This window comes from Medicago sativa, chromosome 6, assembly GCF_051527215.1.
Source record: "Medicago sativa cultivar Bolivia chromosome 6, Bolivia_mono, whole genome shotgun sequence".
In the NCBI taxonomy this organism is placed as follows: Eukaryota; Viridiplantae; Streptophyta; class Magnoliopsida; order Fabales; family Fabaceae; genus Medicago; species Medicago sativa.
This window is the reverse complement of record NC_140754.1, coordinates 24,575,140-24,646,780: the sequence shown is the minus strand read 5'-3', so window position 1 is coordinate 24,646,780 and position 71,641 is coordinate 24,575,140. Positions and strand designations below refer to the sequence as shown.

Here is a 71,641-nt window from a genome sequence, read left to right as displayed (position 1 = left end):
AGAAGTAACTGATCAAACCTGCATGCACCCAAACCTAAGCTGATGTTACACTTTCCAAATGATATTCAATTTCGATTATTAAAAAAAACAACTATAATAATTAAATTATCAAAAGTGTCTGCGGAATAAAAGTTAATTTTTTTGAATTTTTTATTGCTCATAAAAAAAAAGTGAATATTGATTATTTTTTATGATAAATATAAAAATTTAGTATTTATTCTTATAAATAATGAAACGATATTTTCTTTCGACAAATATGAATGATGTTTTTTTCCCATATTTCATCTTATGAACTCATTTTTTTTCTTATAAATAATGAAATGATAGTTTTTCTGATAGAAAATGCATTCTTCATGAAAGAAATGGCCAAAAGATAAAATATGGACAGATGGATTGAATATCAAGATGGAGATATTTCTTGACTGTGGCCTCCGATATGACATCAAGCGATAGTGTTATACTAACTCTTGTTAGAGGTTCCCAAAACTAGAACTTTTGAAGTGAAACAATAGTTAATGCATGGACTTAAGTCATATATATATATATATATATATGGACTTAATAAACAATAAAAATTGGTTCGAGTGAAAAAGAACATCAAACCGTTTAAACCAAATGAAGGAAATTCTTTTAGGAGTAAAATCAGTTAATGCATAAAGAGTACTCACCCTTGTTAAATACAATTTTTTCAAAGTTCTTAATTTAATATAAGTAAGGTTATAGAGAATCACTCATCAACCCAAGCATATCAAAAAAATTCTAGAGCAGGCGATGGAAACTAACTCAAGGTTCACAACCTATGTAGGGTCACAAAGAAACTACTTGTACTCCTCCCCTAAACTTGAGTTTATGCTAATATGAGATCGTTTGAACTATTTGAAACTAGTCTCTCAAGAGCGGTCTAGCTGGGTCTACTCTATATTTATGCAACAAGGGTTAGAATTTACAATCAATTTTTATTTATATATATAATATTCATTATCACACGACATGTATGACTCTAATATTTATATTTAATACATGGACGGATTTGAAATTCTTGCATGTAGTTGGTTAGTTGTGTTCTTGGTGATTGATATGAATCTAGTTGGCCGGTGGTGTTTTTGGTTATCGATATAAATGACTTCAAGAGTCATATTTAATACATGAGAATGAAAAAAAAAATCAATTATGTATGATACACAATTGATTCTCTCTCAAGAGTCATATTTGATACTTCAAGAGGAGTGGTGGAGCTTCTCATTCAACCTCACAAAAATATATTTATGTTCCATTGATTTAGAGCCTAACTAATTGATATGATGAAGTTCTGTTGAAAACTACAACCAGTTAAAGACATTGTTTTGTTGGTTAAATTGATTCATTAAAGACAATTAGGGGCTAACTGACTTTTAAAGGAGGGTTTCCCAAATGGTCGGATACTTAATAATTAGTATCAGATTCAGTTGCCGATCCCCCATAAAGGGCTACTTATATAGGGGCTAACTGAGAAATATGAGTAACAAATTGAGTAACAGTAAAACATAGTATCATATCCATGAAATTGACGAGATAGATCTAGGTGATAGAGTGACATATAACCCACGTGATGTTTTAGTTAAGTTTTATAATCCAATCCGTTTAATATATCTAATGACTGTTATTAATAGTTTTCATTTTTCTTCAAAAAAAAAATTAATAGTTTTCATTTCTCGCCATAGATATTAGTTCTTACCAGGGTATGCTACATATATTAATGATATTCAGACTTCCCCAACAAAAAGAATATTGAGACTTAACTAATAGTCTCAATATTACCACACCAGGCCAACAAAAAAAAAAAATCTATCACTTGTTTTCTACGCATCCATCACGCATATTATTTTTCCAAAATACTTATTTGTTAAATACTAACATTTTTATTCAAAATAAAATAAATAAATTAAGTATTAATAATTACTAGATTAAGCTGCGACAAAAAAAAATTACTAGATTAAGCAAGTAAAAAATTACTACACCAGACCAAAAAAATAAAATAAAACACACCTTAGTTAGTATGTCATGTATCATTGTGTCAAGTCGTTGTGGGGCGAGCAAACGACAAAGTATGCAATGATGACTACAGTGAGCTTAACTCAACCGAGTTGTGTGTGTGAGCAAAGGGGTCTTACATAAAGGCATGGGTATTGGTGGGACATCTCACTGATCGCTCAATAAATGTTGCTTGCCTCATTCGATGTTGACGATACTCTCATCCGCGTCCAAAGTTAAATGTATCCCCATCCATCGACGAAGTAGTTGTAGCTCGAGTCTTATATTGAATGATGAATATAATGCAATTGGAAAGAAATTAAAACAAGGAATATAACGTGCATGAGGCTAGCAACACGATGAACTTTGTGAGAGACAAGAGTATTTATTGGTTGGTTAAATGTAATTGAAGAAATTAAAACCATAAGGATGGGTCTTATTATCACATAATAGCCATAAAAGGGTTTTTTTTTTTTTTTTGTTACAATAGCCATCAAAGGGTTTAAGCATGTGCATGCCATTAAAGTGGAAATCAGTGTTCATGAAATCAGACCCAAGTGAGAAATTATACAACCTATTTTCTTTTTTAAGGAATCACTCCTATTTTACGACTAATCAAATTAATTGATGTGTGTCTATATATATATATATAACCTGTATATCCTCTCATACTTAAAAATAAACAAAAAAGATGAAACAAAATAATATAAAGATAAATTATCAAATAGTTAATATGAAATGACTCGTTAAATAATTAGAATAAAAATAAATAAACGAAGAAAGTTACTAAAACATAATATTATACATAACATTCGGTTGTTACACGGCGTGCTCTAGTTATTTATCAATATCTATTGGCACGGACATGGATGTTTGTTGTATTCATTTGGAGTCAATGTTCTTAAGGTTTTCCCCTAACTCCTACATCATAAGCAATGTTGTGTTTCAACCTTTCTTACCTTTCAACATATATTTTTTCATTTATTTTAACCAACTCGTCAAACTTAGCCTTGTACTTAGGTGTTGGAGTGCTCTGATTGTGTTGCTCGCATATATTTACCAAGCAAGCACAACACCCTTACCACAATAATTCCAATGCTTTGGGCACTTCTCACATAATATGGATATAAGTACGAGCTATTTTTCACCATTCATCTCGAGCGTGATCCGAGATCAAAGATGTCATATACACTTTCCCAATTTTTGCTTATCCTAGCTATTGCCTTATCTGCCACTTTGACAAGAGCTGACTTAGTTCCCAAATCTAATTCATCTCGCAAATCTGGCGTAGGAGGTTTAAGAGTATATAACATGTAGCTCTATTGTCGAATAGACCTCCTTAAAGGTTGAGTTGAAAATCAAGTAGTTCTCTTCGAACTCATTTTAGGAGGTTATGACAAAGAAATAACTACAAGAGCGTTGGTTGGCGATGCAGGTGGCGGAAAGAGCGTATGGCACAAAATTAAGAGAATCAAATTTTGTTGTTTCAAGAGAAGTGATCATATAATTTTCTTGATTTTGAGTATGATTTCAGAAAGGGATAATACTGTTTACTACTCACACACAAGAAGAGAAAAAAAAACAAAAGCTACATGACCTTTCAAAAGTCGTGTAGCCATATATGTGCGTGTGGCAATTTCTACTATACACTAGAAAATTCAAGTGTATCAATATACTCTGTATTTAAATTAATAGCTAAACGACTTGTTTTTTTTTAATGAAAAAAATATTTTCTATCATTTACAATTATAATAACTAAATTATCAAAACCGTCAGCAAAATAAAAGTTAATTTTTCAAAAATTTTATTGCTCATAATAGAGGATATTGATTATTTTTTATGATAAATATAAAAATTTAGCATTTAAATAATGAAATGATATTTTCTTTCGACAAATATGAATGATGTTTTTCCCATATGAACTCATTTTTTTCTCAATACAAGATGACATATAATCATGAACTTGGGAACAAGCATAAGATAATCACTCCTGAACTAACAAACGAGAAACATTATTTGCTTGTCTCCTAACGAAACTTATCTTAAACTTATCATGATTATATGTCATCTTGTATTGAAACTGATACTATTAATGAAATGAATTAATCGTGTTTCTGTAAAAAAAAACTCATTTTTTTCTTATAAATAATGAAATGATATTTTTCTGATAAAAAAATGAATTCGTAATGAAAGAAAGGGCCAAAAGATGAAATATGGGCAAGGAGGATTGAATATCAAGGTGAAGAAATTTCTTGGTTGTGGCTTCCGATATGACATCAAGTGATAGTGTTATGCTAAGAAATGTTAGCAATATTCTCTTTTGTGCACTCTTTCTAGCATTCACTTTTTTATTGGGTAAAAATAATGTGGGACCTACACTTTGAAAATGGAACCCACATAAAGTGGTGAGACATACATTGATTTCACCCAATAAAAGAGTGAGTGCTAGAGAGAGTGCTCAAAAGAGAAGGTCCCTAACATTGTTCGTGCTATACTAACTCTCTTGTTAGAGGTTCCCAAAACTAGAACTATTAAAATGAAACATAGTTAATGCACGGACTTAAGTCATATATATATATGGACTTAATAAACAATAAAAATTGGTTCGAGTGAAAAAGAACATCAACCCGTTTAAACCAAATCAAGGAAAATCTTTTTTTTAGTAAAATCAGTTAATGCATAAAGAGTACGCACACTTGTCAAATACAATTTTTTCAAAGTTCTTAATTTAATAAGTAAGGTTCACTACCTATGTAGGGTCATAAAGAACTACTTTGTACTCTTTACCTAAACCTGAGTTTATGCTGAAATGAGATCGTGTGAACTATTTGAAACTACTCTGTCAAGAGTGGTCTATTTTGGTCTACTCTATATTTACGTAATAAGGTTAAAATTTACAATCAATTTTTATTTCTAGCTAACATATATAATATTCATTATCATACAATATGTATGACTCTAATATTTATATTTAATACATGAACAATTAAGTTTAATGGATTTGAAATTCATGCATGTAGTTGGTTAGTTGTGTTCTTGGTGATTGATAAGAATGTAGTTGGTTGGTGGTGTTTTTGGTGATTGATAGAAATGACTTCAAGAGTCGTGCTTAATACATGCGAATGAGAGAAAATCAATTGTGTATTATTCTCATGTATTAAGTACGACTATTTAGCTCAAGAGTGGCTCCGCCACGGCTTCTCATTCAACCTCACAAAATATTTTTATTTGATATATGGTGAACTTTCAGACCCTCTTTCTAAGTTGATTTTGTGTGAGTTTTACACTAAGCAAATTCTTAACGGAATTATAAAAAAGAGTGTAATTTGACCAAAATCGAATTTGAAATCCAAGAAGCGATTAAGTATAAGGATTTCGTCATTAAGAGTGAATAATCTCTTACGTGAGTTTGATGTTTGCATCTTTAAGGAAGAAGAGGGTTTCTCATGTCGTTGTTTTGGATTTTGGGATGATGAAGAAGGACAACTTGATTTCTCATGTCGTTGTTTTAGAGGAAAATGGGTCACCGCGCCAAAGAAAGAAATTTTTTCCACTGAAATGATTTAGCCACTATGAAATTAGGTCACCGCGCTTTTCCCACTAACTTGTTTAAAGGCTAAAACTTTTTGCACTATCAAAAGAAATTAGGTCACGGCTAAGGCTAAAACTTTTCATCTAATTTTAGTTTATTTTTTGTTTTTAATATCAAATTGAGTTAATGCTTATTAACTTTGATAATTATTTTTTAACAAACATAGATACAAATCAATGTCATAATTGATATTTTAATATTGTCAAATAAAATTGGTCAAGAGATTGAATCCAAGCAATCTTTATCTTTAATATAAACATTTACCTTACATAAAATAAAAAGTACATATGACATATTCACATTGTCTTTGTGCAGTTGTTGCATGTTGGCTTCATTTAGAGCCTAACTAATTGATATACGGTGAAGGTCTGTAGAAATCTACAACAAGTTAAAGACGTTTTGATGGTTAAATTGATTCATTAAAGACAATTAGTTGTTGATCACAATATTTTTCAACAAAAACATGTTGAATGAGATACTACATAAATAATTTAAGCGGTTCAGTTCTTCTCCTTGAGAACTAACTTTTAAGGGAGGGTTCCCAAGTGGTCGGATACTTAATAATTAATATCAGATTCGGTTGTAGATCCCTTAGAAAGTACTACCTACATAGGACTGACTGGAAAATATAAGTAACGAATTATAGAGTCCCAACTACACTCTATAACGGGTGATGGATTTGGCTTTCCCGCTGTTACAGCAGGACGCTGTAACAGATCAGGACTGTCCGATCTAAAACGTGTGGCTTAGATTGTTTAGCATGATTTTGTACCTACATTAATCTGTACCGTTTGATCTTTAATTAATGGTCAGGATCTTGTACAGCGTGAAAACTGTGTGCTTTACTACAGCACGGAATCCCAATCCACTTTAAAATTAGAAAAAAATTGTTTTGGTTAGACTACTATCTGCACCCTTTCTTTTTATAGTTTATGTTTGCATTGCATAGTTAGGCCATACTAATCTATTTCTTTTGGGCCTACCACTGCAGACTTAACTTGCTATCATTTCACATATTTCTATTCGCACCTTCTTTCCCCAGTTTTTACTATCGAGAACCCCCTTGCTGTTCTTCCAAATTTTATATATTGTACACGTAAGCATCCAATTTCTTTTTCTTCCTTTCTCCTATCGCTAAATGGTCATGTATCATATTCTTACTCAATCTCCATCATCCAAGTTGCTCAATTAAACTCCAAAAAAAAATAAAAAAATCAAAATAAAAAAATCAAAACACACCTAAGTTAGTATGTGATGTATCAGTGTCAAGTCGTTGTGGGGCAAGCAAACATCAAAGTATGCAATGATGACCATGGTCAGCCTAACTCAACCGGGTTGTGTGTGTGAGAAGAGGGGTCTTACATAAAGGCATGCGCAGTGGTGGGACATCTCACTGATCACTCTGACTAGATGTTGACGACACTCTCATCCGTGTCCAAAGTTAAATGTATCCCCGTGCATCGACGGAGTAGTTGTAGCTCGAGTCTTGCATTGAATAATGAATGATGTGTCTTGCATCATGTATATGTTAGTAATGACTAATGATGTTGTGAATTGTGAACTTATACGTTATGCTTTATGTGCATATTATATTTAGTATTTTTTTATAAGCAATTTATATTTAGTATGATTCCTCACCTTACTCATTAGGCATACATTAATGTTTTGACTCCTACGCCTCTACTTTTTTTCAACTGACAAAAATTCTATTCCATCCAACATCAAACTTTTTCCTATGATTCATCTCTACCCCATAACAGTTCCTTTGTAATATTGATACTAATTCTTTGATTTGATTATATTCCTATCGGATAGGCATAGAAGAGAACCACTCAAAAATTGAGAATATCTTACTAGTTAAGCTAAGAATAAGAAGTTTTTTTTTTTTTTTTTTTTATAGTGATATTATTATTATTATCATCAAATAAAATAAAGTTTCATGAATAACATAGTTCAAGAAAGAGAACATTGATAAAAGAATTTGAAAGAATAGAAGTATATTGAAATTCTCAAACTTTATGCAAGTAATACAATAATTTAACAAAATAGAATAAGTGCATATATACTAATTCAATGTCCCTCTTTTATTTATCACAAAGTTTATTATAAAGTGCAAGAAACTTCACAAGAACCAAAGAAAAATAGATTGAGAAATTAAGAGAGATGCATCGATTTAGCAACTCAGTGATAGGATTCTTGAACTTTTTCACACTCTTAGCATCAATACCAATAATCGGAGCAGGACTATGGATTTCAAGGAGCACAACAGCATGTGAAAATTTCTTCCAAGAACCACTTTTAATCATAGGATTTATTGTTCTTGTGATTTCACTAGTTGGTTTCATAGGAGCATGTTTTCATGTGGCATGGGCACTTTGGGTTTATTTGGTGGTTATGTTGTTACTTATAGGAACAATTATTGGTTTGACTATGTTTGGATTTGTTGTCACTACTCAAGGTGGGGGTGTAGAAGTGCCTGGTAGAACTTATATGGAGTATCATCTTAGGAATTATTCACCTTGGTTGAGGAAAAGGATTAAGGATCATCAATATTGGAGTACTATTAAGAGTTGTATTATAGGGTCTAATACATGTTCAAAACTTGCTTCTTGGACCTCTCTTGATTATATGCAAAGGGATTTGTCTCCAATTCAGGTACAAAAATTGCGCTTTATGCTTCCATTTTTTCCCTCCCAGCCACCCTCTAAAGACCAAAATACTCTCGGCTGCAGTTATCTACCGTTCGGAGAGTCTTTTCAAATCAGTTATACTAATTTAAAAAAGTGATCGCACTGCTTTCAAAAGTGCCGAAAGACACTTAGACTGTTGTTGGAGAGTCGAACAATACTTTAGTGCCGGTCGGGAAAGTTTATGAGAAATTGGAGAAGCCTAAAGAGAAATTTCCCAGTTTCACTAATGATTTTTTTCTTTTCTTAGGTTTGTTTGTGGATTCAAATTATTGTCATTTAAGTTTTTTTTTTCGTTTATTTCATCTACTTGTTTTTTTAGAGAGAGGAGTTTCTTTTTCCACCCACGTATACTTCGAAAATATTCTTTTAGAAAAATTGTACGCTTTTTTTATCTGTCCAGGAGTATACTTTTAGATAAAAACATGAATATTGCTAACATATATGTTGAGGTAAAACGCACAAAAATAAAGTCGATATGACTATCGCTAACATATAATGTTAGTTATGGTATTATTGAATACAAACTTCTGAAAATTGTTATATCGTTGTTGCAAGTCTGCAATCTGCGATTGCAGACCACAATTTAGAACTATATCTTCGACCCCAAAATTTCTTCAAGATCGTTAAGGTTTATGTAAAAAAAAAAAATATTTGCTCTAAATTTCTCACCAAAATCAATTCAATCATAGTACTAATGCTTCCAAATTATAAAAAAATTAATTGACTACCTTATAATTTGGTTAATAATTTATTTATTTACGAAATTGTTGATTTAATGCAGTCTGGATGCTGTAAACCACCAACAACATGCAACTTCAACATGGAAACAACATTGGTGGATCAAGATATTGATTGTTACCGTTGGAACAATGCACCAAATTTACTATGCTATGATTGTGATTCTTGCAAAGCTGGTGTACTTGAAAACATAAGAACAGATTGGCACAAAGTTTCTGTTCTTAGTGTTGTTATTCTTGTTTTTCTTATTGGAATATATTCTATTGGATGTTGTGCTTTCAGAAATGCAAGAAGATCTGAAACTGATTATGCACATGGTGAAAATCGTATGAGGAAAGTTAGACCTAGATGGGATTACTATTGGTAAGTTTAATTCTAATCTAATCAATTAACTCGGTAAACTTAACTCAGTTCGAACTCTGACACCCTACTTATTCACCTTAAAGAGTGAATTTTTAACCACTAGACTATCCGACAGAAAAAAAATATTATTATAAACAATGAATTTTGTAACGAGGTCCAAAGTGGGAGTAAACTCGAGTTAGTTTTCTCATAGATTAAAAGTTATTTTTTATTTTTCTCAAAACCAAGTTAATTCTCGAAATTAAGTTAGGAGTATTCACACATACGGATGGATCCACTCCAAATCAAACTAAATTGATTGAGTTCGATAACAAGTTAGGTCAAACTCGATCTAACCAGACTCAGACTCATAAGCACTCATACTTTAAAACTCTGCATGTGATAGGCATATGATGATGCCCAGATCTTTTGACCGCTAACTAATACTTCTGGTGTGCTTTTAAATGCAGCTGGAGATGGTGGCATGATAGGAAGGAGCAGCTTTTTTAGAGAAAAGAACCAATGATGTCTATCATGAGATTGTGCGTGCTCTAAAGATAGGACATTATAGAATCCAAGGCCTTTTATATTTACCATGATATTGCTTTTGTACAAATTTTCATTTTGGTCTGTCTCAAGAATCATATTAGATCTATGCATTTCCAGCTTTAATTTTTCTTCCATGCAAGACTTTTAATAGTAATTTATGGTTCAAATTTCTTGAGTTTGTTTAGTTTAATTTTAAAAAATTATTCTTGAGTTCTCTTGACTTAATTTATGGTTCAAATTTCTTCTTTATTTTTTTATTTTTACAAAAATGATGAATTTGAATTATTTATTTTTTACAAAAATGATGAATTTGAAATTTTAGGTTAAAATAAAATTTTACCTTGTTTTATTGTTTAATATATAATGCAGATTATAATATATCATTGTGACTTGTAGTCCTTTCATCTTTGTTTTGTTTAAAATTTTATCGGAAATCTTTGTCTTTTATGTAGTTGCGGTATTTCAGCATTTAGTTTAGTAGTATTGTGGATTTCTTAACAAAAAAAAAGGGATAATTGGAAAAATGATGTTGTTAGAATCATTATTTTCATCTTTAAAATTGTATTTGCAAAAAAAAAAATCGTTAAAAACTTTTTTATTGTAACTGTGATATTGATACGAAGTTTTCACCGCTTGTGATTAAACTCCGTCGGAGAACTTGTGGAGCACACAACGTGAGTTCTTCCCTTTCAATTAATTTTTTTTTTCTTCACACGCATGAGCCAGAAATTAAACTCCCAACTACTTGAACCAATCCATTGGTGATAACTTAATCTTTTAAATTTATGGATAGATATTTTTATTTTTTTTAAGAATTAAAAAATATCAATTTCCCAAAAAAAAATATCAATCAATTTCTTTTTTATAATTCAGTATCCCAATTTTAAAGATTTAATATTATCATAATACGATAAAATAATATTTAAAGCAATGGTACTTTAGATGACAATACTTTGAAGAGTGTCAAAAAAAAAAAAAATTGAAGCATGCATCACCTCTATCCCCTTCTCACACACTTGAGTTCACTGACCAGCCACATGCATCACCTCTCTTCTCTTCTCTTCTCTTCTCTGCAACTCTCTCTCTCTCACTCTCTCTCTCTCACTTGCCATCTATGTTCTTGTCACTATTTTTTGAAGTGGAGAAAGATGAAGTTGTAAAGGAAATTCACATAGGCTTTGTGCTAAGATGATATGAGAGTTGCAGAGAAGAGGGGAGCGCAGAGAGAGAGAGAGAAACATGTTTCTTGTGGCAACTATGAAATTACCTTCATTTTTAGTTGACAGCTCAACAGGGGCGGACCTGGACTCCCAATATTGGTGAGGCACAACTTTTTATCAAATAATTAAATACCGAGCATGGGTTAACTACCGTTTGCAACGAGCAGCAGATAACTTGCATCACAGTTATTGGAGTAAATTTTGGGTGTAAATGAACAATTTTCAAAGTGAGAAGATTAATTTTCAATAACATGTGCAAATATGAGGCCCAAGCCCATAACAACAAACACATTTCTGCTTCTGCTTCTGCTTCTTTCTGCTTTATGCTTCTTTCTGCTTTCTGCTTTCTTCAAACAGAGTGGCTGTGCTGCTTTCTGCTTCTTCTTCAACACATTTCTTCATCCTTTTCCTTTCTTACTTGAAGGTTCCATGGTTTCTGCAAGTGATTTCTTCTTCTTTTCCACTAGTACTTTGCTTGTGATTGAGGGATTTAGTTTCAGTTTATTGTTTCAATTCATTGTCTTCATATATTAAAAAAAAAAAATCAGCTTGGTTTGGTGTGGCACTTGCCACACCAGGATCTGTTCAGGTCCGCCCCTGCAGCTCAATTATGCCCTTTCACTTTAACGAAAAATATGAGTTTAACCAATGCTAATTTTTAGATATACTTATGTAATACAAACTATAATTTATTTGGTTTTTTTACGAACAAAGTTTATAATTTTGATATATCTCGACTTTCTTTCTCTAATGCGTTATCGACGGTTCCTTTGAGAGAAAAACAATTTTTAAGAACAAAACATGATCAATTATAATTTCCTTCAAAGAGATGATCAGTGACGGCAAGAAGATAAGGGCGTGGTCGGGTCAATTTTACCGGTTTTCACATACGGCGCCAGATGTACTTGCAGGAAGTACGATCATTCCTACCATTGGTGGTCTTGTTCCAGTCAAGGGCGATGTGTTTGTAAAAGTCATCCCTTTTTTTTTTTTTTTCCCTTCTCTCGGTCCTTTTATCCTTTGCTTGTTCCTGAGTGGGAATCGCCTTGTGGTTACCTCACCCTCTAACTTCCTTAAATTTCCCTTTTTTGTACTAGCCCATGTGCAGGACACATGATTTCGTCATACCATCGAGTATTTCTCCTATTTATGACGAGAGAACTAAAATATTGTGCACACCCTCAAGTTTACGATATTGTGCACACCCTCAAGTTTACGTGGGTTCACCTCCGAGCGGTTAGTCTCATATCGACTAAAAGAAGAGGAAATGTAAAATATATGAGAGATAACTCATATATTTAATCTTTATAGCTTTAGCTTTTGTGGTCAGGAGCTGCCTAGTGTTTGATTTTATCTTTGTGTTGTTTTTTGTCGGTGGATTGCGTTCTTCCAAAGATATTTTGCAGCGCTAGCTGGTTGTAACTATTTCACTCTCAAAGTATGTTTTATGCTTTGTGGGTGTTTAATTTTAATAAAATTCCCTGTTGCTTCTTGAAAAGAAAAAAAAAAACTTATATATTTAATGTAGATTTAGGGTGATAGTTTGATGCTTTGTTGATGCATATGAAACATATAGGTTTAAATAAATTAATCTCTTAAATTGATCTCAACTACCTGGAGAAGGAAAGTATTCACACGTTGTGCATACGACGAATACTCTAGTTTTAAAGAAAATTGATGAACTCAATTATTAGCTAACTTAAACTTTGGGTATCCAAAATTGGTGGTGTACATTTGTTTTTTAGATGGATCGTTTACGTTAAGCTCAAGAGGGTCATATTCAATGGAAATTAACGAATTTGTTTCCGTCGACAACCGCTAGTTTACATCACTTTGATCACTAATTGTTTAATTAAACTTTTCAAGATACACCACCAAAAAAATATATATATCACCACCAAAAAAAAAAAAAAAACTTTTCAAGACAAATAAATTTTCTAAAGGATTATACTTTTCAGAATTCAATTTGTTTATTTGTCTAATTTCTTAGACCGTTGAATGAAAATAAAAATTAGTAAGAATTTTTCCCCTAAATGGAAAAAGAGTAATAATTTTTGTATTCTTCAATTTAAAAAACGTGATACATACGACTTTGAAAATACTATTCTATTATTCTGACTGTGTTTGGCCAGCCAGATTCTTTATGCTTCTCTTCTCATAAGAAGAAGTTGGGTCAAACAAATTTGTAAAGAAGCTCTTAAAATACAAAAGCAGCTTATTTTATCTGAAGAAAAATACACAAATTGTAGCTTCAATAGAGCTTAACAATAGAAACTGGAGTGACTTTAGCGTATCATTTGTGGAGTAATCGGTCTTCAAAAAGTGTTTATTACTTAATTTGATCTATCCAGAATCTATAGGTTCTTTTATTCTCTTCTTTACCATTGGATGAATATATTTTGTGGTCCCCACAATCTCCTTTTAATTTCTCAATATTTCACATCACTAAGCATGTGTTTGAATTAGTCACGTTTAGCAAGAAGCTAGAACTAATAGTATTTCAATAATATGGTGAAATGGGATCAAAACTTGTGGTAGCAGTGACTTACAAACACTAATTATTTTTTTTTGGTTACAAAAAGTTTAGGTGGGTTCGGCTCCGGTCACCACCAGGGTCAGGGCACGCCTCCGGGCCCAAAGGGCACTTATAGAGGTACTTACAGATCACCCACCAACACTGCCCTCACATCGGCAGAGGGAATCGAACACACAACCTTCTGCAAGGAAGTGGCCCGTTCCTTACCAACTGAGCCAACGTGTGTTGGTTCACAAACACTAATTATACATAGACACTTATTTTAAGTGCGTCTGTTCGATATCTGATTAATCAGGTGTATAAGTGTAGTTAATTCAGTTGAGTAAATGACCAATTTAATTAACGATTAAAAGTATGGTTAATTCAACTATTTAATTAACTATAATTTTCAATTTGGTCTAAATTAATCATTTATTCAACTGAATTAATCATAATTCAACACCTAATTAAGTAGAAGTGACGGTAACTTGGGTGTTCATGAAATTGTTTTAATTCACATCGACTGTGTAATTTTTTTTTTTTTTTATAAACGACTAATATTAGTATAAGTATTTGGAGAATGCTAATCAGTGCTCCAATGACATTGATTAAGTATCCAAAACAAGTAAATTTTTATGAAAAAATTGTGTAATCTTTACTTGATAAAAAATAACATCTTATATTTTCAAGACAAAATTTCTATTTATATATTCCTTAACCATTACCCTAAGAATACTGGTTAGGAAGACCCTTGGTATTTTATAGATGAAGTGGGATCAAACTCTCAACCCTCTTGTAATTTCACTCTTTTAACTCTCCACCACAACAACCATATCAATCTTATATCCCCATCACCATGTAAATTTGTGACTAATTCAATTGCAAATAATTATTCATTTGCATTTTTTTCTTTACAAGAATTATTCATTTGCATTGAATATATCTACATGATACTTATTTTCTTTAAAATAATCCTTAACAAATTGTGACGTATTCTTTGCATTGAATGGATTTGTTTAGTGAATCATTTTTTTTTAAGAAATTGTTTAGTGAATCATATTTTGTTAAGCTAGTAAAATAATGAATTATATAGAGTAAATTACATTTTTTTTAAAGAATAGAGTAAATTGCACTTTCTTCTCCCTTTATATTAAAATATATATATTATTGTTTCCTTTATCGTCAAAAAAATATATATTATTGTTTCCTTTTATGCAAAACATGTTAGAAAAAGTTATATTTCACTTACTTGAAAGAAGTTTGAATTACATACTCCACTTATCTCATGTTAAAATCTACACTTCTCTCTCTTAATAGTTTTTGTAATAGTCTAACAGCAAAAATATAGCACACAATGTGCAGAGATATAGAAGATTACATATCCATTCTAATATAATCAAATTTCTATTGCATATTTTTCTCTACTTCTTATTCACATTTTTTTTTTGATAAAATTTTGTTTCGCTTGTTGGAATTATATAATAAATATCTTAGGAATATGTACATTTATTCATGCAACTAGAAAGTCATAGTTAATCACATTTATGTAGGAATTAGAAATCTGATTTATGTCCTTGTAACTCCCATATTGTATTTAATCTCTAGAGTGTATATAAACAGATCAGCTGAGTGGAATTTCACTCAAGCATTTCAGAAATCCTTTAGTTTTTCTCTCTAAGTCCTCTCAACATGGTATCAAGAGCTGATTCATTTGTTCGTTAAAGGCTTCTACCTCTGGTCAAGTAAAACCCTTGAAATTCTTACCAGCGTTGTGACTACCCATAACTATTCATTGCTGCCTCCTCTGTCCAGATGGCCAAAATCCACCATTTCTAGTTGTTGCTTGTTGGTCCCCTCTGTCTGTTTTTTTTTATGAGAATGGATCACACTCAGCATCTACAATTGAAAGTTTCCAGTCAGTTTCATAGGTCCACTACCATTGGTGTGCATGACTCTACGAACTTCATATCTCAATCTAGTAATTATCAAAATCTTTGGATAATTGATTCAGGTGCCTCTGATCATATTGCTGGTAATCGTTCCTTATTCTCTTCCATATCTTCTCCCAAATTTCCCCACTTTATAACTTTGGCAGATGGTTCTAAGGTCGCTGCCAAAGGAATCAATCATGTTTTAGTGACTCCTTCTATAACATTAAAATCTGTTTTGTTTATACCTGGTTGCCTTTTTAATATGATCTCCATTCATCAACTTACCTGCTCTCTAAATTACTCAGTCACCTTTGATGCTGGATCATTTACCATACAAGAATGTGGTACATATCAGATGATTGGTGAAGGACATGAATCACATGGTCTTTATTACCTCAGTCAACTCCTTCGATAAATTTTATTAAAATTGAAGCAAATGGTTCCAAATCTTGCAAAAATTTCATCGTTGAAATGGGAGTTTTGTTAACTAGGCAAGCATGCTCGCTCTTCCTTTCCAAGCAAAGTTGAAAGCCGGGTTGATTCTCCATTTTATGTTATCCATTAAACTATATGGGGATCAAATCGTGTGGCTTCTAATGGCTTCCGATATTTTGTTACTTTTATTGATGAATTCTCCCAATGCACTTGGGTTTTCTTAATGAAAGAACGATCTGAACTTTTTTCCATTCTCACCACTTTTGTCAATGAGGTAAAAACCCAATTCGGTAAGACAATCAAAATCCTTAGAAGTGATAATGGAAAAGAATACTTTTCTTCTTGTCTTTCTTCTTTTTTGTCAGCACATGGTATTCTTCATCAATCTAGTTGACCTCATACTCCTCAACAAAATGGTATAGATGAAAGGAAGAATAGGCATCTTGTTGAAACTACTCGGACCTTATTACTTCATGCAAATGTACCTCTATGACATTGGGGGTGAACCATTGTTTCATGTTGCTCCTCGAATATTTGGATGCACCTGTTTTGTGCATGATTTGTCTCCAGGTCTTGATAAGCTTACTACCCGAGGCATCAAATGTGTTTTTCTCGGCTACTCGAGGTTACAAAAAGGTTACAAATGTTACTCCCCTGTGCATAATCGTTATTACATTTATGCAGATGTAACTTTTTCTGAAGAAAAGTTTTACTTATCACCATCCACATTTGAGTCCCATACTATTCAAGAAGTTTTTTCGGTTCCATATCTTGGTCCATAACTGAAAGCCTGAATATATATATAAGGCAGCAACCTTTGATATGAAACCACAAAACCTTGGAAAATTGGAAGGCATTCAATATCGGTTGGGAATCCAATAGTTGGGGGCGTGTGGAATAGTATAACCGCCATTTAATTATTGTTTTGAAACTACTCAGAAAGGCATACTCTGTAGAAGTTGTATCATTGTCTTGTGAATTGTGATAGCAATAACTACGCAAACAAAAAAAAAGGTCATCAAGTTAAGCGGTTCCAAAAAAATAGGAACACCAAGGCGCCAAATGAAGTAGGAATTAGGTTTGGCATATTTTGTTAGCAATGTTATTCATATTAGAAATAAGTATGATTCTACTTAAAGTTATTATATATAGTTTTTTATTCTAGAATTGATTCTAACACACAAATCAAACAGAATCAATTCACTCAAAATCAATTCTTGTAAAAGTAAAACCACACAACACTTAGTTATTACTTGCTTCATTTTAAATGAATGTCTTTAAGATTTATTTTACACAAATTAAAAAATACTTCCTCAGTCCCTATATATAAACCTTCTTTGCTTTTTTCATATTTCCCATAAAAAAAATTGTTAGAAAACAAAATTAGAGAAAAATAATTAATCTTACATAAAAAATTGTAAATATCATTCATTTCAAAACCAATGGAGTGATATGTTAGAATAATAGGCCTTGTCTTTCCTTTTCTTTTGGTTTGTATATTTACAATCAGAGTTTGACCAATACTAATCAATATTGATCCTATACATTCATGACTAATCAATGCTAATCAATTTACACTTAATTTACAATAATGATATTCTAAGACTTTTATATACCCCAATGGGTATAATATATACCCCAATGGGTATATAGACTAATACACCCCCGTAGTCGAAACTGGAGGTTGACGAATGTTGAAAGTCATGAAAGAGTTGCAACGGAAGACCTTTGGTGAAGATGTCAGCAATTTGATAACGTGAAGGAACATGTAGAATTGTGACTTGTCCACGGGCCACCTTTTCACGCACAAAATGAATATCCATCTCGATATGTTTGGTGCGCTGATGTTGAACAGGGTTGCCAGAAAGGTAAACCGCACTCACATTATCACAATAGACCAAAGTAGCTGTTTGATGGGGCAATGTAGTTCCAATAATAAATTTCTACTCCAACAAGATTCATATACTACATTTGCGACTCCGCGGTATTCAGCTTCTGCACTAGACCGAGAAAGTGTGGGTTGATGCTTGGCAGACCAAGAGATTAGATTATCACCAAGGTAGACACAGTAGCCAGAAGTGGATCTTCTAGTGTCTGGACAACCAGCCCAAGCTGCATCAGTGTAAGATACTAGTTTGCTGACAAAAGAGGGATATAAATGAAGGCCAAAATCAAGAGTGTCGTGAATATACCAAATGATACGTTTCAAAGCTGACATATGATGTGTTTTAGGATCATGCATGAATAAGCATACTTGTTGAAAAACATAGGAGATATCAGGTCTTGTGAATGTTAAATATTGCAAAGCACCTGCAAGACTCCGATATTCCGTCGGGTCATGATATGAATTCCCAGAAGAAGCACTGAGTTTTGACTTGGTATCAACTGGTGTAGGTGATGACTTGCAAGAGGACATGCTAGCTCGTTCTACAATCTCCTCTGCATATTTCTTTTGGGATAAGAAAAGACCACATGTATGTTTAATGACAAATATTCCTAGAAATAACTCAGAGGACCTAAATCCTTCATGGCAAACTCAACACTAAGTTCAGACATAATAGAGTTACGTAAAGCATCAAAAGAAGCAGTGAGAATGATGTCATCAACGTAAAGGAGAATATAAGTTGTATCATTACCATGATGGTAAATGAATAAATAATGATCAGAGATGTTGTGAGAGAAACCCAATGTGGCAACATAGTTAGTGAATCTTTGGTACCAGGCACGAGGTGCTTGTTTGAGACCATAAAGTGATTTTTTGAGGAGACAGACATGCTCAGGATGTTGGGAGTCACGAAAGCCAGGAGGCTGGTGCATATATATTGTTTCATCAAGATTTCCATGCAAGAAAGTGTTCTTGACATCTAGTTGATGAAGACACCACGACTTGGATAAAGCAATGCCAAGAACCATGTGAATAGTGGCTGGTTTAACAACGAGGCTGAATGTTTCACCACAATTAATACCAGATTGTTGATTTGCACCATTACCTACAAGACGAGCTTTGTAACGCTCGAATGAACCATCAAATTTCTTCTTGTGCCTGAAAATCCACAAACTTCGAATAACATTAGCATTAGAGGGACAAGGAACAAAGTCCCACGTCTTATTATTAATAAGAGCATCATATTCGTCTTTCATGGCCATCTTCCAATTGTGATCTTTTAATACATCAATTGGATTTGTGGGTAAAGGAGAAATGGATTGAGGGGTTGATGTGTGTAGGTTGAAAAGTTGACGAGGTTTAAAAATACCATGTTGGGAGCGGGTTTTCATTTGAGGAGAAGGAGGTGCATGTTGTAACGCCCTATTTTATTATTTATTTATTTGATTGAGTTTAGAGTCTTTTTATAATTTAATTCATATATTTGATAAGTGATATTTTTATTATTATGTGTTGATATTTATTAGTAGCCCTTATTTTATTATTTAGTGGAGAAATATATTTAGTAGAAGAATATATTTAGTGGAAGTATATATTTAGTGGAGAAATATAATTATTTAGAATAATGAGGCTTTGGGGCAAAATTGGAATTAAGAGGAAATAAATAGGTTAAGGTTTATATAAAGAGGAGAGTCAGAGTTAGAAAAGAAGGATTACGTGCAAACTGTTTTTGGGAGAAAGAGGAGAAACCTAGAGAAAGAGGAGAAACCTAGAGAAGAGAAGAACCAGAGAAGAGAAGTCTGTAGAATCCTTGCAATCAATCAATCTAAGGTAGGGGTGGGACTATCATTCAATAATCTTGAGTCTATGATTCTGAAATTTCATTTAACATGTTGTAGGTTTAGTTTTTGAGAATTGGAGAGTTAGGGTTAAGAGTGATAATTGATGATTTATGTTATGTTGTTGTTGATTTGTGGTTGTTGATGATTGTTATTGTTAATGCCATATTATGAATTTGGTATGAATTATGTTGAGTTGTTGTTGTTGATTGTGATGATTTTGAATGAATGTGAAGTTCGAATAATATAAGTTGTTTTTCCTGATTTTTTTTCTTATCTTTGTCCCGAATTTTGAAATGAAAACTGGTATTGATCGGTGCAGAATTGGTCTTAAGTGTAAACACGAAAGTTGTAGGTATGGATGTTAGCTTTCTAATGTCGTTAGTCTGACTTCAAAACGATTTATAGAACTTGAGTTATGGTCAAATTACTGCATGTAGGTCACAGTGAATTTTTATGGACTTTCTGCACAACTTTTTCGAAATTGAAATGAAAACTGGTATTGATCGGTACAGAATTGACCTTTGGTGTAAACATGAAAGTTTTAGATAATTTTGTTAGCTTTCCAGTGGTTTTGGTTTGACGTGAAAATGACTTTTAGTTTTTGAGTTATGATGAAAATACTCCAAGGAGGTCTTAGCGAAATTGTACGGTGACAGCATTCTCTGTTTCATGTTTTTGCGTCTTTTTCACACGTCTCTGTTTTAATTTGGTCGTTGGTATAAACATGAAAGTTGTTGATAATTGTGATATATTTCCAGTAGCCTTGGTTTGACATGAAAATATGTTGTGGATAATTTATTATGTTTTTACAAAGATGTATGATGAATTGTTGATGTTTAAATACGATGTTATAGGATGAATTGTTATTTATTCCGTTTATGATTTTTAAGAAGTGTAGCATTCCGTTTATGTTGAATGACTCTGATTTATATGTGAAATTTTTATGTTGGGAAAACGGGGTGTTACACATGTGGGGAGACATGTGTGATTATATGTTGAGGTGGGGAGGTAGTAGAAGTTTGTGTTTTGGAAGTCGGTGTTGGGGAAGGAGAATTTATATGGGCTATGGGTGTAGTTTGAGCGGTAGTGATATCTTGGGCCGTAGGTGATGATTGAGAGGGAGAGGATTGTTGGGCCGTATGTGACGGTGGAGAAGGAGAGATGTTTCGGGTCGTGGGTGAAGGTGGAGAAGGAGTAGTTATGTGGGGAGAAGGGGTCGTTCGAGGTGTAGTATATAATTATGAGTGAGCAAGAGGGAGTATGCCGTCATCTAAGAAATTGTAGTTTGGCACTGTAGGAGCATTCATTGTAGAAAACAGAAAAATATTTTCCTCAAACAGAACGTGCCTAGAGATAATGACTTTACGACTCGACAATTCATAACACATATAACCTCGATGATTAGGCGGATAACCTAGAAAAAAACATGGTGTAGACCGAGGTTGGATTTTATTTCTAGTGGTGGATGGAATGATTGGATAGCAAAGACAACAGAATAGACGAAGGTGCGAATAAGCTGGGTCTTTTTGGTAGAGAATTTTTGTGGGTGATTGAAGATTAAGTTTTTATTTGGAATTATGTTGTGTAAGTAAGTGGCCATTTGAAGAGCATGATGCCAAAATATTGGAGGAATAGAATCATGAGCAAGGAGGGTGCGGATGATGTTATTTATTGTACGAATTTTTCTTTCAGCTTTTCCATTTTGAGGGGAGGTGTGATGACAAGAAAATCTAAATGACATTCCATTTTGTTCACAAGATTTTTGAAAAAGATTGTTATCATATTCTTTGCCATTGTCACATTGAAAACATTTTATTTGGCGTTCAAATTGTGTTTGAATGTGAGCACGAAATTGTGAAAAAATGGAATAGACTTGTGATTTGTTACTGACTGGAAAAGTCCACAAAAAATCGGTGAAGTCATCAAGAAACAACACATATAAAGTTATTTATTCCTAGAAGAGCTTGGATCATCATCCACACATATAAAGTTTGGAGTAATCTTTTAGAAGTATCCTCACTGCCAAGAAGTGTTTTCACCTCTATCCTCATTGAGTGGCTCTGGCAATACCCTCGTTTGTGTTATGACCTATATATTTTATCTGGAGTTTGGAAATATAAGATTAAAGTATAGATAATCCTAGGATATAGAATAATAACATTCAGTGGACATTAACACATTGTTTGGATCTGCAAGTAGAAGGAAAGATACAAATGAGAGTACGGATTTCAATAATCTTTCCCTTCCTTTGAATGCAATGAACAGTTGAAAGGAAATATTACAAGGGATGTGAGATCTGCACAAAAACATATCGTTAACAGCCATTTTGATTTCTGAATGTGTAAATATCAATCACAATAGTTCTTTAATGTATCAAAATTTTAAAATAGTTCTTGATTGTACATAGTGTTAGTTAAAATAGTTTATACGTTAAAATGTTTCGTTAATATTATTATATTGGTTCTTCGATATACTTACTTCTTGTCATATCAGTCTTTATAAATACTTATTTACTATCATATTGATCCATATATAAAATGAGTTAATGTCAGCATTGAGGAAATATTTTAACGTCAAATACTATTTTGACTAACGAATTGTATAATTATGGACTATTTTAAAATTTCTATACATTAAGAAACAAGAAACTATTTTGACAACTACTTATTTCTACTTGCACGTATTGTTTCTTAATTTTGGCTTTTTGTTTTTTCTATTTTAGACATTTTTGCTCTTTTGCTAGAGTAATATATGACTTAAGTGTATGAATTAAGTATAGATATTTACATTATAAGAACATATACATACATTAGTTATTTTAATTTTTTTTATATACAAGGGTATTTATGTCATTGAATAAAAAAATGTCATTCTTTCCTTTCACTTTCTACTTTCACTCATACCAAACTATAAAAAAAAAAAAAAAAATCTCACTTTCCACTATCTTTTCACCCACTTTCATTCCTTCAACATTTCCTCATCCTAAGTATAGGATAATATTCAAATGGATTATTCTATGCGACTTTGAAAAGGGTGTATCACCATCAACCACATAACTGTCTATACTCACATAATTAAGTCTTAATCGAGTATACTCACATGATTATGATCAATTTGAACCCTACAACCACCGCCATATACGGTGGCGACTTTAACATAAACAGACCTTAATGGTTTTTTTTTTCGACCAACAGAAATGATCCAGATCTTGAGAAACCGAGATTTTGGAACCGCCTTGAAACACCAACAGAGGCCCATCTTCGATGGAGAGGTGAAAGTCGGAAGCAATGCCACCAACTGTCGAGCAAGTCCATGCATGAATAAACCAGTTCAACTGTCGTGAAGGAGGTGAAACTGTTGGAGACCGACCACGGGTTTTAAAGGAAACACATGTTAACGTCACCAAACAACCATCACAAGCAACCTGAAACACAACCAAGAGCCACCGACGCAGAAATCATCGAAAGATATGGGGTCTGAGCGGTGTGGATGGCTATCGCCGATCTTCGCACCACCGCACGTTGATTCTACATGGTGAAGAGAAGAGATTTGGATTGAGGGTAAGAGGCGGCCCAAAAAGATATTAGAGAGAGATAAGATAAGAGGAAACATTCTTTTAGAGAGAGAAAAACATCGATTAAATTAGTCAAATTTTTTCAGAATTAGAGTTTATTCATAAGTCGAGGTGTTATATTTCTCCCTCTAAAAAGAGTTTTGTTTTCGAAACTATTAGATTGATGATCAAATAGTTAAAATGATGAGTTAATCCTAATTCTACTTTGATAAGTTGATAATTGGTACACAAACTAATAGAAACATCAAATATCACAAAAATGAAAGTTTGGCGACAACAGTCTTAGAAAATTGCTCTTCTCCCTTTCAAAATTGCTCATTCCCTTAATTATGTCTAGTGTGAGTTAACTCACGTTTGTCTTTTTCAACGCGAGTTAACTCACGCCGACCATTTTTCAGTGTGAGTTAACTCACGTAGGCACGTGAATGAGCAAAATCAAAAGAGAAAAGAGCAATTTTCGCAGTCTTAAGGTGTACATTGTTAGATAATAAAGTATTGGACTTAAGTTCCAAGCTTCTATGCACATCCACCTTTTGTAATATGATTGATTGCATTGCACTTCTTCCCCTTTTGATTCTTCTGATTGATTGCACTTATCCCTCTATTGATTCTTCTGATTGATTGCATTGCACTTCTCCCCCTTTTGATTCTTCTGATTGATTGCACTTCTCCTCATTCTCTCCCTTTTGATTCTTCCGATTGATTACACATATCCCTTTATTGATTTTTCTGATTAATTACACTGCACTTCCCCCTCTTTTGATTCTTATGATCGATTGCACTTCTCCCCCTTTTAATTCCTCTGATTGATTGAATTCTTCTGATTGATTGCATTGCACTTCTCCCCGTTATGATTCTTCTGATTGAATGTACTTCTCCTCCTATGGATTCTTCTTATTGATTGCACTGCACTTCTCCCTACTGATTCTTCTGATGGTTGCTCCTCTCTATTGGTTCTTCTGTATGGCTGCTTCTCTATATCGGTTCTTTTATTTTGTTTGGTTTGGTTTGAATTGGATTTCTGTTTGGATGGTTCTCTCTTTGACTGGTTGATGGTGATATTTCTTGTTGCTCTCTCTTCGATGATAACTCACTTTGGTTGCTGCTCTCTGTTGGTTCTGCTAACAACTGATTTGGTTTATTTTTCTGGGTTAATTTGTAACAAGCTCAAAGCTTAGTAAGTTCAGCTTGAGGGTTAGAACTTTATATTATTTAGTATGTTTTTTCGTATTTTGTTTGACAAACTTACAATGCTTCTTGTTGATGCATCATGAATTTGTGGGTACGTGTTAGATAATAAAGTATTGGATTTAAGCTATTAGGTGTTTATATTAATAAGTTAGAGTCCATTATATATTCTATTTAAGAGGTATTTTTATTATATATTCTCTTATAACCTTTTGTAATATTATTCTATTGTTATTCTATGAAACTCTGTCCTTGTAAGCTTAGCTCAGTTGGTAGAGACAATACATAATATATGGAAGGTCTTGATTTGAACCAAAAAAAAAATCTATGAAACTCTAGCCGTCTTTGTTGTTCCATCTAGCAATAAGAGTAAGTTCTATTCAGACTAAATCACCATGATTTTTATATCAACATTAGTGGAAACATTACGGCTAATATTGTCCACATTTACACAACTATCTATCTATAGAAGCAATTACCAGTTGACATTATATCAAAATTTAGCATTAACCAACGAACTCAATTAACCACTAATTAACTGAACTATTAGTGATTCACACTTCAACAAAGACATTGAGAAGTACACTACTACAATAAAATACTTGAGACCGTTTTCATACATGTGTCTTTTACTAGGTCTTATTTACATGAGAGTTTGTCGTGGTAAGCTTTTATGTATAAGTTATTGCTATAACAAATGAGAAAATAGAGTTAAATTACTTTTGTATAAACTATAAATTGTTTTGATAAGCTATTTGAAATGTATAAAGAGGAAGAACCGTCTCCTCATTGTTGTCTTAAAAATGTGTTTCTCTTGTAATCTTAAAAAAATGATAGTTGACTTGTTTTGTAGTTGTCTCATGTGGCATTTTACTTGTTTGACCAACCATTCATCTTAATTTACGTATGAATGTGTCAAATTGTGTTGCCTTCTTCCCTCTCAATCCATGCCAAGTCTTCAATATTCTTTCTTAATTTCCTATATATATAATATATACCCCTCTTATTTTACTTATATACAAACCAATGCATAATAATATATAAACTATAGTCCTTTTTTCTATAGACACCTATAGAATCTTTTCAAGTTTCTTCTTCTACCTTCTTTTGATTGTTGCAAAAATTCAAAAAGAAAAGTATGGCTGAAGGCAAAGTTTATGAAAGAACTTTGGAAGAAACACCAACTTGGGCTGTTGCAGCTGTGTGTTTTGTGTTGCTTGCTATTTCAATCTTAATTGAACATATTATTCATGCTATTGGCAAGGTAAGCTAAGCATATGGTTCATTCTATACAAAAGGGTTTCAAATATTAATTATCGATAAAACACTGATACAGACACGGCATTGAAATATAGACACCGATGATAATTTGAGAAAATAAAAGTAATTGAATGAAATTTCATGTGTCTATGTTTCAGTGTTCATGTTATAGCAGTGTCAGACACCGAACATGTCGGTACTATTACATAATGTTATTCTCCTTTGTTCCATGCTTCTAATCTCTAATATTTTCCTTGTAAATGGTTTTGTTCTAATTGCAGTGGTTCAAGAAGAAACACAAAAATGCTCTTTATGAAGCATTAGAAAAAGTCAAAGGAGGTAATTACCTTGTTCAATTTTTGTTAAATTTTTCATTTTAATGTTTAGAGTTTGGTGTATAACTATTATTTTCTCTTTCAGAGCTTATGTTGATGGGATTTATATCCTTGCTCCTAACCGTATTCCAAGATTATATTTCTAAAATATGCATATCAAAAGAAGTTGGATCAACTTGGCATCCTTGTTCCACTCCAAAGACAAAGACTAAATCTAATGATGAAAATTCTGATAGTGAAAACCATGATAGAAAACTCTTGGAATATTTTGATCCTATACCTCGGCGAAGTCTTGCTACAAAAGGATATGATAAATGTGATGATAAGGTAAGATTAAACCCTTAAAGTTTTAAATTACAAGTTGAGTCAAAGTTTTAAATAAATGTCGCGACTATGGTCTAGACTGTGATATATTGGTTTCTAATGTTGCCAAAACTCCAACGCGAGTGCGATGTAGACCACATATGCCACATTTGACCACAATTCTCTGCAATATCAAGGGTCGAGACATTGTTGTTGTTTCGTTCATATTGTGCCATTGCAACACGATCTTATTTTTGTTAGAATAAAATTTTATAGTTTATTATTTATTTTATAATCTTTTAAAATACACTCTCAACTTCTGATATAAATTTTTTAATTAAAAAAAATTGTCAAAATTATTTAAGATAAAACTACTTTGCTTCACAATAATTTGTAACATGCAAACTAATTTTATAAAATCAATTTCATTCAAAATCATGTTTCCACAAAAAAAAAAATTATAGTAAATGTTTGTGTTACCTATTGAATATGTAGTTTTTTGATGGGTTAATTTTGCATTTGTAGGGTAAAGTTGCTTTGGTTTCTGCATATGGAATTCACGAACTCCATATATTCATTTTTGTGCTGGCAATATTTCATATTCTACAATGTATAATAACACTAGCTTTGGGAAGATTCAAGGTATTATTAAATTCCATGCATATTTTTCAACTCATCTAAGATATTTTCTATTATAAAGTTTTTTATTACGTACAAGACTTTTCTTTTCTTTGTTTGTCTCTTCCTAAATTCACAATTTGCTTCAGATGAGGAGGTGGAAGAAATGGGAAGATGAAACAAGAACCGTTGAATATCAATTCTATAATGGTAACATTTCAAAATTTCTCAGCTCCATTGATTATTATTTTAATGAAGTTAATTAAAACAATTTTGTATCAACCACTTGCTAAAAAAATGTCAATGATGACATATTATGTGTTTACTTTGAAAGCAACCTGGCAAAAGCATTATTTGTTATATAACATATAAAATTATAATTGACTTGCTTTGCTATGTTAAATAATTTTCTACTCCTATAATTCGTAAAAAAAAAAAGTATATTATATTCCAATAATATTCATGTCGATAGTAGTACTATTTTAGATTCTTTCAGAAGAAAAAAAAATTAGTACTATTTTAGATGCGTTGGCTATACGGTATATTGACTTTTAGATTTCGGTTGGGATAGGGATATATAGTTTTTTGTTTTTTTTTTCATTTATTTGTAAAATTGTACCTATTGTGTTGGAAGTATTACAATGAATTAGTTCGATTGATAAAAGATCTGATTATTTAAATAAGTGGTTAGAATTTGATGTCTGACTATATACGAAGAAAATTTAGTTTGATTCCCCAACGAAGTTTAATCGTCGTTAAATAAGGTGAACATTTTCTCTGAGATTGACGGCATAGGATGGGGTTCTATGAGGTGTCAATTTAGTTGGAACATCGTTGCTTCCCTTTCATGTCTGCCCAATCTCCTGACTTAGAAAAAAAAAATAAGGTGAAAAATTTATATCAATAATAAAGGATAAAATAATGTCAAATAACCTTCGTATAAGTTATAAATTTATTTCATAAGCTATCCTAAAAATTTTATTTGGCATATGAAAAAATAAAATAAAAAATATTTATTTATAAAAAAAAAATAAATACAATTTATGCTCATAAACTTTTTTAATAAATATCAAACAATTTTATAAATCTTATGCTAATTGATAACTTAAACAAGGAGTAGATCCTAAAACCCTTGATGTGAAAACGAGGTTGTGTTTTTTATTGAAAAATTGTGCTGTTTCTTCTGCTAAATTTCATCATTTTGATGAAAAATATTTTGTAAGGATTTGATTCATCTACTCCCTCCGTCTCTAAATAACAGTCGTTTAAGGTTGATTCACGATTATTAAGGAAATAATTAATTGTGTTGATTTTGATGGTAAAATTAGTATCATTTACAAAAACACCCTTATTAATTGTAGTTAGTGGAGTAGTTAAGTTGGATGAAGTTCAATAAATAAGGGTATTATAATGGAAAAAAATAATAAATACTGCATTGGTATTCTAAAGTGACAATTATTTTAAGAAAAAAAATGGGTAAAAAGACAATTATTGTGAGACGGAGGGAGTATAAAATATTGAGTAGTGAATGAATTTAACCACTGACAGCATGAGGATCTTTTAATAAATGATGAACGTTTTTTGAGACTTGCAATCTGTAAAGATCTTAGTTAGCCTAAAAAAATTCTATTGAAAAAAACTTCCATCATTATCTATGCACGTAGTGACAATTTCACGTGCTGATAAAGTTTGACTTGAATTTTAGTTAATGATAAATAATTAAAGGTTGTAAAAATAATGGTTTGTTTATATTTGTGATTATCTTATCTTGTCAAATAAAAAGTTTTGATTAATTATTTTAGGTAACGTGTGATTTTGATATTCTAATATATTTTATAATATATAATTTCTCAAATTGTATTATTTCATTCATCTTAAAGTCAAATGTTTGCTCATATTTTCAATTCAATTTGTGTTTTTGTACAGATCCTGAGAGGTTTAGGTTTGCAAGGGACACAACATTTGGAAGAAGGCACTTGAGCATGTGGACCAAGTCACCTATTTCATTATGGATCGTATGTGAATATTACTTTTGTTACACGATATTATAGTACACATTCATTAAATGATTAATTAACATAAACCAAAATTAAGTTAGCTACAATCATAATTTCAATGCTTCTGCTTAAATTAGGTTTGCTTCTTCAGACAATTCATTGGATCTATTAGTAGAGTTGATTATTTGGCACTACGGCATGGATTTATCATGGTAAGTATCTTCCCAAGCTAAATATATATCAATTTTAACATACTTTATAATTAGTTTATGAGATTAATGGCGGTGGGTTGAGAGTCCACCTACCATCATTAAACTCTTAGTTGTATGTGTAAAGTTGTTTTGGACTGTTAACCTAAATGCATTAATTTATGTGGTAATTCTATATATTTTGATTAGTTGTATGTGTAAAGTTGTTTTAGACTGTCAACCTACCATCATTAAACTCTTAGTTTATTCAATTCAATAAATATCAACATGTTTTTCTTAGAATTAGGTTAGACCAAACTCAACCCTTACAAAGCTAGTTTTTAATATGAGAAATGCTCTTCAAGCATTATTCCACCATGTGGGACTATTAACAATTTTTGAGGGTCAGAACCGAACATCTAGAGTATGATTTGAATGGACCAGCATTTGATACTATCTTGAAAAATTTAGGTTGTGTCTAACTCAACTCTGCAAATCGACTTATAAGTAAAGGTTGTCTCTCACTTACAAACCTATTTTCAAATAATATTTTAGGACTTTAAATTGTTTTTCTTAAGAAACTATTGATTTATTAGACAAGTAAATTGTCTTTACTAAAAAAATGAATTAATCATTAATCATAGAGAGTGAGTTATGAATTATCTTATATGTAAATTTATATCTTGCTTTTGACAAATTTTTGTTGATAGATAGGAGAAATATATATACCAAAATATAAGACATTATGTGTAATTTCAGGCACATCTTGCCCCAGGAAATGATGCAGAATTTGATTTCCAAAAGTATATAAGTAGATCACTTGAAAAGGATTTTCAAGTTGTAGTGGGAATAAGGTATGATTTATGATCATATATACTATATGCTTCTTTACTTTGTTTTTAATAACTTAGTTATCCAAATAAGCTTAAATATTTTGTAACTTGCAGTCCAACTATCTGGCTCTTCGCAGTGTTATTCCTTCTTACAAATACTCATGGTAAGTCATTTTGAAGTTTTAGAACTAATTTGAGTATGACCATATAAAGTCATGCTTAATTTGTGATGTTGCTGTTCTAAGTGAATTTCATCAAATTAGGGCAAAATAAAACAAAAGGTTGATCATGGTTTATGTCAATATTATGTCTCCTAGATTAATGAATGTTGTGTTTACAATTATTAGTTTTTTCATCTAAAAACGCTTAGTGCGCAACTTGTTGCTCGCTTGCCTTCGACCCATGTGTAATTTTTTTGTACATATATATATATATATGTCCTTACACTCAATGTTGTTAAATAGATGCTACAACATAGTGAAAATTTGAACAATTCACTATTGTTTTGCGATACACAATTCAAAATGTTAAATAGTGGCACTATAGCACTATTAGGCAGAAAATATAATGACTAATAATCTAAAAAATTTGCTCTATGTGGACAGGGTGGCATTCTTCTTATTGGCTTCCATTTCTCCCACTAATTGTAAGTATAAACTTCTCATTTTGTTTCTGTTACTTGTCTACACTTCCTTTCTAGTTTGATTGTTGAAAATATAGTTTTAAATTGCGGTCCACAACCATTACTATTTATTTAATTTATAACATCACAATCGCTTATGCAGTCTAGAATAATAATTGTAGTCCGCAACCATAGTTGGCCACTTCGAACACATTTTCCTATATTATAATGGTTTGTAATGTAACTGCAACTGCGACCGCGTCTGTGATTTAAAATCATGGTTGAAATTACAAATAATAAGTTTTAAATGTCAAATTTACAGATAATATTATTAGTAGGAGCTAAGCTACAAATGATCATAACAAAGATGGGACTAAGGATTCAAGATAGAGGAGAAGTAATCAAGGGTGCACCAGTGGTTGAGCCAGGAGATCACCTTTTTTGGTTCAATAGTCCCAACCTTCTTCTCTTTATAATTCATCTTGTTCTCTTTCAGGTAATTTCACCATGGTTATCACTATCTCGATTTGATACTAAATTTAAATTTAACCTAATCGATACGAATCTCTAGTGTTTGTGTCTATATTTGGACGTGCATCTCATCTTAAATCGCACTTCATTATGATGAATCCGAATTTGCGCTTAATTATATTTGCTTTTATGATGCAGAATGCCTTTGAACTTGCATTTTTTTCTTGGAGTACAGTAAGTTCATTTATCTTTGATCAATTTTTCTTAAGTTTGAACTTTATTTTCTCATTGAATTACATGTTTTCATGTTGATCACATGATATATTATTTTATTGGTTTCAAGAGTCAAAATTAAGTTCTAACTTTTCCATATTTTTTCTATTTCAGTATGAATTCTCTATAAAGTCTTGCTTCCACAGAACAACTGCAGATAGTATCATTAGAGTCACAGTAGGGTAAGTTCATTTTTGTTGCAAAAGTGCACAAACCACTATATATATCAACCATTACTACTTGAATTTTGAACAATAGAATACCTTAGGATGTTATGAATTATATATTTAACTAACTTGAAGTGGCAATTTTAATTTGCAGGATTGTGATACAATTTCTATGTAGCTATGTGACTTTGCCTCTTTATGCTCTAGTCACACAGGTAATTAACTAGCTAGGAAATTTATATAAGCGTTTTTTCTTTCAATTAAATGATTATTAAGTGACACAATAGAAAAGTTTTACAAAAACATCCAATCATATTTGATCAAATTGATATTTGAGTTTCTATTTTAGAAAATAACATGTTATAGGACATCACGATTAAATATGATTAGACGTACATGTAAAACTATTTAACACTATTAATCAAGTGATTCTTGAGTGGTCAATGAGCTTCAGTAAAAAGCGAATCATTCAGTAAAGTCTGAGTTTGAATTTTGGTTAAATAATAATTTGTCAGACTTTACTTACTTTTCGGCTGAACTCTATATTATCAGTAGCTCATATTCTCTTGGGACCAAAGTTAAGACAAAAAGAAAACTATTAACATTGTTGATGCATGGTTATTAAAATCATTTCCTTTTATCATACACTCCACAAATCCTAGTTGAAACAATCACCTATTAGACTTTACTTGCATATCGGCCGAACTTCAAATTATCAACTACTGATTTCATACTACTTGGGTTTGACATTACAGATGGGTTCAACCATGAAACCAACCATTTTTAATGAAAGATTGGCAACAGCACTCAAGAAATGGCACCACACAGCCAAAAAGCAAGTCAAACACAACAAACATTCGAACAACACAACACCGTACTCAAGCAGACAATCAACCCCAACACATGGCATGTCACCTGTTCATCTTCTCCATAGACAAACTTTTGGCAACAGCGACAGTTTACAAACTTCTCCAAGAAATTCTAACTATGAAAATGATCAATGGGATGTTGAAGGAGGAGGATCAACTTCACCAAGAAACAACCAAACAGTTGTATCTGAGATTGAGATACCAATTGTCGAGTCATTTTCGACAACTACAGAATTGCCGGTTAGCGTTAGACATGAAATCGGCACAACTTCGAGTTCAAAAGATTTTTCTTTCGAGAAGAGACACATCGGTAGCAATTAAATTTGTAGATATTGTTGCTAACCAGTTCAATGTACAGCTCTGGTACCACCAATTAAGTACATTCTTGCAGATGAAGATAAAGGAATTTCTTTGAACAATGGAGGGTAATTTTGTTGAGGAAGCATGATTTGTTGATGAATTTAATCATGATGAGTTTGTGAAAATGTAAAACATTATATTTTGTGAACGTTGACTCCGGTGCAAATGATTTGTGGATGTATTTGTTAAACTAACCAAGCACAAAGGATTAACTATTTTCTTTCCTTGAATTATGTGTGAAATATATTTCACTACTATCAATCACGAACACCTCTCAGATTAGACGTGTCACCGCTTTTCGCACTTCTACAAACATGACCAACCACTTCTAACCTATGAAGCCCGGATACTCCAAAATGGAGACATACATGTATCGGATACGCATCGGATACCGATACTACGCAGATACTCTCCGATATGTACCCATAGAGTATCAGAATTAATTATTTTAATTTAAAATATATATTTTATCGGATACTTATACGATACTCGACATATACTTATAAGATACTTCACAGAGACGTATCCTGGAAAAAAAATGAGACTATGTTGTGAAAATTCAATGGAGATGTATATGATTCAATTTAAGATATAAATCACTATAATCACCCCATCTTTTTGCCCAATTTCTCGTTAGATGAACCTTCTTGTGTTTAATCGCACTTTTGTCCCATATCTTGCCAACTGTGCGATTTTGCACCCCCTCTTTTTTTTTAGCGATTTTGCACCCCATCTTTTGCCCCCTTTCCCCTCTTTTAATGATGATTTTGAACAATACACAATTGGCAAAAGATGGGGTGCAAAATCGCTCAAAAAAAAGAGGGGGTGCAAAATCGCACAATTAGCAAAAAATATGGGGGAAGGTGCTATTAAGCCTATTTGTTTTGTAGAGAAACTAACAAGTACCATTTAGGGTATGTTTGGATTGTGCTTATGCAAAACAACTTATACAATACAAATAAATAAATTTTTATTTATTATTCATAAGTTTGGTAAGGTAGTTTATGAAAAAACAATTTATGAAGATAAAATTTTCGTTAGTGAGAACTTAAGAATTAATATAAAAGTCTATTTATTTGCATAAACTATTTTTCATAAGCTCAATTCAAACGAGGTTAAACTCACACACAATTACAAGATATACGGAGTTCGAATTCAGTTGAAGATGTTCAACCAAATAATATCGCCACGTTAAGTTAAATCAGATATTATTAACTAATATTCTTAGGACATTCTCCATAGTTTCTAAACAAGAAAGTTATTTTTATTTAAAAATTAAATAATTCAATTTTTTTTTTTACGGAAAAAAGGATTTCATTAAGCAACCAAATCGGCTGCAATAGAAGAAACAATACAAGGAGGGCATTCCTCAATCCAAACAGTATCAGAGGAAGTTAAAGCAAATTTAGCTAAAGAATGAGCTGCCATATTAGCACTACGTTTAATATGACTCAATGAAAAGGAATTAAAACGGGAACTAAGACGATTACAATCAGCAACCACCATACCAAGGTAAGATTGATTATTTGAAAGTTTGTGAAAACCACGGACCACGTTAAGAGAGTCGCTTTCAAACATCACCTGGAAAAACCCCATATCGAGAGCAAACTGAATCGCTAGCCTTACACCCAATGCCTCGCCAACATCAGGATCTGGAATGGCTTCAACAATCCAAGTAGTTGCTGCTGCAACATCTCCATATGAATCTCTAATAACAACGCCAATACCCCACATATTGTTAGTCAGACCAGCAGCATCAACATTAACTTTATAACAGTTTGGAGGAGGGGGTTCCAAGAAATGGGGGAGTTGGAAGGTTTCGGATTATCAGATGATACATGTGTGTTCAGCATTAAATTATAGTCATCCACTATAGCCCAAGCCTTACGAACAATATCTTCCACAAGATTTTGTTTCCCATCAAAACATGACTTATTGCGAGCAAACCAAATGCCATAGCATAAAGAAAGAACATATGAGATGACATCTGATGGTGAATGTGAAATGACATGATCAAGCCAAGAAATGAAAGAGAAGGGAGAATCCTCTATTCGAACACCCAAAGGAGAGTGAAACCACACCTTTTTCACCCCAGATGCACCCTTTAAAGACATGATCCACATCTTCGTCAGCATTACCACAACGAGAACAAAGAGGGTCAATCAACATTCCTCTATGGATCAACTTCTTTTTAGTGGGGAGGCTATCATGAAAAATCCTCCAAGTAAGGTGGATATGTTTTGGGATGGTGCGAATGTTTCAAAGCTCTGACCAACACTCAGAATTGGCACCACGAGTAGAAGTTTGAGAAATGTTAAATTCCTCCCACTTTCAAATGGAGTGATATGCACTTTTAACTGAGAAAATGTCATTTTTGTTAGGTCCCCAAATTTGAGAATCCATATGTGTTGATGTTGGCAAAGGGAGTTGGAGGATTTGCATGGCTTCAAAAGGCAAGAAAGTTGCATTTACCAACGATGCATTCCAAATTCCAAGATCATGATGAATAAGTTGAGACACCTGAGAAAGTTCAGAATTGGGGGGCTTTGGAGACCACACTTTGTAGCCATTTTGGAGAGGGAGCCAATTATCTTCCCAAATGTTGATGAAATGTCCCGTTCCCACTCTCCAAAGACATCCACGATTCAAAATCCATAAAGCTCCTTGGATACTTCGCCAAGTATAGCTTGGAATATGTCCAAGACTCGCGTTCAATTAAATAATTCAATTTTCAATAAATTCAATACACATATTTTTATAAAAATTTACTACTTTACTACTTTAAATAAATAATGTCCTAAAAACCTTCGTATTTCTAATGATTCAAAAACCTTATTATTTCCCTTAAAAAATAACTTTACTATAAGCTAGACTATGGATAAGCTAGATTAACATGTAAACTCGCCCGCGAATATTGGTAAAATTAGAATTCCCTCCATTTACACGAAATTCAAATTAAACCAAACCCAAAACTATACAATAATCAATCAAAATTAAGAAACCCTTGTTCACATTCACCGAATTCATTCATTCGATTATTTTCTTTGTATGATGGATGATGATGAAGCTCCATCATTCTCTCTAGGCTTCGATCTCGATTATTCACCAAATCAAGACCCGACTACTCTTATTGTACCCGATTCTGATTCCGACCCTGATACCCGACCCGATCCTCCTCCTCGTCGTATCCTCAAACGTCTCCGTCGCGGTCTCCCTTCCCCTTCCTCCTCCTCCGTTCGCCGCCGAACTGAACCACCGCCTTCGTTTGTCGTCGACATCGATGTTGATGATTATGATGATATTGAAGAGTTCTCCTCCCAAGATTTACCTGTTCAAGGTTCGTCAATTTCTTCATTCTTTCTTTTTTTATTTGTGTTTAATTTGTAGTTATATGATATAAATTGAATTTTAGCTTATTTTAATACGAATATATTTTTCTTATTATTATTATTGGTATTATTAGTCAATTATTACTTTAGGTTAGTATTTACTAATCTAATTGAGATTTGAGCTTATTCTGATAAGGATACATTATTATTAGTAGGGTTAATAGTCATTTAGATCGTTGAATGTGTAACGAGTAGCTACAATAGTCCTTCAATGTATCCATATTTCAAAATAGTACCGTGCACTTTGTTAGTCAAACATTAAAATGTTTCGTTAATATTGTCATATTAGTCCTTCAATATACTAATATACTTATTTACTGTCATTTCAGTCCATATATGGAAAGAATTATTGTGAGTATTGAGAGATTATTTTAACGTTAGAGACTATTTTGACCTATGTAACACCGACACCTCTAATCGAATAGATGTGTCAGGTGTCTGATAAGTGTCGGATTGTGATTACATAAACTTAATTTATTTTCTTTTAAAGCATTACCGTCTATGAAGTACGGCCACGGACACTGACACGCCGACACTCCAAATAATTTGAGAAAATCACATAATTAGTGTAATTATATGTGTCGGTGTCAAACACGACACGTGTCTGACACCATCCGAGGAGTGTTTGTGCTTCATAGATTTTGACTAACAGAGTGCACAATCAGGGACTATTTTGAAGTTTTGATACATTGAAGTACTATTGTGACACATTCAGGGACTAAAATAACTATTACTTATTGTTATTATGTAAACAATGATTTTGGTATCTGAATGTGTGAGGCAATGTCATTATAATCTTTGAATGTAGTGAAATTGCAGACACTTTTTAAATGTTTTTTTTTTTAGTAATTTTATGGACAAAAATTGACTGTGAAAAACACATTTGAGACCAAAGTAACTAACAAAAGACACCGGAGGATTGAAATGACTAACTAAAGAGACATGTGGGGATGTGTTAGCAATTTTGATATATTCAGGAAGAATAATGATTGATCTTTACACATTTAAGGACCAAAATAGTTGTTATGATTATTATTATTAGGGTAAACAACTATTTTGGTCTCTGAATGTGTGAGGCGTTGATTGACGGTATAATCTTAGTCAGTAGTGAAGTTGCAGACACATCCTCAAGCGTCTATTTTGGTAGTAATTTAATGAAATTATTTGACTGATGAAAAACAAATATGAGACTAAAATGACCGACAAAAGACAGACTCAATGACTGAAATGGTTGACTAAAGAGACATGTTGGGATGTGTTTGTAATATCAATATATTTAGGACTATAATGACAGAGTCTTACACATTCAGGAACCAAAACGGTTGTTCCAATTATTATTATTGGATGCAGAAAGAGAGTCTTTTTATTGACAAGTTTTATTTTCTATTATTAAAAAACTTACCTTTTTCTGCTCATGAATAAAAAAAAAAGTTTATTTTGTTTATGAAGTTTCTCAATTTTCTAATGTTAGCATGGATCTGTTTGGATTGGTTTATTTGACCATATCCACTGACATAAATACTTGTCACATTGTCTGCGAGAATTTATGAAAACAATTTATAATACGTTCATAAGTTGTTTTGAACTAATTTTCACTAAAAACGTTTATTTTGATTCTGATTTTTCTTCATTTTCTGATATCAGCATGAGTCTGTTGACTTATACGAGTTTATTTGCCGAAATAAACATATGTGGCATTGTTTGGGAGAGTTTACGAAAACAACTTATAAAATGCTCATATGATGTTTTCAGCTTATTTTCATAAGCTTTCCATGATAGCTTATAGATTATGCGAAAGTAGTTTGACTTTATTTTATCTCGTCTTATAGAAATAGCTTATTCGTAAGTGCTTATATGATTATCGTTTATGCCTTAAGCTGCAAAGTAAGTTGTTTATCCCTTGGTCTAGAATTGCTTTGTATGTAGCAGCTCAAAAGTTTTATATTATTGTCTTTATTTTTTAATAATTCTGTTTATCCTTTTCTACTCTGACTCATGAGCTTTAAGTAGTTTGTTTATTTTTGATTGATTCTGAAGTAAGTGTGTTCATTTTGTGATGATATTAGTATCTGCACATTCCTCTGGTCGGAATCGTTCTGTGTGTAGTAGCTCAAAAGTGTCATTGAAAGGTGCTGGAGTTTTAATTCCTCATCCATCTATCAGCTCTAGTGAGAAAAAAAGAAAGCAGGATTTGGAAATTCCAGATTCTGTTGGGTTGGAAACCGGACGAAGTGGGTCGGTGTTTCGCAAGTTTGCAGCTAGTCCTCTTCGCAAGTTTCAATTGATTGATTCTGATGATGATGAAATGGTTGTTGGTGATGAAAATAAACCCGGGCCCTCCTCAACAGGGCCAATGTGTAACCGAAACACACCTTTGACTTCTTTAGAACAAGTTAGCAAGACGCAGTTTGCTGACGTGAACCGAAATCAGGAGGATTTATGGAAAGATCTTTCCCCGGTGAAGAATTTTTCCATTTCTAGGAATTCTCAAGCTTCTGTTGGGTTGGAAACTGGTCAGAGTAGATCGGCATTTCCCAATCCCAAGTTAGCGGCTAGTCCTCTTCGCAAGATTCAATTGCTTGATTCTGATTCTGATGATGATATTATTGTTGAAGATGTTAGAGGCACAGATAAACTTCGCCCCGCATTGTCAACAGGTAAACGAAACACACCTTTGAATTCTTCAAAACAAGATAAAAAGGTGCGGTTTGCTGATGAGGACCAAAATCAGAAACATCTTTCCCCAGTGAAGACTTTTTCCATTCCTACACCTGCCTTCAATGATGTGTGTGATGAATACTTTTGTTCTGCCAGAAACACGCAACCGCCAAAATCAAATCACAATGAGACATATCACAGGGTTGATTCTGAAAGCCAAAAGGATGAACAAATATGGGAAGCGGCAGGTCCTCTTCCTCCTTCACATCATTATTATTTCCATGAGGATTCAAGAATTCAGCAGTTGGTTAGTAGTCGCCTGTGTAATTTTAGTCCATTATGTGTCAACGCATTGGATCAGCAACAAAATATCGATTACATGTAACTTACAAACACTCTTTCCGTCGTCATTTTTATCTTTTGATAATAAGTAAAGAAGTATCTCATGAATATATGTTTTGATTTCAGGGGACAATTTGACAGTGGAGGATCAACAAGCAGACGAAGCAAATCAAAAAAATTGAATGGTTCTGAAGGTTCAGTAGATCCCAATATCATTTCTAGTAGTAGCAGAAAGAAAGCAACAAAGAGAAACAACACCAAGAGAAATAATGAAACAAGCACATTAAACTCTTCAGATGTTTCTGCAAATTGGGTCGAACCAAAAGATGCAGGTCAAAGGCGTGTACAAGCAAGTGATCAATCGGCTGGTCATTGGTATACAGGATCAGATGGAAGAAAGGTATATTCAAATTTCTCAAGAATGTTTAATGCTATTACCTTGTTCAATTTATTTACTCTTATTGCTATGCTGGTCATAAAATGTTGCAAACATGATGTGTTATTTTTTGTTAAGAAAAGAAATACAAATACCACCCAAGTTTTATAGTATTATTTAAGTGTTTTATAGATGCAGGTGAAATTTAATTTATAATGCCATTATGTATTGCCGCTTTTTTCCTTTTGAGGAAATTTTGTTATATACTCAAATTATTATACTGTCACTGTATTCCATAACAACTTTAATGCAGAAAATGTCGGTGTTTAAAACTGTTTTTGGTGTGCCTGGATTTGTTTATTTTTGCATTGAACTTTCTCTTAGCCAAAATGTGAAGTTGATAGTTTTTAATTGATCCACGAAATGGAAACTCATTCTGCAAATCCCTTTTCTTCTTATAGCAAAGAACATAGAATACAAATATTGCAAATTATTGCAATTCTCCATATGATTTCTCTTGAACCTTTTGCTATTTCGGCATATTGTACCCATTGATCAGAACCTGAATCTTTATCTTCACATTGTAGATTTATGTTGACAAAAGTGGGAAGGAGTCGACTGGCCGAAATGCGTACAGACTTTATCGGAAGGTACATTCACTTGCAAATTATTTTGATGTTGCTTTATGGTATTTGTAGATGAGATATCATATGGCACAAAATTCCTTTGATGCTTACAGGAGAGTGGAGCAGCATCCAAGAAATCCGAAAAGAAAACAACTGCTAAGAAGCCAACTGCCAAGAAGGGAAACTGAACATTTGATGCAACATATTGTTCCCTGCTAAGGTCCACATTAAATTACTTTTTGACAGGAACCTGTAAATTACTTGCTGATACACTTATTAACACTACTAACATGTAAAGAGAGCATCAGAGAAAACACGCCGTCTTGTAGAAAACAGAGAGGACACTTTTTTGTTACGCACAAAACGTGTTGCTTACTTTGGATACTTACTAGCTAGATTACATGCTTATCTTGCCTTTTTTTAATGGCTATTTTAGTATACATATATTTTCCATGCTTGCGCCATTTCGTAACGTCGTCAATCATATTTATATGTCATACTTACATATGGTGGATTTTGTACCTGTTGACTCGGAAGTTCTTGTAGTGATTCTAACCTTGTTTGGTAAGTGAACTGAATTCATTCAGTCGAAGCGACAAGAGTAGTTTTCAGATGGCAAGCAAACTTGTCTGCATTTCTCTTTAATGATTTTACTTTCTTCAATGATACCAGTCACAATATTCTTGTATTTGATTATGTGAGGGTGAGGCTAATATATAAGATGAAAAATGATTTATTAATACAATGCACTTATGTATATGTATTTAGAAAAGAAAAAAATTTAAACTCAATTTAAGCTTCTTGTATTTTCATGTTTATTCAGTTTCATTTCATCTACGAACTTGCAATATTGTCTGGTGCTGGTAGTCTGTAAATCTTCCCATTTTCTCCAAAGATCATATATCAAGGTGGTCCATATTTTAGACAGTCAAGTGTGTGTATTTATCACTAGACTGTTGTTGTCACTAGCAAATTTAGCAAGTTTAATTGCATTTTTTTTATCTCTTCACTTATTTGTGTCCATTACTTTTTTTAAATGTGTCACTTTAGTATGTTAATTCACAATGGTCCTGTCCGTCAAGTGTATATAAAAAAGGCAATCCGATGTACTAAAGCTCCCGCATACGCAGGGTTTAGGAAAGGGTTTCATCATTTGGTGTATTGTACACAACTTTACCATGTTTTACGCAAGAGGCTGTTTTAACCGGCGCAACCTTACCTTGTATTGTCTGTCAAGGGTACATGACATTAGTAAAAGATAATGTGGCATCTAATATGAATTTCTTCCTAAACTAGAAGTTGTAATGCTTCGTAAAGTCTTATTCTTCCAAATTAGAGGTTGACGACACAATCTAACAATCATATGCAATAAGTTTCAATAATACTAAAAAAGAAAAAAGAAAATATACAAGTGGTGAAGGTGTAATCCATACCCATTGAAAATGACAATAAAATAAAAATCTAAAACTAAGGAGATTTTTTATTTTTGGGTAGATCTAGGGAGATTTAATCTCTTACGAAAAATTGTATACCCCGCTAACATACTAATGAGATGTATATGTATATGACTACATCAGTCTATGTGAGATATAGTTTGATACATATATAAAATTTGGAAAATGTTCCTTAAAAAAAATTGGAAAATGTTAAAAGATTTTTCTTGAGACATCTGTTAAGAAAATAAAATTAAAAAAATTGTCTTGAAAAGTAATGTATTTAACTTAAATCAACTTTTTATAGTTCAAAACTTTTTATTTTCAATATAAAATTTTCATTTTTTACATTAATTAATGTCAATAGAACACCCGTTAGTAAAACCCATCAAATTTTTACGATGAAAATGATTACCAATTAAATCCTTTTAAATTTTTTATACCACAAGTTTTTCACTATGTAAACTACCTCCCACAAAAAATGATTCTACCAAGAAGTATCTCATTGATTTTTTTGAAGTAAAATTATGACATGGAACCTCAACCACAAACAAACATGGGAAATATCCACCACAATTCACTCCACCTCAACATTGAAACCAGATGAACAAATATCAACGTGGACCAATAATAACTCAAAAGCTAGCATTATCACCCAATGGAAATCCAATTTTGGATTTTCCAATATCCCTAACACTCTCCTATATTCTCTCACTCTTATGTTATGTTTCATTTCATTCACATTCACGTAATAACATAACATTATTCCAAAAATAGTAGACAGACACTTGTTTGTGTGACAAGAATGGCTTGTAACACATTGATGAGTTCTGCTATCTCAGCATTTCCATCACTTCTTTCTTCCTCAAAATCAAGATTTTCAACTTCACTTCCACTTCCTTGCACAAATGCTTCTTCTAGATTCACCATGACTTCTGATTGGATGCCTGGTCAGCCTAGACCACCTTACCTTGATGGTTCAGCTCCAGGGTATGTGTATATTTATATGCATTCATTTTACCATTATTTATTCTTTTTTTGGTAAATATTAAATAAATTTAAACTTGTATCAAGAGAGTTGAATTGTTGTAGTGGCATTTTAATTTTAGTTAGTTCAATTTTGTTTGAGAAAATTTTAGCTAGTGCCTCTTAAATATTGTCACACATGCTCTTTATAATATATTTTTTTACTAATGGACAATCCTAAATTTAGGTGTGTTTGGATGTTCGACATGTGTCGAATATCGAACACGGACATCCTTATAAACCTTTATTTAGTTAAGAAAATTGAAGTCGTCGGAAATTCTCGCATTTATGCGGTCGGTAAATTTGTGATTGTTCGATCAAAATCGGACAATTTTGGTTTTAATGTAGATTTTGATTTTTTTAAACAATAATATCGATATTGAAATTTAGACCGTTTGATCTTGATCCAACGGTCACTGATGGGCCGACTGCATGAATGCGGAAAATTGATGAAGAAAACTTTAGTCACCTCTCCTCATATTAATTGAGGGGGAGCTGAAGTTATTTACAAAATAAGTTTTTTAAGAGGTAAAGGTGAATTCTCTTTTTTTATTTTGTGATTATGATTTAGTGTATGAATATTTGTTGTGGTTTTTTTTGTTACAGTGACTTTGGATTTGATCCTCTACGTCTGGGTGAAGTACCTGAGAATCTTGAGAGATTCAAAGAGTCTGAACTCATTCACTGCAGATGGGCCATGCTTGCTGTTGTAAGTATCTCTTTTATAGGAAAACCAGTTTAGGTTTCTCTTGGCATCATAACTAGTAGCTGTGAAACCGTCCGGTTTTGATATAACGGTTCGGATTTGCTGATTGCACGCAAAAATGAGATATGCACTATCAGTGTATACTAGTTTTACAAGGATGTTCAATGAGAATCCAGTACTTCATAGTAGTTTTCAATATCGATATTAGGTAGGTTTAATGGAATCGGCCCATCAATGTCTGTTGGATCGAGATCAAACGGTCTAGATTTCAATATCTAGACCGTTTGAAACGGTCTAGATCAAACGGTCTAAATCAGCCCATCTGATGGACCGTTTGAAATCTAGACCGTTTGATCTCGATCCAACAACCATTGACTGTTTACACCTACCTAGGTTTATGTGGCAATGTGACAAGTTTTCGTCGAATATCAGTGTAAAACTATTTTACGCGGAAGTGCATTTCATTAAAATTTACTAAACTTTGTTATATTATGCATGCAGCCAGGGATTTTGGTACCAGAGGCATTGGGATTAGGCAACTGGGTGAAAGCACAGGAATGGGCAGCACTTCCTGGAGGACAAGCAACCTACCTAGGCAACCCTGTTCCATGGGGCACCCTACCCACCATTTTGGTCATTGAATTCCTTTCTATTGCTTTTGTTGAGCACCAAAGGAGTATGGAGAAAGACCCTGAAAAGAAGAAGTACCCTGGTGGTGCTTTTGATCCTTTGGGTTACTCTAAAGACCCTAAAAAGTTTCATGAATACAAAATCAAAGAAGTTAAGAATGGTAAGCAAGAGCTTTTTGTCGCACAATACAACAGCGAAGATAGATATAGATATGTTATTTGAACATCGATCCGTGCACTGAAATTCGACAACATTTTAAATGAGTACCACCTTTCACACACGCGGTTAACACAGTGCAATGAGTGGTTATTGGATAACTCATCAATCATCGACTGAAAATTATTAGCCAAAAAATTTGAACGTTATTAATCACAATTTCAGGTGTTTCAACTACATGCAGATTTGAATACTTGAAACTCATGGTTAATCGCGTTCAAATTCGTGGTTGATGAAGTTAATGAGTTGCGACATATGATATATTTATTAACCAGATCGAACATCTCATTAACCAACCATACGTGTAAACTGCGTTAACCATTTAAATGTTGTCGAGTTTAAGTGTCACAAATAGATGTTCAAATAACATTTCTGAAAATATTATATGGTTGTTACATCTGAATGTTTGTATAGTATAGTATAGAAAATTGATGAAATGTGTAACTTACTACTTTGTTGAATGTTTGTATTAGGACGTCTTGCTTTGTTGGCTTTTGTTGGAATCTGTGTTCAACAAACAGCATATCCAGGAACTGGACCTTTGGAGAATTTGGCAACACACTTGGCTGATCCATGGCACAACAACATTGGAAATGTCCTTATTCCACCTCAATAGATATCTCCCTCAAATCAATCTTTGTTATATTAGCAGCTACTTATAAAACTCCACCAAATACATTTATTTTGTCATGAATCAGATCTCTCTATGGTGTTGTTTTCCTGTCTTTGTAATTAAATTTGATAATATTAAGATACCTCTTGGCATCAAAGGAGTTAAGATATATCTATGGTTATTAGATTATTTTGTATAATTTTCAATCCTTTATAGAAGCAAACTTACACAAGTAGATTGACAAGAAAATAACTTCAACCTATACACAACACAATCTCAAAGCAACAACATATTTTCAAAGCTTTGGCAACATTAGTCCTTCCTGTCAAATTTCTACTGACATGGACCAATTTAATTGACCTGGCATCCACGTATCGATTGAGTCGCAGTTTACCAATTCCACAACCCCACAAGCTCAAGATCCCATCATTGGCTTGGCAACTTCAACCAGTTTGTTGCCATTAACCTTTTTCGCCAAGGCGCACACACTCTCACCACCTTGCCTAATCTCAGGAAATCGGTGTCATCTTGCTCCCAATCTTCTAACAGGAAGCTGATATGTTTATCAATTCATTTATGGATACCCGTTAAACTACCTGGTCCATATCCTTTGCAGGTTGAAAATTGCTTTTTTGACAATGAATACTTCCTACTGACACAAGTAAATGACCAAATTACCCTCAGCGGTAGTTAACTACCGTTGGTTAAAGCGCCGGTAGTTAACTACCGCTGGAAAATTGCTTCTGTGTAACTACAACTAGCCTTTCTTTGATGAACATAACTACAACCACAACCAGCCTTTCTTCTTCAAATTCCTTAAGTACTTTCTTTGACTCCTTTACTGCAACAAGTTCACCCTTCAATGCAATATTAGAGCACGCAACATCATTTCAACCTTGATTCATTAAAAGAAGGTTGAAATTCTACATCTATGTCTTCGATCATGGGTCATTCTATTTTTTAATGAATAAGGTCAATGATCTCCTTCAATTTTTCTCTTGAATCAAGGTCAATCATGGTTGAAATTTATTGGAGAAAATCACTGAAGAGATAAAGATGCAAGCACATAACAAGGACAAAACTGAAGTTACTTGAAGCGCAAGTTGTTGGATCTTGTGTTGGGGGTCTGCTGCAATAACTTGACCAAGAAGATGATGAAGATGAATATGATGAAGTGTGCACATAAATTCCAAAGATTGTTGTATATCTTGATTGTTGGGAAGAGGCTGCTGCACTTGAAACCTGAAAAGTTTAATAGTTATGCATGTAAACTCAAAGCGTATGGGGTTGCCATACTAACCTTTAGGTTCGATTCGCCCCCACCAATAACTGTATATTGGATGCAATAAGGAATGACCGGCGAATCCCCTTCAGGATACTATGAGTTCCTTGACGTGTATTGCACAACCACACCAAGCGTATCTCCTAACAGTATTTTACAGATTTATGGTTCCAGCAATTCACTCATGCATTAGAGAATTGATGGATGATTTAGAGTAAGAGAATGATGGAGAATTATGTTGTTAATGTAACAAAATTCTGTCCAAAATTGTGTGTTGTTGTTCTTTCTTCTTTTTTTTATCCAACTAATGCCCAAATGCCAAGCATTTATAGTGCATTATATGACTTTTCACATGAGAGAAGACACCCCTTTGACTTGAATCAATGCTATGATTCATTAAGCACCCCTTTGCCAAAGGTTATGATCATATACACTTGAATCAATGCTATGGTTCATTAAGCACCCTTTTGCCAAATGTTATAACCATATACACTTGAATCAATGTCATGGTTCATTATCTATCAATAAATAATAATGTTCCAATGTATATGAATGATTCCCATGAAGAGTTACAACTTTTGGTTCTAAAGTGATTACATTATTTTGGAAATCACCAACAATCCCCCACCATTTTCAAAATACTAAATCACATAAATCCGGAAATTCCATGCCTTCAGATAATGGTATCTCGCGATTTGAACCATTACTTAGTAAGTTAAGTTTTCGCTCATTCCCAAATAGTATGGTAGGCAAGCTTTGAACCAACTATCCATTAGAACAAGTGTGCATAACTTACACATAGAATCTCGGTACCATTGATAAAGAGACTTGTAAGATGACACATTAAGAAGGCCTTGTGTCATATATCCCTTTTCATGAGAATTTAAGAGTCAAACCCTTGAACTCCGTGAAGCGGCCAAACTTCATTCTCACATAGGTAGACTATATCGGAAATGCCCCATAAGTATGCATTCCAGCAAATATATGCTATATGTCCATTAAGAGGAAAACCTCATCCTACCCTTTTTCTTCTTATGGTCCAAGTACTTTTGCCCCTTGGGATGTTATCTATTGTCAAGTACTTCAATTACTCTAATAGTGTACTTTCACCATTGAACCCAAGACTTGATGCTACTCAAGTGTGGGTTGAGTTTCCACCATTGGTAATCAATTGGATTTGGGTTTGTACCACATCCCTAATAATGTCTTCAATGTATTCAACATCATTTTCAAAGACATCATTCCTTGTCAATCATTTCGTCAAATAATTGCAATATTTTCTTTTAACTTTTATAAACTTTGAATATTCAATTCTTCACATAGATTTTGTATTCTCATAGCTATGTCTATGGATCAACTTATATACTCTTGATAGTATTCACCAACTATCATCAAACCATGACACACTTTTGTCAATTGAGTATATTGTAATAATGCACAAACTTTTATGTCATTACACCTTTGCTATAACAATATTTAACATGCATTTCAATTTGAACTTCAACTTTTCTTTTATATCTAGCCAAGATATATCATACATTGAATGCATTAAACATACATAGCAAACTAAAAATTGATCATAAAAGAATGTCATAAACTTCATAAGATGGGATTAAACATGTAAGTCATATACTCCACATAAAATTAAACATAACACAATCATTTTGATTTTAGTTATCATATAACTAATACATATATCATAAATTCATTGTGTTAAATTCAAGTTTATGTTTAAATATGTTCAATACTAAATCTCAATAAACAATGACATAGAAGAATAAACAATGAACCAAAATCATTAATATTTTCTATGACTTTCTTCCATGAACATATATCAACTTACAATAATTCAAAACATACCCAAATTATTTTAATATCATGATAAACAAGAAATTAACCATTACTTTTCATATTATCGTGTACATATAATATCAACACAATATTAATGATAATAATTTCTTACACAAAGTAAATACTATCATTAAAGCAACCACTTGATATTTTGACAATTTATCTACACTACTTTCATAAATAAAATAGTGTTTAAACATTCTTAACATATTACTATACTCATCAAAATTCATATACTTGAACAATTTCTAAATCATGTATATATATGTCACCACATGTTAAATCTAACATATTTATATTTACTTAGATACTATTCACATGCATTTAGAACACCAAATATTTCATAATAGGTAATGTAATCACTTATATGCACATTATCTCATGTTCAAATTAACATTAAACAGATTTCAAACGATAAATTTTATACATATCAAAATTTATCATGCATATATTATCTACAACCACATGTAAATTTATCACAAACACATCATATATGAAATATTTATCCATAAATTTCCATAACATATATTCATAAAAGGAATTTGTTTACCGTTCACCGTAGTTATGGATGAAAATGTAAGCATTCATCTCACCCAAAATTGCAGCCATTAATCACAAGTAAATCATAAATCGAACCTAAAGATTGTTGGATCTTGTGTTGGGGGTCTGCTGCAATAACTTGACCAAGAAGATGATGAAGATGAATATGATGAAGTGTGCACATAAATTCCAAAGATTGTTGTATATCTTGATTGTTGGGAAGAGGCTGCTGCACTTGAAACCTGAAAAGTTTAATAGTTATGCATGTAAACTCAAAGCGTATGGGGTTGCCATACTAACCTTTAGGTTCGATTCGCCCCCACCAATAACTGTATATTGGATGCAATAAGGAATGACCGGCGAATCCCCTTCAGGATACTATGAGTTCCTTGACGTGTATTGCACAACCACACCAAGCGTATCTCCTAACAGTATTTTACAGATTTATGGTTCCAGCAATTCACTCATGCATTAGAGAATTGATGGATGATTTAGAGTAAGAGAATGATGGAGAATTATGTTGTTAATGTAACAAAATTCTGTCCAAAATTGTGTGTTGTTGTTCTTTCTTCTTTTTTTTATCCAACTAATGCCCAAATGCCAAGCATTTATAGTGCATTATATGACTTTTCACATGAGAGAAGACACCCCTTTGACTTGAATCAATGCTATGATTCATTAAGCACCCCTTTGCCAAAGGTTATGATCATATACACTTGAATCAATGCTATGGTTCATTAAGCACCCTTTTGCCAAATGTTATAACCATATACACTTGAATCAATGTCATGGTTCATTATCTATCAATAAATAATAATGTTCCAATGTATATGAATGATTCCCATGAAGAGTTACAACTTTTGGTTCTAAAGTGATTACATTATTTTGGAAATCACCAACACAAGTTAGGGTTTTAGTAATTGTAATTTCATTTGCAATTTACTCTTCATTTACATTTCATGTAACTTGTTAGAAGTAGTTGATGACGTGTCATGCTAAGCTTCTATATAAGCCAACCTTGTAACAGAATTCAGTTAATAAGAAATTCACTTGTTTCTCCATTTTCATAGCTTCAAGCTTTATCCATGGCGGTTTCAATTACGCCTTTGTTCTTAGATGGTATCAGAGCAAGATTTTCTTGCTCTGCTTCCGCACAATGAAGATTGAACGTTTGATAAGTTCATCTTCTTCGCTTACTCTGTTTTTCTACTCTCTTTACACCGATTCACTTTGATTTGCGTTTCTGGTTTTTTTTCATTGTTCTTGCTTGAACTTTTCCTCCATTTTTCTTTGAATCTTTGATCGTATTCTTCTTCACTATGGTGCGAAACAACAATAATCAAGATCAAAGCCTTGATCCTTAATATGTTCACGCTTCGGATAATTCTTCAACAGTTACGGTTACGCCGCAATTAACAGGTGAAAATTATCACTCGTGGTCCATGAAGATGTGAAGAGCTCTTGCAATGAAGAACAAATTCAAGTTTGTTGATGGATCTATACCAGTACCAGAAGAGGATGATCTGAATTATGCAGGTTGGGAAAGGTGCAACAACCTTGTTCATACTTGGATAATCAATTCTATTTCACCTTCTATTGCACAAAGTGTAGTATTCATAGAAAATGCCATTGATATGTGGAATGACTTAAAGGATAGATTCATGAGAGGAGATAGAATTAGAGTGGCTCAGTTGCAAGAAGAAATTGCAAATCTGAAGCAAGGTAGCAAGAAAGTTACTTAATTTTTCACTCAATTGAGAGGCTTATGGGAAGAATTGGATCAGTACAGGCCTATGCCTCAATGTACTTGTCCAATTGCTTGTACTTGTTTATCTATGAGGAATAACAAAGCCTTTAGAGCATAAGACAGAATCATTAAGTTTCTGATGGGATTGAGTGAAGATTATCAAGGGGTCACATCACAAGTTCTGTTGATGGATCCTTTGCCACAGATAAACAGGGTTTTCTCAATGGTCATGCAGCAAGAAAGGAAGATGCAATATAATGTAGCATCATCACCATCTATCACTTTGGATGATACAGCTTCTGGATTGATCAATGCCATAGATGGTCAGAAACAATTTGGAAAAGGTAGAGGAAATGGATTCTCTCAAGGTAGAGGAAGAGGAAATATTAGAGTGTGTAGTTTCTGTAATAGAACCAATCACACAGTTGAAACTTGCTATAAGAAACATGGTTACCCTCCCAATTGGGGTAGGGGAGGAGGAAACTCTTTTGCTAATGTTGTGAGGACATTGAATCTAAGGGAAGCACTTATGCTGGGAAAAATGAAGAGAGTGGAATGATGCTAACTAAAGATCAATATCAGAGTTTGATTGCTCTTCTTGAAAAGAGCAATGTTGAAGCTAAAGGTGCAGCAAACATGATGAAAACCAATAGCTCAAATATCAACATTGGAGGTAAACTCTTTATCAATAATGCAATTTGCAGAATTGATGATAGTAGTTGGATAGTTGATACTGGTGCAACACATCATACCTGTTATGATTTGAATTGGTTCACTGACTATAGAAAAATTAAGCCTATTAGTGTCACTTTACCAAACAAAACCATTGTGGAGGCTAGTCATAGAGGAAATGTAAAGTTGTCTGATACTTTACATATACATGATGTGCTGTATTTACCAGATTTTGCTGTGAATCTCATATCTGTCTCAAAACTATGCAAAGAACAAGATTGCATTGTGAATTTTGAGACTAATCAATGTGTTATATAGGAAAAGAAGGATATGAGGAAGATTGGTTTGGCTGAAGAGATAGATGGACTGTATTACTTGAAGACTGAGAAGAAAACACAAAAACAAGCCAAAGTTTCAAGCTTTTCTGTTTCAAATAATAAGTCTGATAATGTAGTGCCTTCTGGAATTTTGTGGCACCTTAGACTTGGGCATCTATCTCATGATAGAATGCAATGTATGAATAAGATGTATAGCTACATTTCTGTAAGTAGCCATGTTGCCTGTGATATATGTCAAATGGCCAGGCAGAGAAAACTACCTTTTACTGTTAGTAAGAATAATGCACATGCTATGTTTGATCTAGTGCATGCAGACATTTGGGGTCCTTTTTCTACTGAATCTATTCATGCTTTCAAGTATTTTTTGACCATTTTAGATGATTATAGTAGACATGTTTGGGTAGTAATGATGAAAAACAAATCAGAGGCCTCAGAAAAGATCAAAAGCTTTGTCTATATGGTAGAAAATCAGTTTGAAAAGAAAGTAAAAAGTATCAGAAGTGACAATGGACCAGAATTCTTTATGCAAGATTTCTATGATAAAAAGGGTATACTTCATCAAAGAAGTTGTGTGTATACACCACAACAAAATGGGAGAGTAGAAAGAAGGCATCAACACATATTGAACATTAGTAGAGCCTTAATGTTTCAGTCAAAGTTACCTAAAAGGTTCTGGTCATATGCAGTTATACATTCAGTGTTTCTTTTGAATAGAATACCTACCAAACTTCTGAACAATAGATCTTCACATGAAGTCTTATATAGTCAAGTACCAGATTTGAGCCAAATTAAGGTATTTGGTTGCATGAGTTATGCTTCCACATTACCTGTTAATAGGCATAAATTTGATCCTAGAGCAAGGAAGTGTGCCTTTCTAGGATACAAATCAGGAATAATGGGTTACATTTTGGTTGACGTTCACAACTCTGAAGTGTTTGTGTCCAGAAATGTAAAGTTCTTTGATTTGGAGTTTCCATTTCACTCCCTTTCTTTGAATCCTGTTCCAAATACACACATATACATAGATAGCAGACATGACTTGTCTGCCAAGTTACCTGATGACTTAGAAGTGAGTATTCCAGATACTACTTCTGAAGTTATTTCAGAGGAAGATGCTATTCCTGATGAGCAAGTTAATCATGTTGATGAAAATGTAGAGTCTGTACCTCTTAGAAAATCACAGAGAGCCAGCAAAGCACCTTCACACTTGCAAGATTATGTCTGCCAGTCTTCAGTTTATCCTATGACAAATTATGTATCTTACTCTCAACTCACTCCACAACATCAAGCCTATGCTCTCTCTATTTCCCATGACATAGAACCCTCCAATTTTCATCATGCCAGTAAAGACTCTAGGTGGATAACTGCCATGCAAACTGAACTGGAGGCTCTCAATGCCAATAACACATGGGAGTTTGTAGATTTGCCCTCAGGTGTTGTTGCTATTGGCAATAAATGGGTATACAAAATCAAGAAACATGCTGATGGTAGTATTGAGAGATTTAAAGCTAGGCTTGTGGCTCAAGGTTACACTCAAACATAAGGTTTAGATTACTTTGAGACCTTTTCTCTTGTTGCAAAGATGTCTACCATTAGAGTACTGTTGGCTCTTGCATCTATACATGGTTGGCATCTTCACCAACTGGATGTGAACAATGCTTTCCTTCATGGTGAATTGCATGGAACTGTATATATGAAGGTACCTCCAGGAGTCATTTCTCCCAAACCTGGACAGGTTTGCAAATTGCTCAAATCTATTTATGGGCTTAAGCAAGCAAGTAGACAGTGGTTTGAGAAGCTCACCACATTTCTATATGCACAGGGATTCACTCAAGCCACCTCTGATCACACACTATTCATCAAATCTACTGCTTCATCTTTTACTGCACTTCTTGTGTATGTAGATGATATCATTTTGGCTGGTACTTCTCTTACTGTATTTGATGAATTAAAATTAGCTTTAGATCAAACCTTTAGAATTAAGAACCTTGGCCAGCTTAAATTCTTTCTTGGGATTGAAGTGGCACGTTCTTCTAAAGGAATCTCCCTATGTCAGAGGAAATATTGCCTGGAACTTTTAGCAGATGCCAAGCTTACCAGCTGCAAACCTGCTAGTACACCTCTTGATCCCTCTTCACGTTTACATCTTGATGGAGGTTCAGCTTATCATGATGTTGCTGCTTACAGAAGGTTGGTGGGTAGATTGTTGTATCTCACCACTACCAGACCTGACATTGCTTATGCTACACAGCAGCTCAGCCAATTCATGGCTTCTCCTACTATCACTCATCATCATGCTGCCCTGAGAGTACTCAGATATCTCAAGAGGTCACCAGGTCGTGGTTTATTTTTTCCCCAATCATCTGACTTACAGCTGCTTGGTTTCAGTGATGCTGATTGGGGAGGGTGTATAGACACTAGAAAATCTATTTCAGGGTATTGCTTCTTCATTGGGAAATCTCTAGTGTCATGGAAATCAAAGAAGCAAAACACCATTTCTTGTTCCTCTGCAGAAGCTGAATATAGAGCCCTAGCCTCAGCAACTCGTGAACTGCAATGGATGTGTTTCCTCCTTCATGACTTACAACAATCACCTTCACGCTTACCTGTTCTTTACTGTGATAATCAGAGTGCTTTGCACATTTCTGCCAATCCTGTGTTTCACGAGCGTACAAAGCATCTTGACATTGATTGTCATTTAGTGCGTGAAAAATTGCAAGCAGGGGTCATGAGATTGCAGTCAGTTTCCTCACATAACCAAATTGTTGATGTTTTTACTAAGGCTTCAAATCCACGCCAATTTTATGACTGTGTTGGCAAGCTAGGGTTGATTGACATATATCAACCTCCAGCTTGTGGGGGAGTATTGGAGAAAATCACTGAAGAGATAAAGATGCAAGCACATAACAAGGACAAAACTGAAGTTACTTGAAGCGCAAGTTAGGGTTTTAGTAATTGTAATTTCATTTGCAATTTACTCTTCATTTACATTTCATGTAACTTGTTAGAAGTAGTTGATGACGTGTCATGCTAAGCTTCTATATAAGCCAACCTTGTAACAGAATTCAGTTAATAAGAAATTCACTTGTTTCTCCATTTTCATAGCTTCAAGCTTTATCCATGGCGGTTTCAATTACGCCTTTGTTCTTAGAAAATTCTTCATATTTTTCTCTTGAAGAAATCTAGTGACAAAAACGAGATCCATGCTTGTGGTAAATTATTTTGTACCTGTGCATCATTTGCTTACTTCATATGTCCCCAAAAAAAATAAGAATTAAAAATGCTATTATTATTAATTAATTAAAAAATTGTAGTTGGTGGCTGAACAAGTGATTGCAAACTGAAGGTAGTGAAAGATGCAGAACATGATTGAAAAAGTGCAGTCTTGAAGAATTTTGAGAAGGATAATATTTGTCCATTGTTAAAGGATTTGAAAGATGTTCATTGATTGAAAAAAATTAATTCCAATTGATTTCATAGTGTTGTTGTGTAGCTGCAACATGAATCTATGAGAAGAATAAGATGATAAAGCAAATAGAATTTCTTTTTTTGTTTAGCATAAATCTTGAAAGGATAAGTTAAAAAAGCATGAAACGAAAGGGATGAAGAAATCTTTGAAGGATGGGCGCATGTCTGGCTTTCTGCATCAAAAACAACACAACTAAAACTCAGCGGTAACTACCGCTGGGCCCCATCGGTAGTTAACTACCGCCGGTTTGCAGAACGGTTGTTAACAACCGCTGGGGGCATTTTAGTATTTTACTTGTGTCAATAGGAAACTTTATTGTCGGAAAAGCAATTCTCTTGCAGGTTTTATCTGGCTGTACATATTTTTTTGCCATCCCTACTTGTAATGTAGAGCAAATGTTTGCATTAATGTATTTTTAGGTGACATAAATTGTTTGAAAATGTACTTGGAGACAACACATAACTAGTGTTTATCATAATGGAGGATAGAAAAAGTTTACCAGAAATGCTACTAGACTGACTAATGTATGCGAGGATAACAATCAATCAACACAAAGGGTAAAAATCTCAACAGAATGCAATTCCTACAATTAAAAACTCTAATTATTTTAGCTATTTTTTACCTTGAAAATTTAAACCAAAACTATACATGACATAAATGTAACCATATCACAATCAGACATAAATTAAAGAAGAATGTTGTTTAAAAATTAATATATCCTACCTCAGAAAGTTGAAGCAGTAGCTATTTCAATGGGTGAAAAGGCCAGTTAATAGTAAGGGCAATACAACATCAGGCAAAGGAAACCTCACACTCTCATAACACCAAATCAAGACCTTCCTAGAAGCAGAATGACTAAAAAAATTACACTAATAAACACCCTGCAGAGCCTTTTAATCCCCTCACACTTAAAATACAATTAATTCAGCTGTAGATGTAACAGTTTTAGATTAGCGTCACGACCACTCGTTTCAGTGGCTATGAATGTCTGTTCTCAGTGCTCAAACTGCTGCTACTTCCACCGACACGATTTGGTTCTCCAACCCTAGCTGCCAAAGCAAGAACTTCAGGAGACATATCCCAGCTTCCACTTTTTCTTCCCCAGCTAGATCTCCTAGGATGTATTCCAACACGGTCACTCGTCTCATCTACTGTTGTCCTAATTTCTGGAGACAGTTCGTCAAACTCCCCATCCTTTATAGCCCCGCGATTGTTTAACTGGCCTTCACAATGATCAATGCTGCTACCCATGTCACCCGCCCAGACTGTTTTTCTTCCCATTTCTATGTCGTCAACAGCTTTTCCCATACTTGGACTCATAAAGCCGCCACCCACTGATCGAGCGGGTAGTACTGGTTCCACTGGCACCTTTGCCCTGAAATTATTCTTTGATGGGGGAATGCTGCTGAAGAAAATTTCTGAGAAATTATCGAACACTCCTTTGTTGTACGGGTTGGCCCGTCGATCATACCGGTATCTGAAGTTCTCGTATGTAGTCTGCAAGAACAATGAACACATATGAAGTTGTAAGTGCTTTAGGACTGCTAGGTTATTTTCAAAGCATATAAAAAAGTGTTTTAAAAACCAAACCGAACAGTTCAACTAGCCGAACCTTTCACCGGCCTTTACTACAGTTCGGTTATTTTGACTGTTCAATAGCATTTTCGCCTGGTTCAAGCAGTTCAAGGCAGTTGAACCATGACCCAGAGGCCTCGACAGTTCGATGTTCAGTTCAAAATTTTTAAAACATTGATATGAAGATTCAAAAAGAAGTGATTAATTACCTGATTTGTACTTATGAGATATAAATGAAAGGCAGTAAGGCCACCAACAAACCACATGCAGATGAAAGTGTAAATTATCAAGACTATGGAGGCTGGACTTTTGATCATTGCCTTCCAAATTGTTGTCTCTTCAGCCTTCATAATTCTTCTAATATAGACCCAACAAAATGCGAAAACATATATACAAAGTAGCGTAGCTGAGAAGACAAACATGAAGAAGAAGCGATAATTACGCTGCATAACAATTTGCACAGATTCAGATATACAGAATATCAAGAATGGCATGTAGCAAATGACAAATTAAAAGTCATCCGACCATAAATATAGATACAATTGAAAGGACTAAATGATAATGAGAAATGCTGAAATGCAAACATGTAAGAAAACTTCAATTGAATCACTTTCACAAAGGAGCATAACTCCTAAGATGACACATTAGGTGAAATTTGATAAACAAAAACGAATGTCCACGATGATATAATCAAGTCAATCCATTAAGTAAAATGATGTTAATACAAGTTACTCAATGAATTTTGCACTCGACTCTATGAGCCTGAACTAAACTTTAGAAATGACATGTTGATTATTACTAAAGATTCAAAATTTTCAGTGGAGCCCTTGTACAAAATATAACCATTTCAACAAATTTCATGCCGTCGGAGAATTGGCTACCACTTTTACTAACACAGATAACGGTAAAACTCACTGCAGATACCATGGTAAACTTTATTTTTGCCTAGAAAACAACATTATGTAGACTAGATTTATAAATAAAAACATCGCCATTGGTAAACAAAAGGTCGAACTTACCAGCCCAATGCACTGCCCAACCCAGGGGCAGTGGTGATCAAACCTCTCTACACAGTTGTTGCAAATTGAGCAGTGAGAGCATCGAGGAGGTCTGTAGAGCATGCAAGTATCACAATACTTAACTTTAACGGAAATTCCGTTGACCTCAACCTCCTTGATCCGAGGCAACCGCAATTGAGGAGTTTGACCAGATCCAACATCTAGACCGCCTTCAACACCTTCTGGCTCTGGTGGATGTGCATTGCGCGGGATTATGCCAGGGTCGCGTGCAGATGTTGAAAAGAGAAGACCTATGACCTGACAAAATATTATAGCATCAGCATACAGTTGGAAATAAAAAAAATTCGTACTCATACATTGGTGGATTAGTACCTCCACCTTATGAGAGAAAACTGCCTAAATGATAATGAAAACAGCATATAGAAAGTCAATGGTCGTGAACCGTATTGCTTTGACCAGTTAATCTTGACTTAATTAAAAAGGTTTTGACTTTGACATCAGCACAGACAATAAAGTTTTATGGTACTGTGCTATGCATGCTAGCACTTGGCCTCTAGTGGAAGTTAGAACAATATACTTGAATGCAGGGGAAATCACTGTCGTTATACTTCATATGGAACAAATTGTATCTATTGCTCATCCTATTTCTGATCCAGTTCTATCATCCACCTACCCTTTGTAACCTTTGTCCCTTTATTAAAATATTTTCTTTAATCCAAGCAAAATGATATCAAAGCATGATATTTCGCTTAAGAATAAATTCCATATTTTTGTTACGATTAAAATTGTGCCGCTCACACTAGTCCAACATACCAATCTGACTATATGATTATGGTTAGGCTAGTTTTAGTTATTCTGCAAAATAAATGGCATCATCGAAGTTGTCATTCGTCAATAAATTCATCAAATTACAGCTTATTGCTAGTCCATCGAAACAAGTTTATGTGAGTTGCAACATGTAACAATGCTTCTCATGCTTATATACAAAGTACCGTATCAATACAGTTGAGCAATGTAGGGTGAAAGGAATAAACTATACGTTAGTGTTTATGAGAGAGAGAGAGAGAGAGAGAGAGAGAGAGAGAGAGAGAGAGAGAGAGAGAGAGAGAGACTCACATAAATTGTGAAGATAATAGCAACTGCCATTATGGATACCCCCCAGTGATGAGGATAATCATCGAAAAATTTTCTGGCAACATAGACACAGAACACTATAACTGGAGCAACAATAAGAAAAATTGTCAAGCCCAATGATCTTGCATCCGGTCCAAATATGAACCTTCCCTGAAGAAAAAATTTCTGCAAGAAAGGGATTAAAACAATTAATGCGTATCAGCAAAATTATAAATTGACTAGAACAGAAACATATTACAGGGAACTGAATAAATTCTACTAGTATTATTTAACACAAAGGTTCGATTTCAATTTTCAGATATTACAGGGAAGACTATGCCGGCTCTAGAAGATAAAAGGACGAGATATTTCAGTTCTATCAACTACCATTGTTTCACATTTCACAGAAAGTAGAGCTTTAAATATTTTTTCGGCAAAGTGAAAAAAGGCAACAGCAGAAAAGGTATAGACACATTCCACGACCAAACCAACTAACAAAATATACATTTGAGGACCGAATTGACTAGAAAAAAACACATTCGAAGATATTTCTTATTGTTACTCTCTGCAAATTCAAACTCCAAAATCCAAACAAACTAAGGCCTTATTTGGATAAACAACTTATTTGCAGCTTATAGCACAAATGCTTATCATGACAAAATAAGCTGATGTGATGTATAAGCTATTTCTTTAGCAAACGATAAAATGAAGTTATGTTGTGATTTGTATAAGCTGTAATTTATTTTTCATAAGCTATCCTGGACAACTTATGAAAATGAAAACAGTTTATGAGCAATGTCATAAACTGTTTTCATAAGTTCTCCTGAACAGTCTCTCACAAAACTTATGTCATTAGATAACCACAAATTAGCCAATCTAAACAGCCCCTAAAGATAGCATATTCATCAGAAACTAAAAATAGTACCTAATTCAAAAAAGAAAAAAAAATCTAAAATCTAAAATAAACAGCATTACATAATCATTACTTAATTATTTCTTAAATTAAACAAAAAATAAAAATATCCCATCATCACAGATCTTTTCACTAATGCTACTTCAAACCTATCTTAAAATTCTAAAACAAAACCCTATAAAATGTAAATCCTCACTGAACAGTTCATCAACTCCTCAACCCAAATTCCATCATAAATAAATTATTAAAAAAAATGTGATTAGAAAATAAACAAAGCATTGAGTATTTCATCAAATTAAGATAAACCCATTTTCCAACATAAATTAATATATAAAAAAATGCAAAAAGAAAAATGAGGAAAAAAGAAGAAGAAAGAGTGTGCATACATTAGAACCCTTCCAAGCTTGATAAACAAGCAAATCATCAGATCCTGAAGCTGGATCGGATCTCTGAGGTGGTGGTACAACGTACATATCTATCTCTCTCTAAAAATGCTAACTTTTTTCAAATTCTCTCTCTCTCTCTAACTATATCTATATGTTATATCTATCTATTTGGAAACAAGTTGAAGAAAAAAAGACATGAAATGAAATGAAACACAGCAAAGATTGTTTGTGTGTGAATTGAGGTTTCTTCCAGCGACAAGGTACGAGGGTTTGGTTTGGTTTGGTTTTTTTTTTTTTTTTTGTGTTTGAGAGTAAAAAGGTTGCTTTTTGGGTTGCAAAGAAGAAGAAGGAATTGATTCTCTTTTACTGTCACACACACACACACACACTGTAATCTATGTCTATGCTTTACAGCATCTATACTTGATGACGTGGCATGTTCCATTTCATGTCATGGATTTTTGTGTTTGTGATTATTTTTGTTCAGATATAGGAGTATATATTTATTATTTTCTCAAATACTCTGGTCTTATTTATAAGAAAAATTTGACTTTTTTAATTTATTGCATAAATGATATATTTGGTCTATATTCTAAACAAATACATCAATTACTAAAAGTCAAAGTTTTCTTATAAATAGGACCAGAGGAAGTATGATAAAATCAAACTACTTATGTATTTAGATCTATAATGTTCGGATTATGTTATCCGAAAAAATCATGTAGCGCACCCTATTTTTTGAAGTTTCCGGATTATAAAATCCGGAAAAATGAAGTTTCCGGATTAAAAAATCCGGAAAAATTCGTAACTCATTTTTTCACCCTTTAACAGAGGAAAACATCATTCCGGATTATGAAATCTGGAAACTTTAAGGACATTTTTGGAAGAAAAAAATAGGACGCGCGAGAATCCTATAGAGTGAGAAAAGTAATACTCGCCACAAAATTGCATTCCTACCCCTAATTTTATGTGATTTTAATTTAAACATAATGACTTTTTTGTCCAACTCAAAAAGGTGCATCTTGCTAATGCACGCCTTCATAAAAATGAGTGGGTGTGCATTAGCATTCTCGTATATATTTCATTTTGCCTTGTTAAAGATACTAGTGATCTAACCCGTGCGTCGCACAGTTTAAAATACTCATTTGGTTGACTATAAATTAATCCCATCACCGCATCATCCAACCATTAATATTCACACAGCAAAAATAATCTAAAATTAAAGTACTGTCTCCAAAATTAAAATATAGTCCAAATTCAAGCCATGTATCTCACGCACATGTGCAAAGCAAACCCAAGAACAAACAGTGGATTTCGAAGGATTCGGCAAGAAAATTAATTGTTACAAAGATGATTGGGATGAAAATAAAATCAGCAAAATACAACCCAATATAACCAAAATAGACTTCAAATTGCATAAAAAAAACCACCAAACGTCCGAGACGAAGTTAAAAGCAAACATTACAACACTTCAAAACAGCGCGGACCAGCCCAACAAATTTTACAGTAAATTAAGAATCACTGATCTTCCTTTTATATTGATTTGCATGGGTTTGCCTCGGAAAATTATCAAAATCAAGCTTCGCATCCTACCAAAGAAAGGAAAACAGAGACAATTTCAAATATACTGTTATTTATTATATCAGAGTGGGAACACAACACAATCAACAATATAATCTTTGAAATAACTTGTGAATAACAATACTATACAAAAATATTGCATTACCTTTTTGTCAAATAGATCTATGATCAATGAGTTAGAACACACTCTCTAAACCTTATAAGATCCATCCAAAGTTGAATTTGAAGTAGACTTTTTTTCCACCATGAAAAGCAATTTCATCCCTAGCAAAGATTGAAACTCTGTCGGATAGACACTGGGTTCATTTCCCTGTTGATGATTAAAAGTGGTTGAGATTTCATATTAGGAAACTGAAAGAATCTATGTTAAAATTGAATCACAGTTAGCAAAAATATTTCAATCTGTAGACCTTTGCAGATTTAACCAAAACACCACATTGCTTCTTAAGTAAAGATTTTAGGTCATTGTTGAATAGAACAAAAACAACCTCATCCGTGCCATCAAAAACACTGAATTTCACCTTGTATCTAACACAAAGAGAAGAGACCCAAGTTAAATCAAATAATATATCAAAAACAAACCACGAAATTTGTATCGTATGAAAAAAATATGAGCTTGTGTATACCTTGGTGCCAAGTGGTAAACATAGTCGACAGTACTACCATTGTTTACTGAATTTGATTGTTTCGGTTTAAGCTTGTGAACTGTGGGTTCAGGATACCACCAATTTTCATCTTCAATGCATCCATTCAAGGTAGCAGAGACAGCAAAACAACCTTCTCCAACCATTGAATTAGGATCATATATCGTTTTCATTGGATAGAATAACAAAAAGTCAGCCTCACAGAAGATTTTATTCTCTGGTTTAATCTCAGATGCGGGTAGGCTAATGGATATTCCGCGAGAGGTGATTCTGAATTGAGAAAAAAATGCATATATATAATACATTAAACAAACATATCCAATATCCAATTCAAACAAAGAAAATAATGTTCTTCTAAACAATTAACATCACCTCTCCTTGAATTCATGGGTCAGCCTAACTTTGGGATTCACAAAAATCTGGGAAACACCATTGACATTTACCAATGTAGGATACCCTGGTTCATGTTTAATTATCATGAAAAAAAAATTACAATGAAATTTTTATCATCCTAACTGAATCATAAGTTTGATATATTGAAACTAAGATAGAGTGACAGTGATATCAGCAACATGAAATATCTAACGTGTACCCAAAAACATCTTGATTTTAGCAAATCAAAAGACAAGAACATGCCTTTCATTGATTCCTCGACCCATCAGATTTGTAAATGAATCAACAAATTTACCGGACAAAACACAGTGAAGCACACCGCTGATAGATCAACGAAGGTATATTAGATAAAACAAAACTAACAATTCAACGAAAGATAGCGTATGTATATAGAAATAGTAGAATATCCAACATAACATCACTGAGCTCAAGAAAGAGCAATTTCACCATTTTTACATCATAATTATATTCCTTTGGAACATGTCATCAGACCTATTGCATCTAAAAATACATAACCAATAAATCCAGGTAACCTACAACGTTGTTATTAATTAATATATCTTAACCGAAAAGAAAACTATAAATCACAAACAGAGAGAAATCATACCCACTAAGATATCATCATCATGCTGATGACCCTTGAGTTCCGACGAACAAATGAGAGACAAACCATCCAGCGGCCTTAAGAAATTACCAGTAGAACATACCTCAGTGTCAATCTGGAAAACAATCCGGCAACGATGACTGGTTGTCCTGTAAGAACCAAGATTTTGGACCACCGAGAAGTTGGAGATGACATAAACACGATTTTGAACCAGTTTATTTTCAAATAACTGGACCAATCCTTCCGAAACACTCCCTTGAATCTTACACCCCTGTCAAATACAACAACATATTCAAACAAATTATACACAAAAAGAAAAACATAAAAATTATGTATACCTTGGAAAGCTACCTTGCCATCAACGAAAATAATTTCAAGAGAGTTTGTTACTTTTCTGCCTCGACTGTAAGATGGAACCTTCAACTTAAAAGAGACACCTGCTCTAATAATAATCGGATTGACACTATGAGTACCAACAACCAGCTCATTGAGATCAATTTCCATTTGTTTATCTCAACTATGGAAGGAAAAACACCAACTGTGTAAAACAAATTAGGCACCCACATGTGAAAAGAAAAGAAGAGAATGATGTTTATAGTAAAGGAAGGTAAGTTCAAAACAAAATAAAACAGTTCTGCGTTATCAATGTTATCTCTCTTTGGCCTTTCTTTTTGAATTTTTTAATAAAGAAAAATCTAACAATATCATTATTATGATAATCCACATAATAAAAGTATAAGGCCTATGGAATAGATAGATAGCTTTGAGACAAGGGATATCTCATGGAAAGACAGGCTATGGACACACACTTAGCATAGATCTTCATGACCTATGTGACTTTCTATGATACCAATGAAAGTAAGACTGATACATGCAGCCATGGCACGCGCAAGACACATAGTATCTATACATAGAAAAGAACAAAATGCCAGACTGTTAGAGATATAGAAAAAATAATAAGTTGTTTTTTTTGTCAATAATAAACAATACTCCCTCCGTCCCGCAATGGATGACATATTCGACAATGTACGTTATCGATCTAATATATTTTGACCACATCTTTCTAATAATATACAAAGATTAATAATATCGTATAAGACGTTGTTGGATACATCTCGAAGAATATTTGTAAAATATTAAATTTTCATAATTTTTTCTAATAGAGAATTGAAGATATCAAAGATAAAACATATGCATTAGTATGTGTGACAGAGTCAACTGTATCACTTAGCATGGGACGGGGGCAGTAAGCTATTTGTTGAAAGAAAAAAATATTCTAGAGATTTATATGTTTTTAATTTAATGCTATAAATTTAAGGTATATTTGTTAAGTACATGACCAAAAATTCATGCACAAAAAGCTATCGAAATATTTATTTAATTTACTGTTGGACATCCAAGTATAGTTACATTTATATTTAATTTCCATCGGTTTAAAAAAAGGTAAAAAATAGAAACTAATTTGTTTCAGATGGATGTAAAGACTGTGTTTCTAAATGGAAACATTGACGAGATGATTTATATGGTGCAACCAGAAAACTTTGTTTCGAAAGATTACAAGGACATGGTTTGCAAACCTAAGAAATCCATCTATGGGCTCAAGCAAGCATCTCGACAATGGTATTTCAAATTTCATCAAGTGATCATCTCATTTGGTTTTGAGGTGAATTTGGTTGATGATTGTATATATCATAAGTTTTGTGGGAGCAAGTTTATTTTTTTGGTTTTATATGTTGATGACATTTTGCTTGCCAGCAATGATATAGACTTATTGCATGAAACCAAGAGATTTCTAGCTAAGAATTTTGAGATGAAAGATCTTGGAAATGCATCTTTTGTTTTGGGCATTCAGATACACCGAGATCGTTCTCGGGGTATTCTAGGATTATCCCAAAAGAGCTACATTGAAAAAGTTCTAAAAAGATATGGCATGCAAGACAGTAAACCAATAGATACCCCTGTAGTAATGACAATGTTTAGTATGTGTGAGTATTGTTCTCCGGAACTCACCGAGTATATCTCACCCCTTATGCTCATTAATTTTAGCTAGAAATAATGTATTGAAAACTAGCAAGTATGTTTCAAAGATGCTTGATAGTTGTACAATTATGCCGAGGATGAGTGACTACATGGTATTTGTACAATCATGTTGAAGATAAGTAATTTATCACAATCGAATCAAAGTCATGGTTTTATGAGTGTATATATGTACCGAGTTGGTCTAAGTTTTTATTTACACACTACTTGTGTTAATTAGTCATGAATGATAATTGTCTTCTAAAAATGCAGTAGAGTTAAAACTCTTTAGGGAGAAGCTTTTCCGTCCACTATGGTCATATCCGGCTTGAAAAATAAATCTATACATTTGTACGTAGATGATACCGACTCACGCCATAAAAGTACACATGATAAATTAAATTATGTAAAAACAATGATATTGTAATGTTTTTTGTTTCCTTTCATGGAAACCATTTCAAATATTTATTTGAATAAATTTTCAAATCATACTTTTATTATAAAGGTTAAGAATATTTTGTAAAAAAAAATATATATGTTCTAGTATGCCTAAATAAGATGCATCACACAAAAAGAAAGGAAACAAAAATATTATTTTATAAAATTAAATTCAACCATCAATTGGGTCTTTTGAGAGATTTGTCTCATTGGTAAATCTATAAATGGCATGCATACTTTTTTGGTTGGAGCTTTATGTCCATTCGTTTCTCTTTTTTCCTCTTCCTCAAACAATGACAAGACAAATCTTAACCTCTAATAATCCTTGTAAAAGAGAGAGTATAGAAAAATTAATAGATAATAACCGTAGAAACAAAAATAGAACACAAAAGAAAACAAATAAAAAATAAAAGAAAAACATAGCGAACAATTCTACAATGTTGTCTTGGCTTTAAACATTGTGAAACTCATTTTTTACCTTTCTGTTTTCTTTGAGTTGGGAAACCATAACCATATTCATAACTACCATAACCATGGAGAAAAATATTGATGAGCATTCAAACGCTTTCTCTCACAAAGATGAGGAAAACAACACCAATGCTAATAAAACACCTCATTCGTTGTCGCCAAAAACCGAAGAAAACGATAAAGAGGCAAAATCGGATGGTGAGAATGAAAAGGCTAATGATGTAGATCATGTTGAGGGAGAGCCTGAAGAGGGAGAGAAGGAGGAGAAGGAGAATGAGGATGTTGTAACATTCGAGGTTACACCAGAGACTCCACTTCCAAACCTGGATAAGGTTTCAGAAGACATTGATCGATTTCTTGCTACTCCACAAGAGAACAATAACAACAATGTCAGTGAGAACGAAGAGAAGATTCCTGAATTTGTTGACAAGTTTTTGGATCTTGTGGAAGAGAAAATGGCGAGGTATGAGTCTTGTGACAAAAAGTGGGGTGAGACTGTGGAGGAAGATTCATCTTTCTTGGAAGATGTGAATCGTGTTTCAAAGCTAATGAAATTGTTGAGCATAATGCTCACAGAGTTTCAATCGAGAGAAAAAGAAGAAAAAAAAGAAGAAGAAAAAGAAGGAGGAGAAGAAGAAAAGAAAGGAGAAGACGAAAACGAGAAAGAGAAAAAAAAAGAAAAAGAAGAGAAACAGGCAAAAAGGGATCATTCAATATTGTTTAACCGCGTGGATGCGATTCAACAACGAGCAATGTCGTATTTGGAGGAAGAGTTCCATTTGTTAATGGAAGAATCTAGAGTTGAAAATAAATCGGAACCCAATGGTGCCTATGACTCGAAAGGGAAAAATGTGGCAACACCAGAGCCATCAGAAAATGAACCGACAGAGACTCCTTTGGATTTCCCGGGTTTTAAAGATGAGGCCATTACAAATTTGAACAAAATAGCGCGTGAAATGTTATTCGCAGGTTACGATTCAGAGTGTTGTCATGTGTACATTGTTTCTAGAAAGCACGGTTTTGGCGACGGTTTGCACAAGCTTGGGTATGAAAGGATCAGCATCGACGAGGTCCAAAAAATGCAATGGGAATCACTTGAAAGAGAGATTCCAACATGGATTAACACATTTAAAGAATGTGCCACTGTGTGGTTCCCTGGAGAACGGAAGCTTGTTGCTTCAATTTTCTCTGAGGATCCATCGGTGGCCGACACACTCTACACCAACCTGACGCGTGTAGTGGTGTTTCAGCTTCTCAATTTTGCTGAAAGTGTTGCAATGGCAAAACGCGCTGCGGAGAAGCTCTTTAAGTCTCTAGACATGTACGAAACTTTAAGAGACACAATTCCAAACTTGGAAAAACTCTTCCCGAAGGACATTGTCGATGAAATCAAAGCGGAAATGACATCAGCCAAGAATCGACTCGGAGAGGTTGCGGTGTTAATATTTTGCGAACTCGAAAACTCAATAAAAAATGATAATGGAAAAACTCCAGTTGCGGGCGGCGCAATTCATCCGCTAACTCGCTACATAATTAACTACCTACGACTCTCATGTGAGTATAAAGACACATTGGAAGAAGTGTTTCGCGAACATTCAAAAATTGAACGTTCAGATTCAACAAGTAGGCCACGTTATGAAAACGAAAGTCATCATTCAAACGAGAAGGAAAATGAGTCACCTTTCACAGCACAACTAACACGTGTAATGGAATTACTCGACACAAATCTTGAAGGAAAAGCGAAGTTGTACAAAGAAGTACCATTAAGTTGCATCTTTATGATGAACAATGGAAGGTACATTGTTCAAAAAATCAAATCTTCAACTGAATTTTATCAAGTGATGGGTGAAACATGGTATCGTAAGAGATCAACAGAGCTGAGAACTTACCACAAAAACTATCAAATAGAAACATGGGGCAAGATATTGAATTGTTTAAGTCCAAAAGGTTTGAATGATAATAACGGGAAGGTTCCAAAGCCAGCATTGAAGGAAAGGTTCAAGACTTTCAATACATTGTTTGATGAGATACACAAGACACAAAGCACTTGGGTTATGCATGATGAACAACTTAAATCTGAGCTAAGAGTTTCAATATCATCTCTTGTGATTCCTGCTTATAGATCATTTTTGGGGAGGTTTTCGCAATATTTGGATCCAGGGAGACAAACAGAGAAATATATTAAGTTTCAAGCTGAAGATATAGAGACTTACATTGATGAGTTATTTGATGGGAACCCTAACCATGGCACCATGGCCAGGAGGAGAGCATAAAACCTCATTTGATTTGATGATGTTAAATTAAATTAACAAGCGCATGTGTCTGTGCACTCTAAAATTTGTATGTATGACATTAGGTAGGCTCTGCATGCATGTGCTATAATATGAGTACAAGCTTTATTTTCTTTGATCATTGTCGTTTGTTATTATTAATTGTTGTAATTGTAAAACAAATTAAACTAAAAGGGTGGGGGAATTATGGTCCTCTAGATGTAATTTACTTATGTATGTATTGCATTTTCTTTGTAATTTATTTAGGACGAGTTCCTCTCTTGCATTCAATCACTTCACATTTATTATAACTTTTCCTTTGAATTCTCTATTGAGTTTTTGTCAAGCTTAATTAACTCATTTATTTTGGGTAGATACTCACTCATATGCAATTACAATTGTTTTTTTATTTCACCATTCTGATTTATGGAGCTTAATAATTATTCAAAATAAGCAAATGATTTTGAAACACAAAAGGGACACCCGACACCATATAATATACGGTCGGGATACCCTTTTATCTTCTTTTCTTAATATTATTCTTCCATATGTTGGTTTTCCATGCTTTGCATTTTAAGCTATGTTCGTGTACCGTGTCAAGGAACATATGTTTCAATAGCAAAACTCTTTAAAATATTACATAGTTTTAAATTGTGGTTGTACAATTGAGGTCACTACAATTGTGGTTGTTGCTAAAAAAAAATTATTTTTCACTAGCATCAATTAATATTATAATTTATTACTTATACCATAACTTATATCTTACATTTTTTCTCTAAAATTTCATATCTATTTCATTATCAATTCTCTATCACTTTAAATAATCTTTAAATCTTTCATGAAAAAATACTCACTAAATCTAAAATATATGGATAAAGTAAGATAAAAAAAATGTGATAACTAGATACCCTATTGCGGTCCAATGATGACAGCAGCCGTGCAGCGACAACTGGTTCCTATGGGCACTCACGCGCAGCATTCTATGGTAGGGAGGATTCAAAATTGGTTCTCGGTATAAACAGTTTATCACTTTCTATTTTACGAATTTTTCGGCACAAGTATCAAATTTTTATTTAAGGAAAGGTTGTGTGGTATACTTAAGGATGTCGAGGTTCCTTGTGAACGGAATGTGAATGGGGAGATGTATGGTTTTGTGATATTTTCGAAAGTGAAAGATGTTGACAAATTATTGAAGGCGGTGAACGTTGTATGTTTTGGAAATTTCCGTGTCAGGGCCAAAGTGGCTCGTTTTGATCGTTCTGTTGGTATTGTGGTAAAGAAGGCGGGTGCGGAGTAGGGTGTAGGCGTGGGGGGTAATACGAAGGTGGGGAAGGTGCGGCAAGGTGAGGGAGGTAAAATAACTGCAGGGATGAAGCAAGCGGGAGAGGGAGAAAAAAGAGTGAGTATGGGGTTGCATGGTGTGGGGGCAAAATGTTCGGTGGGATGTGAGGGGGGGAACGAGTGACGAGGGGGAGGTGAGGGTGGGCGAGGTAATGTTTCGGGTGAGGGGTGGTAAAGGGAAGGATGGAAGAACGGAAGCGAGGAAGAAGGGAGGTCAAAAAATTGTGAGGGAGTGGGAGGGTGAGGGAGATAAAAGAAATAAGACCGAAAAGAAGCAAGTGGGTGAGGGTGAAAAAAGTGCGAGTATGGGGTTGCATGGTGTGGGGGGAGGGTGTTCGTTGGCGGACAAGGATGGTATGTTATGTCCTTTGCATGTTAAGAAATTGGTAAGGATGTATAGGTCCCATGGGGATGACCTGAAGTGCGCACATAAGGGAGTTTTTGCTTCAATGGTTGACGGGGAGGTGATCCCGTTGGTTCAGAATAGAATTGAAGATGTCGGGTTCACGGATTTAGATATCATTCCCATGGGTGTAAACAAAGTTTTTATTCGTAGCCTATCAGATAAGGATGTTTTGACGACGGTAGAGGAAGCCTCAGAATTTTTTAATCATTTCTTCTTAAGTTTTGTGAAATCAGACAAAAAAGTAGTGCCTTTTCAATGGGGAGTTTGGTTGAGGTTGTATGGTATTCCGCTTCATGCGTGGACTGAATCTTTTTTCAAACTTGGTGTTCTCGATTGCGAGCGCTACCTTCGGACAAACAAATGTACTTTGGATAGAGAGAGATTTGATTATGCAAGGGTGTTGGTTGCCACATCATCATTGGAAATAGTTTCGCTAGTTGATAAATTATTAATAGATGGCGAATTGGTGGAGGTGAAGATCTTAGAGGAGTGTGGTTTTAATATTGGTGAGGATGCTTGTCTTTTTTAAGACGATGATGGGTCAAATGAGCAGTCTGAAAATGAGGAGATATTTATTGACCTAGAAGTTTGCAATAATGTTGATACTTTGGTCGGGAAACTTGTGGATGCGTTAGAAGCTGAGGAAGTATATAGCTTGCATGATCACAATGGTACAAAGTATGATAAGGTTGTGTTTGACAGTTCGGTTCTGAATACCTCGGTATCGCATGTGGCATCCCCTTTGTTGTGTGCGGTTTCGGTGGTTGAGAGTGACAGTCACAAGGAGGTGGATGTCGGTTGTCAGGTTCCTGTTATTACGGCAACCTTGTTGGAAGGCCGGATTGAAAAGGTCGTCGATCAAATTTTTGCTCCACAGGGGAATGCAATTATGAAGTCAGTTGTGACTCGGAGAAAATGTAACACCCCGTTTTCCCAACGTTAAAATTTCATAATTAAAAATCAGAGTAATTCAACTTTAAACGGAATGCTACACTTCTTAAAAATTCATAAACTGAATAAATAACAATTTATTCTTCAAAATCATTTAACATAAGTAATTCAAAACTTCGTAGCGGAATTAGTTCATTCAACATAAAAAGTCTTTGCCACGCAGGCCTCATCAGAAAATCTCATAAGTCTTAGTTCAATATTTATTCATAAAAGTTCATAAACAATACGTAAGGAATAGAAGTAAAGACGAGTCTCATCCCGTTACGTATCAGAGCACCTAGACACACATGTGAGGAGTCCACTCACGACGCCTCTATTCTTGATTACCTGCAAGTTACCCATACGAAGAGCAACATTTCCAAGCAGAGGGGTGAGATTTCTCAAACAATAATATAAAACATATAAATCATGTAAAATACATTCAACAACTTAAACATCCTATAATTCATTAATCATATCTAGCAACTTAAACTTCCTTAACTAGTATCATTATTCTTCCTACATTAGTCATATACTTCATATTATATCATCATATAAATATCATCACATATCCACAAATATTAGACATAAGCATTATCATATATCCTTTTAATCATAACATCTTAATCATAGACATGAACATCATCATATAACATCAAGTACTAATCATAACCATCTCATAACATTATATATCAACCATAAACATAATCACAAACAATCCATCTTAAATATAATCACGAGGAATCATCATACATCATCATTAGTAAACATATAACATCTTATCATATTCACATATCAACATATCATAAATCACATAGCATCTT

General features: G+C 33.5%; 7 protein-coding genes and 2 pseudogenes across 8 annotated transcripts; 6 read left to right on the top strand and 3 right to left on the bottom strand.

The window, feature by feature from the left end:
- Nucleotides 1–453, top strand: part of LOC146914105 (uncharacterized) — a 4,190-nt pseudogene extending 3,737 nt beyond the window's left edge.
- A 7,239-nt stretch (nucleotides 454–7,692) lies between these two features.
- On the top strand, nucleotides 7,693–10,088 carry LOC146914104 (tetraspanin-6-like). The gene is made up of 3 exons (XM_085717016.1): nucleotides 7,693–8,257; nucleotides 9,074–9,393; nucleotides 9,843–10,088. Exons 1-3 carry the CDS (start codon nucleotides 7,766–7,768, stop codon nucleotides 9,880–9,882), a joined length of 852 nt encoding a protein of 283 aa, XP_085573142.1. The 5' UTR covers nucleotides 7,693–7,765; the 3' UTR covers nucleotides 9,883–10,088.
- A 15,436-nt stretch (nucleotides 10,089–25,524) lies between these two features.
- Nucleotides 25,525–33,036, top strand: LOC146914103 (MLO-like protein 6). The gene is made up of 15 exons (XM_085717015.1): nucleotides 25,525–25,774; nucleotides 26,052–26,109; nucleotides 26,191–26,432; nucleotides 26,934–27,050; nucleotides 27,176–27,236; nucleotides 28,953–29,041; nucleotides 29,161–29,235; nucleotides 29,971–30,065; nucleotides 30,159–30,208; nucleotides 30,650–30,690; nucleotides 30,989–31,162; nucleotides 31,336–31,371; nucleotides 31,525–31,592; nucleotides 31,732–31,792; nucleotides 32,333–33,036. The coding sequence occupies exons 1-15, from the start codon at nucleotides 25,649–25,651 to the stop codon at nucleotides 32,765–32,767; spliced, it is 1,728 nt and encodes a 575-aa protein (XP_085573141.1). The 5' UTR covers nucleotides 25,525–25,648; the 3' UTR covers nucleotides 32,768–33,036.
- A 1,087-nt stretch (nucleotides 33,037–34,123) lies between these two features.
- LOC146914102 (uncharacterized) lies at nucleotides 34,124–34,540 on the bottom strand. The gene has a single exon (XM_085721001.1). It carries the CDS (start codon nucleotides 34,538–34,540, stop codon nucleotides 34,124–34,126), a length of 417 nt encoding a protein of 138 aa, XP_085577127.1.
- Nucleotides 34,541–35,659: 1,119 nt separating this feature from the next.
- LOC146914101 (uncharacterized) lies at nucleotides 35,660–40,650 on the top strand. Its single transcript, XM_085717014.1, has 5 exons — nucleotides 35,660–36,143; nucleotides 38,262–39,234; nucleotides 39,322–39,595; nucleotides 40,159–40,221; nucleotides 40,311–40,650. The coding sequence occupies exons 1-5, from the start codon at nucleotides 35,855–35,857 to the stop codon at nucleotides 40,383–40,385; spliced, it is 1,674 nt and encodes a 557-aa protein (XP_085573140.1). The 5' UTR covers nucleotides 35,660–35,854; the 3' UTR covers nucleotides 40,386–40,650.
- A 1,716-nt stretch (nucleotides 40,651–42,366) lies between these two features.
- LHCA1 (chlorophyll a-b binding protein 6) lies at nucleotides 42,367–45,010 on the top strand. Its single transcript, XM_085717013.1, has 4 exons — nucleotides 42,367–42,620; nucleotides 43,263–43,365; nucleotides 43,864–44,152; nucleotides 44,682–45,010. The coding sequence occupies exons 1-4, from the start codon at nucleotides 42,436–42,438 to the stop codon at nucleotides 44,822–44,824; spliced, it is 720 nt and encodes a 239-aa protein (XP_085573139.1). The 5' UTR covers nucleotides 42,367–42,435; the 3' UTR covers nucleotides 44,825–45,010.
- Nucleotides 45,011–55,405: 10,395 nt separating this feature from the next.
- LOC146914099 (putative protein S-acyltransferase 7) lies at nucleotides 55,406–60,103 on the bottom strand. Its single transcript, XM_085717012.1, has 5 exons — nucleotides 59,727–60,103; nucleotides 58,431–58,613; nucleotides 57,315–57,611; nucleotides 56,505–56,738; nucleotides 55,406–56,217 (listed from the first exon to the last, which is right to left on the bottom strand). Exons 1-5 carry the CDS (start codon nucleotides 59,811–59,813, stop codon nucleotides 55,699–55,701), a joined length of 1,320 nt encoding a protein of 439 aa, XP_085573138.1. The 5' UTR covers nucleotides 59,814–60,103; the 3' UTR covers nucleotides 55,406–55,698.
- Nucleotides 60,104–61,457: 1,354 nt separating this feature from the next.
- LOC146914098 (uncharacterized) lies at nucleotides 61,458–62,207 on the bottom strand. Its single transcript, XM_085720489.1, has 3 exons — nucleotides 61,934–62,207; nucleotides 61,718–61,835; nucleotides 61,458–61,617 (listed from the first exon to the last, which is right to left on the bottom strand). The coding sequence occupies exons 1-3, from the start codon at nucleotides 62,122–62,124 to the stop codon at nucleotides 61,498–61,500; spliced, it is 429 nt and encodes a 142-aa protein (XP_085576615.1). The 5' UTR covers nucleotides 62,125–62,207; the 3' UTR covers nucleotides 61,458–61,497.
- A 3,574-nt stretch (nucleotides 62,208–65,781) lies between these two features.
- Nucleotides 65,782–68,402, top strand: LOC146914097 (exocyst complex component EXO70C2 pseudogene; annotated as a pseudogene). The gene has a single exon (XR_015013893.1). The product of XR_015013893.1 is annotated as an exocyst complex component EXO70C2 pseudogene (transcript).
- The last annotated feature ends 3,239 nt before the right edge of the window (nucleotides 68,403–71,641 follow it).

Bases quoted from the DNA above. Each gene is read 5' to 3' on its own strand.
- LOC146914104 (XM_085717016.1), top strand. From the start codon at position 7,766: ATGCATCGATTTAGCAACTCAGTGATAGGATTCTTGAACTTTTTCACA. The intron at 8,258-9,073 runs GTACAAAAATTG...GATTTAATGCAG, and splicing joins GGGATTTGTCTCCAATTCAG to TCTGGATGCTGTAAACCACC. The intron at 9,394-9,842 runs GTAAGTTTAATT...TTTTAAATGCAG, and splicing joins CCTAGATGGGATTACTATTG to CTGGAGATGGTGGCATGATA.
- LOC146914103 (XM_085717015.1), top strand. From the start codon at position 25,649: ATGGCTGAAGGCAAAGTTTATGAAAGAACTTTGGAAGAAACACCAACT. The intron at 25,775-26,051 runs GTAAGCTAAGCA...TTCTAATTGCAG, and splicing joins TTATTCATGCTATTGGCAAG to TGGTTCAAGAAGAAACACAA. The intron at 31,593-31,731 runs GTAAGTTCATTT...TTTAATTTGCAG, and splicing joins ATCATTAGAGTCACAGTAGG to GATTGTGATACAATTTCTAT.
- LOC146914102 (XM_085721001.1), bottom strand. From the start codon at position 34,540: ATGTGGGGTATTGGCGTTGTTATTAGAGATTCATATGGAGATGTTGCA.
- LOC146914101 (XM_085717014.1), top strand. From the start codon at position 35,855: ATGATGGATGATGATGAAGCTCCATCATTCTCTCTAGGCTTCGATCTC. The intron at 39,596-40,158 runs GTATATTCAAAT...TTCACATTGTAG, and splicing joins CAGGATCAGATGGAAGAAAG to ATTTATGTTGACAAAAGTGG. The intron at 40,222-40,310 runs GTACATTCACTT...TGATGCTTACAG, and splicing joins CGTACAGACTTTATCGGAAG to GAGAGTGGAGCAGCATCCAA.
- LHCA1 (XM_085717013.1), top strand. From the start codon at position 42,436: ATGGCTTGTAACACATTGATGAGTTCTGCTATCTCAGCATTTCCATCA. The intron at 43,366-43,863 runs GTAAGTATCTCT...TTATGCATGCAG, and splicing joins GATGGGCCATGCTTGCTGTT to CCAGGGATTTTGGTACCAGA. The intron at 44,153-44,681 runs GTAAGCAAGAGC...TGTTTGTATTAG, and splicing joins AATCAAAGAAGTTAAGAATG to GACGTCTTGCTTTGTTGGCT.
- LOC146914099 (XM_085717012.1), bottom strand. From the start codon at position 59,813: ATGTACGTTGTACCACCACCTCAGAGATCCGATCCAGCTTCAGGATCT. The intron at 58,614-59,726 runs GTATGCACACTC...CCTTTCTTGCAG, and splicing joins AAGCTTGGAAGGGTTCTAAT to AAATTTTTTCTTCAGGGAAG. The intron at 56,739-57,314 runs GTAAGTTCGACC...ATTGTTATGCAG, and splicing joins TTGGGCAGTGCATTGGGCTG to CGTAATTATCGCTTCTTCTT.
- LOC146914098 (XM_085720489.1), bottom strand. From the start codon at position 62,124: ATGAAAACGATATATGATCCTAATTCAATGGTTGGAGAAGGTTGTTTT. The intron at 61,836-61,933 runs GTATACACAAGC...TCTTTGTGTTAG, and splicing joins GTTTACCACTTGGCACCAAG to ATACAAGGTGAAATTCAGTG. The intron at 61,618-61,717 runs GTCTACAGATTG...AATCATCAACAG, and splicing joins TTTTGGTTAAATCTGCAAAG to GGAAATGAACCCAGTGTCTA.